A 72,089-nucleotide genomic window follows, 5' to 3' on the forward strand; every position below is an offset into this window, starting at 1 on the left:
CATTGCTGTAATTTCGTACCCACATGCAAATTTCATCTATTGCAGGAAGCAGGAGCTTTCCTTTTTCAAAGACCTGGATAGATCCGGAAGATAGGCATTGCTGCAAAGTGGAGGAAGCCCACTTGCTGATGATAATGACAATAAAACATTTATTTTTGTGTATTTTCACCTTTTTATCACATCTAGGTTTCAATCCCACCCTTAAGATTTTTAGAATAAGTAGCATGACTTTGGGCAAAGAGTAAACTATTTAGAGACGGGGACCTAGGATAAAGCCTGGCTCTGTTGTGTATTACACATTTAGTTGGTCAAGCCACTTAATCCTTCTGAGGCTCAATTTCCCTTACAATAAAGCCAGAGTAGTAACAACTGATAATATCCTCCCTGTCAAATTCCATGATTCTTCAGTAAGGCATGGCAGCAGCTGCTGAGACAGGTTGGGGCTATGGTGACCACAGAAATTCCAACAAGCAGGTAGGGCATGGCAATCAAGGGAATTAAGTAATGTCCAGACATAATGCAGGCAAACATCAAGTCAGAAGGTAGAAGTAGCAGGATGTCCTCACCCGTGGTCGGTGCCAAAATAGAGTGGGTGGTGTTCACCATCTCAGTATTTAATGGGGTCTCTACCAAAGCCAGGTTCTATCTCTTGGGAAGAGGACACAGCAGTAAAAATTATAAGAAGCTAGACTCGATACCTAGAATGGGAATCCAAGGGAAGCCCTGTTCTATGAAATAAAGACAGAGGAAGCTTGGAAAGAGGTGACAAACTATCATGACACTCTAAGTGGTGTAATCATCATTCAAGACAAATCAGTAATTCTCACAATCATCCCTGAGACCTCATGCCCGGCAGCAAAAGAACCTTGGAGCATGACATTGAGGCATACACATTACGAGGGCAAAGTATAGGTTACAGGAATACATGTTGAGTCAGCAGAGGGTGGTTTGACAAAACAAACATTTTCCCGTAGAGTTAAGGCTGACTTATCAGTTAGTTCAGTCTGTTGGATCTCTGTCCTTCCAGAGTGGGTGGGTCCTTCTTACTGTAGCCTTGTGGCTACAGATCCCTTTGCTCCTACCAGTTATTCTGTAAATGCTGGGTGCCATGGCACCTTGGGGGTGGATCAACACACAGCAGGCACAACGAGTGTCAGATGAGTGCATGGACAGAGGATTGAATAATGAATGCAGCAAGTTTAAGTCCACGCGTGACAAGTGAGGATCCAGATGAAGTAGACTTTTGTACAAAGAACAGCCTGTGCTTTTTCTCTCATGTAAACGAACCTTAAGGATGTTGTCTCATCCTTCATAATTAAGCCTGCAGATACCCTTAGTCCTTTGCTCTCTGCACTTAGTAAGAGAGAATGCAGCCCTTAAGTGCGTTTTAAAAGCTGTGTAGGAAAAGACAAACAAGATTAGAAGTCTATGAAAGATGGGAAACCAACTGACAACAAATTCAGAGTTCCTATTTGAGGCCAGGCAAAACTAGTAAACAAAAAAAATGTGTTAGGCAGAGAATTAATCACTTAGTTAATACCTTAATATCCATTTGAAAATGACTGGTGCTTCAGATCTGACATATCTCTTTTGCAATGCATTTACAGAGGAGGGTAATATAGGATGGAATGCAAGGTGTCTGATCTTGGCTCACTGGTGATTATGTGAGGAATGTGAACTAGACTGGCGAGGTCTGCCCTGGAGCCCTGCGGGACCCAAACCTGCGTGTGTGCCTCAATGAGTCCCCATCTCGGGAGAGGCATGTAAACCTGTGCTTCCCCAGCACTCAACCCCAGCAAAGGGACCTCCACATTTCCTAATTAGGTTATACTCAATGTTCACAGGCTGGTGATGGATGAGATACTGAAGTGTAATCACAACTGGTATTATTCACGTCCCAGGAATGTATGGCAAGGCAGCTCTGCTAGCTCCAGCGGAAAACAATGGTGCAGTTGACAAGTAGTTTTTCACATTTCAGATTCTGGTCTGGATTTCTTCCCTCTGTTTGCTCATAATTGCACAACAGGTATCTGGAGAGGAGAAATAAGCACGCTATACGTTCCATTTCCTGGTTGTTTGTGGCTTATTAAGTCATATAAGACTGGCACAGTCTTCCTGTTAGATGTTCAGAAATGGGGCCAACTGGGCAGCTTCTGCACCTGCCTTGAGATGTGTGGTGGTTGCCTAGAGGCCCAGGTCACCACAGAAAAGCCAATTAAGTTAATCAACAGGTCTGGTGCCAGACATGGTGGTAAAATAAACGAGGGAGATAAACTGCTGATTCTGAAATGGTTAACAATCAAGTGAAAAAGACAAAACACGCCAGTGACTAACACAAGTCAGATGCAACACAGGACTAGACTAGAGGGATAAATAGTGGGAAGATTAACTCTGACTTAAAGGGAGGAGGACTACCAAAGCGGAGTCCTGAAGGATGAGTAAGAGTACGTGAAGGAAGAGTACATTCTAGGATGTAAGAGATGGGATGGAGCAGTGGGCAAGGAGCTGCAATAATACCGAGAAGGGACAGTAGCGCAGCAGACAGGGCCTCACTTCCTCACGGGAGAAGTGAGCCCTGAAGGATATGGAGATGGCAGTCAGATAAAGGGAGAAGTGCATTCTAGAAAGAGGAGACAGCAATGCCCACACAGATTGGTGAAAGAACAGTGCAGTCTTGAATACCACCAGTAACTCAGTATGTTTGGAATCTGAGGGCGATTTAGAAGATAAGCCTGGAGAAATAGGCAAGAGCCAGGGCACGACAGTTTTTCTGTTGTTGTTTTGTTTTTTAGCCAGCTAAGTGCTTTTTGTTTTATCCTGATGGCTATGCGAAGCCGCGTGAGGTGCTCCAATCTATTTGATTGATGACTAACTGGATCTGGGGAGGGGGGTCATAGATGACAGATCCAGGGGAGACATGATGAGAGCTTCAACCAGAAATATAACTAGCTGACACACAAGTCGGCTCATGTGATCTTATAGATTTCACCAAGCAGGAGGAAAAAAATGCAATAATTCTCCTAACTAGTTAGTAATACTCTTTTCCAATGATCACTCTCTACCTTGTTTCATTATTTATGCAAATGTTATCTTCTTTATTAGATTATGAGTTTCTTAAAGGAAGGTCAGAAAATTTCATGTCTAATTCAACTTCGTGTTACTCACACTTTCTAGCACAGGTCTTACACATGTTAACCATTCTCTAAATATGTGTTGAATGAACAGAAAACATAGACTTGTGTAGGGGAAGAAGAAGGGAAGTGGCGCCAGGGTCACTATTTAAGCCAAGACATAGTCCTTCCACTACTTGCTGTGCAGAGACGTTACTTTCCCTGTCATGCTGCACTTCCTTCAGACAGTTGTGGCCACCAGAGACCTTCAGAGAAGACTTCAGAAAGTCCCTGCTGTCCACCTTCCTAGCGGTGATGGGCAATAAAGTCTACAGCATTTCTAGGAGGTTCCAAAGACTGCTAAACGTACACCTGCCAGTGCAGGGCAAAAGTGAACAGGGGTTTCCTGTCAACACTTCAAGATATCCACTCACCTATTTATTGCTACCTAAGAGTTCAGATTCACCAGGAAACTCTCAAGTCATCTGATTCCAAACCGTGTTCCAAAGCCAGCAGTGTTTTGTATACTGAAGGTATATAGCAATATAGAATATAGCATAGCACATTACATTTCGTTGTCATGGCCCCTTAGGCTCTCCTTCACTGTGACACTTTCTAGGGCTTTCCTTGGTTTTGATGACCTTGGCAGTTTTGAGGAGTACTGGTCAAATATTTATTTAATTAGGAATTGTCTGATGTTTTTCCCATGATTAGAACATGGCTATGAATTTGGGGGAGGAGGATCACAGCGGTAAAATGTCCTTCTCATCACATCATATCATGTCTGCATGCTATCAACGTGATCTATGATTCTGATGTCGATCTTGATCACGTGGCTGAGGTAGTGTTTGTCAGGGTTCTCCACTGTAAAGTTACCTTTCCCCTAACTTTTTATATTATATTCTTTGAAAGGAAGTCACTCTATGCAGCCCCCAGTGAAAGAGTGGGGATTTATACTCTACGTCTTTGACAGAGAACTGTTTACATAAGTTATTTGGAATTCTTCTGCAGGGGAGATTTGCTTTGTCCCCCATTTATTGATTTGTTCAATCATTTATTTATATCAGTACTGATTCATGGATATTTATTGTGTGCTTTGGGATAAAACCCAATACTACTTTATTTTGTTGCTCAGACTGTTCCACCTTTGGCCATTGAGAGCTTTTTCAGTTGGCTTCTGCGTTGTTTAAAATACTCTAGTCATTGTGGGGTGCTGTCGAGTACTTCCTTACTTTCTGGAACTACAAGATGTTCAGGCTCATCTTGTGTATTTCCTGTCCTAGTCCTACCCAGTCCTAGAATCAGGTATTTCTCCATGGAGCCCTGGTTCTTTTACTGGAGAATGGTACTAGAGACCAGAATCTGGATGTGCTGGATACTTCTGGGGTGCTGTTGCTTCTGGCCCTCTCAGATGACAAAGGAAGAATATACATATGTGCATATTAACCCAGGTATGTACACATACATTTATAAATATTTCTATCTAAAAACCATATTTATCTATATTAAGCTAAGTATGGGGTTCACGCTGACGTCTCCGACTCTAACCTGCTACCACATGGATCATTCTAGCCTTCTCCCCTCGCTTGTCTATATTCTCTCCCCTACAGTGACAAATCTGGCTCCCACCATCAGCCATTCATTACTTAATTGCTCAATTCCAATGTACTATGGAGTGCTTACAAAACTGTTAGCCCATAACCTTGTAGAAAATAACTTTATCAACTAGAATGCTTATGTACAATTCCTTTTGCCTTTAATTTTACAGACTTCATTCAATTTCCAAATTTACTTAGGTCAGCACTTTTCCTCCACTTCCATCAATGAGATTGTTCATGCATTTAGAATACAGTTAGATTCTTTTGTCATGTTTTGCATTCCATTCTGGGATCTTACAACTTTCTAAAGGATTTTTAAAATATTCAGAATTAAGGTTCACCCTTTGTCTGTAAACTTTTCTGGGTTTTGGCAAGTGTGTAGTGTCATTCATCTACCATTTTTACACCAACATAGAGAATAGTTTCATCACACTAAAAAAATAGGTTTACCTAGTCAACTCTTCTCTCACCCGAGTGCCTGGCAACCAGTAATCTATTTACCATCTCTATAAGAGCTTTGCCTTTTCCAAGATGTCATACAAGTGGAATTATATAGTGTATAGCCTTGTAAGATTGGCTTCTTTCATTTAGCAATATGCATTGAAGATTCATCCATGTCTTTGTGTGGTTTGATATCTCATTCTGTTGCATGAATGTACCACAGTTTATTTAGCCATTCACCAGTTGAAGTTTGCTTCTAGTTTTTCGCAATTATGAATAAAACTACTATAAACATTCTCATGCTGGTTTTTGTGTGGACATAAGTTTCAACTCAGTTGGATGAATACTTAGGATTGTGGTTGCTAGGTCTATGTTTAACTTTATAAGAAACCACCAAACTGTTTTCCAAAGTGGCTGTTACCATTTTGAATTCATACCAGCAATTCAATGAGAGTTCCTGTTGCTCCATATTCTTGCCAGCAAATAGGATTCTCAGGTTTTTTTTCTTTTTAAGGGGGATTATTTTAACCACTCTAATAGGTGAATAATAATATCTCATTGTTGTTTAACTTTTTTTTAAATATTTAAAGTTTGTCAGAAATGGGGAGTAAACTTAAAAACTAAACAAAAAAATCAGAGTCACTGGCATTGAGAACAGTTTTGAAACAACTCAGGTTATAGGAGTAGAGGTGTACCTTTTTGGGGTCATATCAGAAATTTAGTGTAGAATGGAATAGAATTTCATTCTACAGAAGTAAATCCGTGTCTATATGGTCAGTTAATCTATTGCAAAGGAAGCAAGAATTTACCTTAGAGTAAAGACAGTCTATTCAATAAATGCTACTGGGAAAACTGGACAGATATATGCAAAAAAATAAAACTAGACCACCTTCTTACACCATATACAAGAATAAACTCAAAATAGATTAAAGACTTAAATGTAAGACCTGAAATCATAAAACTCCTAGAAAAAAATATAAGAATAAACTCTCAGACATTACCCTTAGTAATAATTTTACTGATATATCTCCTCAGGCAAGGGAAACAAAAGAAAAATAAACAAATGGGACTACATCAAATTAAAAATTTTTTTCACAGCAAAGGAAACCATCAACAAAATGAAAAGACATCCTCCTGAAAGGGAGAAGGAGGTAGTTGGGGTATGGGCTTTGGGTTGATTGCTTTGCTGTCTCTGGAAATTAGCTGACCCTGGGAGGGACAGCCCCTTCCAGTATCAGCAAGGCCTCAAGATATCAAAGCATGAGAATAAAAATACGTGCTTAAAACTCTCCACCTTGCTAGTCTTTATTGTTGGGTCTATTTTCACTGGCGCCACCTGAGACTGCCCTCAGTCTCTTCCCCTGTGACCTCCTTGGTTCCTGAGGTCTGAGCAACATCAGCCTCTCTGAATGCTTGGGACAAACTTTCCTTCTTCAAATCCTAGTAAGATGAGGCTGCAAAGGGCTCCTGCACACCTGTCTTGTACTTCATGTTTTGCAAGTCATGTCAAGTGCACCTGTTGTGTGGTTCCATGTGACCCCTGGAGGTGGGGGGAGTCCTCTTTCTCTTTTACTGCCATTTAACATTGTTCAAATCTTTCTACTTGCCTGAGCATCTAAACATTTACAGATCCCCCCTTATCAATGTATTATCTTGTTTCCCTTTTTCTTTTCTCAGCTTTATGTGCTATTGTCTCTCTTAGGCCACTCCTGATGCTTCATTCAGTCAACACACATTTGTTGCACACGAATTCTGTGACAGGAATTGTGGCAGATTTCAGAAACACAGAGACAAATAAGACTATTCCTGGAGTATGAGAAGAATGATCTGAACACACTTTTTGAGGTTTGATAATAAGCCAGTCACATTCATAAGAACTGTTTCACTTAATCTTCATACCCACTTTCAAGATACATTCTAAGATAACTTTGTAAAAACTCTAGACATATTGGATTAGGGTCCACACACACAATCTCCTTTAAATTTAACTACGTCTTTAAATGCCTTCTCTCCAAAAACAGTCACATTCTGAGGTTTTGAGGATCAGAACATTAACATATGAATTTCGAGGGGATACAATTCACTCCAATGTTGGAATCCTACCCATTCTTCTAATCCCTCCTCATATGTTTTCTCTTCAAGAAGCCTAAAATTTTACCAGTTGGAATCTCTCTTTCCTTGTAAGGCTTGTGCTCCAGTCTACCACTTAACAGAAGGCCCTACTGGAGTATAAGCCCCTTGAACAAGTGAACTATGTCCTGTTTTATAAGTTGTGTCTTATTATATCTCCTAATTGTATACAGCTTGATGCTTTATTCAGAGTAAAACCTCAACAACTATTCAGTAGATGAATGAATAAACTATGGTACATCTAGACAATGGAATATTATTCAGGGCTAAAAGGGAATAAGCTCTCAAGCTGTGAAAAGACATGGAGGAAACTTAAATGCTTATTACTAAGTGAAAGCAGCCAATTTGAAAAGGCTGCACACTGTATGATTCCAACTACATGACATTCTGGAAAAGGCAAAACTATTGAAAAGATCAGTGGTTGCCAGGAATAAAAGAGAAGGAAGGGCTTCCAGCTGGAGCACAGAAGATTCTGGAAGCAGTGAAACTGTTTGTATGATACTATAATGATGGTCACATGTCATACATTTGTCTGCACTCACAGAATGTACAACACCAAGAGTGAACCCTAAGGCAAACTATAGACTTTGGGTGATTATGTGTCAATGTAGGCTCACTGATTGTAACAAATGTACCACTCTGGTACAACATCCTACACACATTCTGGTGTAGGATGTTGATAGCAGAGGAGGCTGTATGCGTGTTGTTGACGGTGGGAGGGCAGAGGGTATGTGGAAACTCTGTACTTTTTGTTGTGAACCAAAGATCACTCTAAAAAATGAAGGAAAAAAATATACATATATGTAATTTATCATGTTATAAATGATATATACATTATTTACTTTTTTACGTTTCAATTACAGTTGACATTCAATATTATTTTACATTAATTTCAGGTGTGCAGCATAGTGGTTAGACATTTATATAATTTAAGAAGTGATCTCCTTGACTAAGCCAGTAGCCTCCTGGCATTATACATAGCTATTACCATACCATTCCCTGTGCTTTACTTTACATCCCCATGACCATTATGTGACTACCAATTTGTACTTCTTAATCCCTTCACCTCTTTCACCCTGCCCCCTAACCAACAAATATATTTTTTAATTGAATTGAATTTTCTGCACAACCCTCACATATTTATAAATCTGGGTGTAACTTCCATCTTTGGGTTTTCCATAAACCCTGATTTCCTTTATAGCTAACTAGATCGTTAGCCTGACAAGGGATAATAAAGTAATTAAGGAAGAGAATGTTGTCTCAGACTTGGACATTCCTCCATCTTAATCCTTATATTCGGCTATTCCAGGACAGCATGAACCTCAGAGTGGGCAGCCCACCTCCAAAGCAATGTTAACTATACTCCAAGGTGGTATTAAACTTTGATTAGCTAGAATGCTACGCTAAAGGACTAGGGTTCTAGTTCCCCGGTTCTATAGCTCCTGAGTGTATCCTCCCTCCTAAGCCTGCCCACCTTGAAAGAAAGCACAGCATTCTCTGAGGATAGCAGTGTTTACCCATTGTTGCTGTGATATGGGGGTGTGCTTCTGGGGTCCACTGCTAAAGAAATAAATACCAGAACCCACTGTAAGTGCTGCTGCTGGCAAAGAACAAATATCCAGAGGAGCTGGGGCTCTGAGCTGACAAATGGACAATAAAAAGTCCTTCTTAGTGGGAGAGAGAGGAGGAAGAGGAGGAGTGAGGAAGAAAGAGAAAGTCAGAGGAGGCCGGAGATCCTCCACCGCCATGAAACTCACTAATCAAGTGCTTATCCTCACTGACACGCTCTACGGAGGCTGTTTACTGGGTTGTGAAGACCTGTGCCTAGTATAGGTGCACTCAGACCACATGCCCCCACCCTCTACAATAAAACGTCCAATGATCACCCTATACCAAGGCCTACTTCAAATGCCGCCTCTTCCGTCGGGCAATCCTGATCACCCGAACCAGAAGCCATCTCTCTACTTATTGATCATCTCACCATGGTTTCAACTGGGTTTCTCAGAGCCTGTGATCACCAGGAAGGAATTTCAAGAAACTCGTTGATGAAAGGGGAGAGGCACAGGACGGGAAGGAATCCCCACTACAGGTCAGCCAGAACAGCTGCGCTTTTGCCTGTAACATTCATCAGATCAGGGTTCTTCCTATGATTCCACTTAAAAAGGGAAAAACTTCAAAACCACTAATGTGTAGTGAAATATCACTATTACTGGACCATCCATCCCACATAATCCAGATGGTCTCAATTTAGATAGATAACATATCAGGATCTGTATTCCTACTTGGCATTTGAAAAACACCATGGAGTTGATGACATTTATCATATACTGTCTTGTAATAATACTTGTGTGCTTGTTTTATGATCTGTACAAATTTTAAACGGCTTAAATGGAGGAAGCGTATTTCTTTGCCTCTTTTCGAGTATCAGCTACAGTGCCTTACACTCTGGTGTTCAACAAATATAAGATGAATGACAATAAGAATGTTAGGTCATGTTCACTAGCACGATTTGTGCAGTTCACGCCAATGTGATTTACAACATAATGGAATGAACGTGCAAAATTCTTATCTTTGCTTTCTAGAGAGACCCACAACAGAAAACAACTTCAAGTTAGGACTTCACAAACCAAAAAGGAAGTCTTAGACCAGTCTAGGAACAGAGATTTTAATACTGGGTCACAAAGGAGACCACTCCTACCTTTGAAGAAGCTCAGCATTCAGTGTTCATTTGTATAAATCTCATGGCATTTCTGGGTGAAGGTGCAAAGCTTAGGGTTACCAAGTGTTGACTCTTGTGTGGGTACCTAATTTGCTTAACATGTCCTCCTGCTCAATTAGCCAGACCATAGTCAGGGGTACCTCAGTGTCTCTGGGGGGTTAAGATGAAGGCCTTTTTCCATGTTCAGTGAAGCAGGTTTGGAAAGATGAGAGAAATATAGGTCAGCCCAGGAGAAATGCCAACATTATTGGCCCAATTCTTTGGCACAGAGTGGGCACTGACTAAATACGTGTTGAATGTGTGAAATGGCTCTCCTTCCCTCCTGCTCCAACCTGTCCAGTCAGTAGTCAGACAGCTCAAAGCACTATCAAGACCGCAAACCCACCTATTTCCTATTCTTCTTGAGGAAAATGCCACAACCATTATTTCTAGAGAATTGACAACAAAGGCTAATAAGTGGGCTTTGGAGTATCCACTACGCCTGGAGGGAGAGGTGTGTTCCAGAGTCTGGTACGTTGGCAGGGTGAGGGGCAGCAAAAGATCTGGCCTTGAGTTTAAGTGACCTTGGGGCCTTAAGAGTAGGAGGCTATTGTCAGATGTGGTTTTCAAACATCCCTATGGAATGTTCTCTATGGAGTAAATGTAAAGACAGTCCTAGGTGTCCCCCACAGCACATTTCCTGGTTTCTTAGTGTGAGTTCAAATTAAGATGGTCTATCCTTCGTGCACAAGGACTTTTGACACTGGGCAACACAATAAAGGAGACATAAGAAAGGCAGAGACAGTATCTGTAGGATGTGAGTATGTTTCGTGCATGTATTGGGAAGAGATATATAGGTACATGTCCTTCTGTATGTGTATGAATGCATGTAAGGGAGCAGAAGATATGGGGTTATCACTGCAGACCTCTCTCTTCCCCTCTTTTTTTCCTTCATCTTGTTTCTCTTTAAACCCAGAACGTGAACTGAAATAATCATACTTCCTTCTCATCTTATAATCACTGTCATAGCTCTATAATGTTCATTTTGACAGGTACTAAATTGGATGAACAAAGCAACTTTGACAATACAGCAGTCTGGATTTGCTACCAGGTATACAAATGAAGAAGCTTCAGAGAAAGAATTAGTAGAGATTGAAATCTATATAAACCAAGTTATCACTATCTGCATGACCTTGAATGACTCACAGGCCTTTCTCTAGTTCATTCATTACAGCATTGTAGCATTCAACAAATATTTATCATGTGCCAGGTATCTATACTAAATACTTCGTTCTTTCATTCATTCAACGAATATTTATTAAGTCCTTTCTATGTGCCAAGCACTGATCGAGTTGTTGAGATGAGTAAAATAGCAGTGAGTAAAATACACAGAGTTTTGTAAAATAGCGGTGAGTAAAATACACAGAGTTTTCACCCTCACAGAGCTTACTTTCTAGTGGTATGGGGTGGAGGAGATAATAAAGAAATAAATATTCAATATGGTGAGTGATAAATGTTAGGAAGAATAAAGGGGGTAAAGAGATAAAAGGGCTATGGGTGATATTTTATATAGGTTGTATTGGAAGGCCGCTGGGGAGCTAACATTTAAGCAGAGGCCGTAAAAAGCTAAGGAGATTGGCATACAGGTATCTAGAGAAAGAGCACGACACAAAGAATACAATAAGAAGGACTCATTATAAGCATTTTAAATTGCCTCAAATCCCTTCCAGAAAGAAACAAAGAGCAAATCTCTCAAAAGGGGTGTATCTATCAAACATGGACAATCTAAGACAAACAAGAAATGAGATGAATGTAATGGGTTTTTTAAAGCATGGAACGCTATATAAAGTAATGTATTTGTGGTCACTGGTTTCCAGTCAACAATCAGGATTAACTATGCATCTATATTTAAAGGTCTTATCCACAAATAAAATTGGTGCTGCCAGAGTTCTAAAGCTAATTCAAATGCCAAAGGGTCCTAGGATTTGGTGGTAACTGCGAGTTACTGGCTAACCTGCTATATGGTAGGCCTGCTGTCTGCAAGCTCATAGTCTCAAAGTGCACCATTTCCTGTCGCATTTGATTAGGTGAAACTGAAATCTCCTAACCAAGATGTGATCTGAAGTTCTTTATTTACAAGGAAGTCACTGCTTAGAAAATTCCTTAGCTTTTGGCAATTGTTCAACCAAATTCATTAGCACTGGTTAAATTTATTTCCAGGAGTGGTGAAATTCTAATTGGGTAGCAAGGAGGGGAATCCTCCAGCTACAAAGACATTCTTGTTCAAAATGTTCTAATCTTCCAGATTCTCCTATATTTTTTCCTTAAATCTAACTTAGGGGGATAATCGAGAACATGCACACACAAATTCAGTCTGAATGTGGCATTTTGGAGGAAAAACCCAGCTGAGTACACATGAGTGTTTCAGCTTTGCCAGAAGACAAATAGTTATGCATTATACATGGACTATAAAGACATTTTTTGTAAGCCTTACTTTAAAATGTTTGCGTTTTAGAACTTAAAATGTTCCACGTGTTTAGTATTTCTTGTTCAGCTAGACTAAAGAAAAGTGGTTGAAAATTTAGTCTCAGCATACATGTGGTATATTTCAGGAATGTTTAATATATTAATATTTCTGGAGCTGTGGAGTTTGTGAACACAGCTTTTACACTCATTGCTGGTTGTAATCAAGGGGTTACTTATTCAAAAAATATTTATTGAGTACCTACTATGTGCGAGGCCCCATTTTAGGTATGGAAGATACAATAATACACAAAGTCCACATTTTAGATAAATGAATCTATAAATAAATATAATGTCAGGTAAGGAAGAAAGTCTTCAAGCTTTCAGCTGGGAAATGGAATGTGGGAGGGGCCATTATTTGAGAGGCAGAGCCTCACCCCTGAAGTCTCATTTGAATAAAGACCTTAATTGATTCTTTTGGTTATCTGGGGATGATATGCTTTTGGTTGTCTGGCAGATGGAGTGCCCCAGGCACTGTTGGAGTTCCTGGAAAGACCTGACAGCCTTGTGGCCACGGCAGAGCGAATGAGAGAGAAAACTAGTAATTGGAAATGAGGTCTTACATAAAACCATATGTCATAGGGTTCCTGGTGCCCCTGAAGTGGAAAGACCACTGAGTCCACACTCCAGCTTCATTTCTTGGAGGTTCAAGCAATGATAATAAATTGCAAGGAAAGCCTGCTATCAAACTATAGTCTCTCTACTTTATGTAAAAATGAATATTTGCTGTTTCAGTTTCTGGGCCTGTTTACCTATGCATTCCTTCCGCCTGAAATGCCCTTCTTCACTCCTGTTCCTATTCAATTTCTCCTTTATATCAAAGCTTAATTTAAGCTCTGCCTCCTGTAAGATTCCTCCCCTAACTCCTCTGGTTGACACTGAATGGCTCTTCTGACTCAGTGACCTGAGGCTTTTATAGAGGACTTCCTCACCAATAGATTGGTGTTCAGGGAAACCCCAAAATTGAATGAGAAACAGTTTATGTGTAACTCTCTGAGCGTGTTTTCCTGACAAGAGTGCTTATAAGTCCCATGAGATTTAAAAATCAGTCTGTGATTTAAAAAGATTGAGAACGACTGCTCTTGACCAGTGCTTCTCAAACATCCAATGGACACTCAAAAACTATCTACATTTCATTTAAAATGAAGATTCCAATTCAGTGGCCAGAGAGTGAGGTTTGGTGCTGCTGGTCTTAGGACCATACCTTGTGGCAAGAGGCTAGAATATTTTTAGCCAGCACTTGCTTGCATACACTGGCACATTCTGGCACATTCTCTCCGCACCTTTAGTAGATTGTAGGTTTCTGGTCAGCAAGGGTACTGCTGACATTTCTTGGCTCATTTCCCACAGTCCGGACTAACAGAAAAATAGCCCATTATTGGGCCTGACAGTTGCTCGCTCTACAGATACTAGTGCATTAATTGAACCTGAGTAAAACATCTTTCTACATCCATTGTCTTAGTCTCACTTAAGCTTCTAAGGTTACCACCAATTTTTCAAGGCTACACCTTTCTGTAATCCAGAGCAGAATCTCAGAACCCTTAAAGTCTTCCTAAGGCAAAGCTTTTCTCTCTTCCATATGAAAATCAAAATCCATCAAATCTAAAAGCCATGATAGTTAGTACAGGAAATACATTTGTTTGAAAGGATGGTTCACTATATGAGGGAATTCTCCCTCACTGGAGATGTTCAGTACCAAGAAAGATGTTCAGTACAAATAAATAACATACAGCATCAAAGAAGCCAGGATAAATCAAATCAGCACCATCAGGCCCTTGAAGGGGCAAGTTCTGGAAAGATTGTTTAGAGCCCAGAAGTGAAGCCTCATAAAGGAGAACAGAGGGAAACCCTCTAGAAAGTGAGGAACGGTGCAGAAAAGTAAGAATAGTTTTTTGGAATAAAATTGCTACCTGACGTTCTATGCTTGCAGGAACTGTACAAACGTTACTTATTTCATCATGTGGAAATAAAGTGTTAATAGCAGCTAACAATAAAGCAAATTGTACTCAAGGGGTTACTTATTCAATAAATATTTATTGAGTACCTACTGTGTGCCAGGCCCCATTTTAGGTACGGAAGATACAATAGTAAAGTCCACATTTTAGAGGAAACAGGGAAACAATTCTATATACAAGACATATGTGTAAAGATTGTATATGCAAAAGGAATTTTTCATGTGGTATTTAATATATATACATACTATTTGTACTCATGAAAATACCACATGCAATGAAAGCTATGCATAAAAATTTATAAAAATATCTTTAAGGCCAGTAACATTTAATATTTTCAATAAATTCATACATAAAATATATGCATACATGCCAAATGGAACATATATTTTAAAATATGAACCCCAAGTAAAAGTCTCAGGAATCTGGAGTAAAATCCAGGTATATGCCAAAGGAAACTTCGCAGCAATTGCCATTTGCAGAAAGGAAACAATGCCCGGTCTCTTATCTTCATGGACTGTTTTGCTTGTCAGATTTCTAACATCATTCAGCTGAGTTTTGCATTTGACTTCCAACCTCACGTCCATTTGACCTGCCAACTATTATTTTCTTTGAGGCTTTTAATGCTCCACCCAAGTATTTTGCTTTCCAGAGCAGTTGTGTCCGTTTCCTTTTTACTTCACCTTAACATCAGCCGTGGTTTACAACATCGGCTTAACATGCATCCTCTAAGGTTTCAGACAGATCCAAGGGCGTAGCGGGGGTGACCCGAAGCTGAAACCGCTCTAGAAAGTCAAAGTCCCCTGGAGGGTCTCTGCTTTGTGCCTGGATTTCCATTAAACCAGAGTCCCCCGGCTGGGGCCAGGCCCCGAGCGCCCGACTTCCCTGGGTTCCAGCCCCCTCCCCAGACCGACGGTTCGAGCTGGGACCTTACAGCCGGAAAACGCCGCCCTTTCCTGTCGCCTACTCATCCCCCAGGCCGACGACTGGAGGAGTAGGAGACTGAGACCGATTAAGAAAATTAATTAACAAGGTCGGCGCTCGGCCTCCAGGCGGAGGGGCGGGGCGTGCAGCGGCGGTCGCCGGAATGACCGGCAGGCGCAGGTGTCGCCAAGAATGGAATTTTACGCTCGCGGCCGGCAGCTGCGCCACTTGCGCCTTCGTTGCGCGTCTGGGGGCAGCCGCCACCCGGACTTGCTTCAGCTTTAGCCAAGTCTCTTTTAGGGACCCGCGGGAGAGGAAACACCTCCTCGTGGACTGGAAAAACCTGCGGCGTTGGCAGCTCGCGTGCCCACTCGCTCAACCGGCAGCCCCCGGCATCCTCAGTGTTCAAGTCCACTCTCCGGGTTTTGGCGACAGCTCCGAGGGGAGCGAGCTGGAAACTGACAGTACACGACCCTCCCCCCAGCCCGGGATCCTAGTGGCCCCGGGACCCGCGGCAAGTCTGGGGCGGCGCGGTCAGGTGGCCCTGCTTCTCGTGGCGAGTCACTCGCCGCGCCTGAGCCTTGTTGGGCTAGGTCGGCTCGTTGGGACCAGGAGAGGTGGGAGCACGAGGTTTAGCGTAGGTGTCCGGGATACGGGCGGAGTCCCTTTGTCCTCGGGCACCCAGGCGCTAGCACCCCGGGGTCCCTCTGAACCGAGCGTCTCGCGACCTTTCTTTGTGCTGAGGGAGATGAACACAGCTTCTAGGAGGGAAGCCACATCCCTCAGGGTGGCACTGGGGCGTTAACAATGGGGGCTTATTGTCCTCCGTGGGCCCTCAGGCCCAGCTGCGGGTGACCTCGGCCCGTCCGCCCAGCCCTGGGCGCGGCGCAGGTACTGCGGCGGGGTGGGTCTGCCCCGCCGCCCGCGCCCTCCGGCCCGCCCCGGCCCGCCCCCCGCGCCGCGGCCCCGCCCCGCGCCGCCCCGCCCTTCGCAGGTTCAGTTCTGGAGTCCGGCCGCCGCGCGCTCAGTCCTGCCCGCACCTTCTTCCCTCTGTTCCGCGGCTTCAGCGAGAGGCAGCGCAGCTGCGGGGCACCAACGGCGGACGAGCCTGGAGACCGAGGCCTCGGGCGCCTTCACGCTGTCTGGGAGCGGATAATGCTGTGAGGAGGCGCTGCGCTGGCCCACCCGGCTGGATCTGAGCGTAGCCCGCAGGGACTGCGCGCGCCCTCGGAGGCGTAGGTGCGGGGCGCCGGGTCCCGGGGCAACGACTGCGATCCTCGGGGGTGCTGGTGAGTTGCTGCCTACCCACGGCTCCTTCCTCTGCTTGTCTGAGTCCGCTGGACCGGTGGTCGTGGCTGCTTCCGGCGTGCGCGGGGTGCTAGGCTTGGAAACGCATAGGGAGCGAGGATACCGAGGGTATCACCTTCCAGATGGTGTCCAAGGGGAACATAAAAAACACAGGGAGGGGTCAGGACACCACGAACAGGACGCAGGCATCCACTATTTGTGCCATCCACTATTCAGGGTGGGGCTGCACCCTCCGAGCTACTGACAGCCATTCTGGGCGCTTATTGCATTTTTCCATCTGAGAACAAGCTGCACATGGCTACCGCTCCCCTCCCTTCGTGAGTTGCCACAGGGCTGCACATGGGTGCACCGTGCAGATGGATGGTGGTAGTACCCTCCGAGTGCCCTTTCCTTACTTTGATGGGCGGGGAGAGGGGCATTGTGGCCAGAGCTCTAACCTGCAGATCGGGCAGTTGATTTTTTTTTTTTTTTGACAGTGGTTTCTGAACAGCTGAAACGTTTTCATGATTTTTTTTTTCTTCTTGAAACTAAGTGTCTTGACGCAGACAAGTATCAGACTTGTGAGGACGAATGGATCTGGCCAGTCATTTTTTTCGTTATGAATTATTATGCTCCATCCCCCCTCTCGACTTTGGGAGGCATGTGTTTCATCTTATAAATAGAAAGTAGCATATTTTTTGGCAGGACCTCCTTTATACCGTACAGTCTAGGAGAGGTCAGTTTAAAAATAAATATGCACTTGAATGTTACATTACCGTAAGCCAGGCTGTGGCTGGGACAAGCTGCGTGGACAGCAGCATCAAAGCCGGGAGCGCAGCTGTGTTGAAAGGAGTAAAAGCCCCAGAGTGCAGCCCAGGCTGACAGTCAAGTAATTACATTTTGTTTTATAAAAAAAAAAAAAAAGTGAATTAAAATGAGGGCAGGAATGGGAATGTCAGGAGGGTATTGCAGTACGAATCTTTCCAGCCCTAGTGTATTTGGGGGAGTAGCTGCTGATTTGTGCTGAGGGTGTAGGGGGTTCTAGGGAGGGCGGTGCTGGGTAGGGGGAGGGAACTGAGGAATATGTTGAGGAGACAAAGATTTCCTCCCCACCCCCAGCTCTTAGGCCTCACAATATCCAAGAGTTTCTTGAGGGTGTTGCCTTTAAAACAGAACAAAAATTAGGTGAGCTGCAGATGTGCGGATTTGAATAGCCAAGCCAGTTTTGGAGACTTCCTTAACATCATTGCAGAGAGACAAGAGGTTTATGCTCACTTTCTGATGATGCCCCCCCCACCCCAGGTGTCCCTAAGGCAATTTAAAAGACTCCTATAATGTTCTAACTTTGGAAAGATCTTTCATCTAACGACCAGAAAACTTCTTTCCTGGACAGTTCCAGAGGTCTTTTTTTGATACCACCTGTAATTTGTATGAGCTCTATTATAATAGCATTAAGAGTAAGCTACACAGGTATATGTGGGACACAAACCCTTTCCAGAATAGATTTAAACACTCAGAGATAAGTCGGGATAGTTGTGAAATGTTTGGCATTGAAATCAATGGTAAAGTCTATTTATGTAGTCAAGGAAGGTTTGAAAGTTCTTCATTAAGTCTCCCAAAGAATGTTGGTTTCCCAATAGGCCTCACTCATTGAATGAAACACTCAGTACCAGCCTCTGGGCTCACAGATAAGAACTTTGGAGGAGAACTTTGGGAGGGTTTCTGGATCCATGGCAGTGTCAGCTTTCCAGTGGTATCATCTGCAAGAGATTTACATTATGAATTCCATGATTGGAACATGGTGCTGCGGCTGTGGCAGCAGCTACAGGCATGAAATAAGATGAGCTCCCCCTTCCCTCAAAATCTGAGCAGTGAATTTCTGTTTTGTATCCCAATGAAACATGTAAAGACAGCTAGAGTAGCAAGTGTTGCACATTTTTGTGTGTGTTCTTTTTATTGTAAATTTACATGTGGTGTAAGATGAGTAAATACAAAGTCATAAAAATTATTACAGAAATGTTCACTTGAGCTAGTTTGTCCTATCTGCTTTCCATCTTTTCCTTTAATGTGGTGTTTTATATCCAGCATGCTCACAAAAGATACCGTTTTTCACTTCTAAAATCCGTGGTATTCAACAGCATTTGGGAATCAAGTTGTTTTAACCTGTATCACCCAAAGATTTTTACCAGGCCATAAATTTTTCACAAGCTCCTTGCCCGGTAGCCATAACATCTACCCAGTGGGTGGAATACAATTCATAGCCTGAAAAACCTCCAGGAAGACTGCTCTGATTTTTTTAATTATTGAAATTCTTGCTGTCAGCCTGATTTCATTTAGGCCTGGCCTGATTTCTTTCTAGCCAGAATCCTGTGGACCTGTTTACTCATTGGTTGAATCAGAATTTAAATCTATTTTAAATGTAGTATGTTTGTCAGAGAACAAGTAGTGTCATTGGAAACTACTGGATTCAGCTAGCCACAAAATCTCCTTTACTAAGCACTGATACCCAGGAATTCTCCTAGTATATCACACTATTCATTACTTTGGATGTTAAAGGTCCTTCGTATACGGAGCCTGCCCTAAGCACCAAGCACTCTTCTCAACCCTTTTTCTTGATTAACTCATTTATTTACAATGCTTCTGTGAAGGAGGAACTGTTAATATCTGCATTTTACAGCTGTGGGAATTGAGGACAGACCTATTAGGTAGCTTGCCCCAAAGTACACAGGAAGGAACATACCTAAACATGCATATGCATTTTAACAACCCCATGTGTGCCCGTTGGAGTGGCTAATCTGCATGAAAGTCAGCAGCTCTTTGGGGTAAGAAGATAGGGAAACGCCCTGAGGTTAAGAAATCAGTCTGAGCCAAGCTGTCTGGACTCATATCCTAGCTCAGGCACTTACTACTTTGTGTGACTTTGGGCAAGTTACTTAGCAATTATAAAATGGGGATAATACTATTACTCTGAGGATTAAATGAGTTAAAATATAATCCACTCAGAACAGTACTGGGCCCAGAGTAGGCTCAATGAAAGATTGATGCTTTTATTGACGCTGCTTTTGTTGTTTTCCTAGGTGCTTAATATTGGTGCTTTCATTTAATATTCATAACTACTCTGAGGTAGATAGTACTGTTTTTATTTTCCAGATGAGAATACCGACTCAGAAAGGTTGAGGAACTTAGCCAAGGTCACACAGCTAAGTAAGTAGCAGAATCAGGTTTGAATTCTGGTCTGTTTGAGCTTATACTAAACACCACACCCCACCACCATGGAAGAAGGTCAGGGAAGCTATTAAGTCTGACTCTTGTTAGGGTTTTTGGCCCCTGGCAGAGAACTTATTTCATAGTGCTCTGTGTCACAGCCCAAAGGAGGATAACAGTAATTGCCAGCCTTAGGAAATACCACGTGAATAATTTGTGTTATTGAAGAGGGTTCAATCCCAAGAGTGTGGCAACAGTCCTCTCCTGCAGAGGATCTAGCATCAAACTGCTAGAGTTAAACACAAGTAGTTTAATTTGTACTAAAAATGAAGAGACTTACTAGGTGAAAATGTAGGACTCTGGAACACACGAGAAAGCCCTGCCACGGCCAAGAACAAGGAATTTCAGGAGCCAGGCATGCAGTGGAGCTTAGTATAAACCGTGTCCTTGCTTCGAAGTTCTAGAAAGTCAGGGGTGGCAGGGTCTGGATGGTCATCTCCTTGAGCCCCGTGACCACATCCACAGTGCGTGGCCCTTCAGTCCGTGGCACAGGTGACATGTAACATGTTTCGTAATGATGTTGCTCCATGAGAGCTAAAGCTAAAGCAAGAGAGCTAAAGCAAGAGGCAGGAGCCACAAGTAAGCTGGGCAGAAGGCTCTGTCCTTGGCGGAAGTTGGGCCTCATTATAGTTCTGCATATGCCCCAGGCATTGCTAGATAAGCTTCTGGTATGAGAGATAGAGTAAGGAGGCTTTTGAAACCTAGTGGGATGCCCTGGATAACCCATGGGGGCCCTGCCTGTCCTCCACGGCCTTTGATACCGTGGGTTTGTGATTAGCTGTGGGAGGCTGCTCAGGAGACCGATCAAACCGAAGTAGAGGTTCTGGAAAGGATGGCGTGAAATAACCCAGGTTGCCTAAAAATCAAGGGCAACAGCCTTAGAGCTGTCCACCTCCCTTCCTTCTGCCTCTACCCTTTAAACGCTACAAAAGAAAATGACACCCCACAAACCAGAATAAGTAGCCAAATAGTTCTACAGCAGTAATCAGGTATGTTTCTTTGCTTTTAAAAAAAAAATGGCCTTGATATACTTCTTGGCCTTGATATACTTCTTCAATGCCAAGTTGAACCAGAGTCTCATAATGATGGATGGTACCACTGATGGAAAAGAAGTTTTTAAAATTAAACCATCCAGTTTTATAATACGAGCCATAATGTTAATATTAAAAAGTTTACTATTTATGAGTAGCCAAGCAAACTAATGAATTGGAAAGCCGACGAGTTCCAAATTAATATTTGCTAGATCCTTATTGCTTGCCCAAGTCATGAATTAATTGCAATTTCAGAATCCTGAAATTGCAAGCTTAAAATTTAGAAAACACCTAGATTTTCAGTGATTTGAGTTTCTTTGCATGATTGAGAAAGTCATCATTAGCCTTCTAGCCTTTGGTTCTTAGATAACACATTTGCAGTTAGCTAATACAGCAACAACCACCTAATGTGTGCCTTGATATGTCAGAACAGGATTCTTTGGGAAACCAGTTTGCATTATGTCCCTTGCTGCAGGACTTTTCAGAGCATTTAATATGTGCACTGTGTACAGTGAATCTCCACATGGAGATAGTGTCCAGTCTCAAGTCATTTTGCCCACAGAGAAGTCTGGCAGGAAACACTCCAAGAAACGCTGTGCCAGAGGCTGAAGCCACACTCTGCAGTCTGCCCTTCAGAGCGGAAGGAACCCAAGGGCATTTCAGAGAACCACAAGGTGTGCAGGAATGGAGCCACAAGACCACCTCAGAAGATGCCAGCAAACACCATGTCGTTCTGCTATTTGATAAAATCAATGCAGAATTAAATGGAGACAGTCATAGAGAAACTGGCCTTAGCTCTGACCAAAGTTGTAACTGGCCTCAGGGTTTTTTTCTCCAGATGAGGCATTTGACCCTAGATGATTTCGTATAGTCTTTAGCTCTAGAATGCAGTGAGCTAGGACCAGTGGCACCTTTTAGCGTAGCAGTCTTACTGCTAATAATGTAAAACCCTGGGCTGGTAAAACAGACCAGCACGGATCTCTGGCAGGGCAGCCTGAGCCAGCATGGAACACGGGGGACTTCAAAGTCAGATCTTTATTTAGACAGCTTACACGTTTGGGAATTTGTCATGTTCTGCTGACAACTTGAAGGTCATATTTGTAGACACATCATGCCAATGATAGATCACTGTATGTTTAGTTGAAAAAGACCTGTGCTGTTCAAATCCATTATAATCATTTAGGCTGCACACTTTTTTTTTTTTTTTTAAACGAGCAAAGGCATTTTTGATGAAATGTGGCTTTGCCATTTGGGAATGTATTTGCTTTCTTTCCCTCCTTATTTATTTATTTTTAAAAACATTTCCTGCCAAGGGTCAGTTCAGACATATAACATTGATTTTAACACAGCAGGAGATGGGGCTCTAGGCGCTTAACCCGCCAGCTCTGTCACCAGGCAGATCCCTGTCCTTCCCTTCGTAGGTTCTGTCCCCTCATCAGAAGTGGGGGAAGAGGAATGGACGAGGGTGCAGAGAAAGGGCATAGAGGTTCTCCAAGCTCTCTACTGGCTGTAAACCGCTGTGATTCCATTACTCTTTTTCCTTGTGTTCAAGGCGTTTCTCTAGTGTCTTATACCTTCTCTTGTAGCTGCCTAGTTAGATTGCTGGCTCCTTGAGAGTAGCCAGTAAATCTGGTTAATCTTGGCATTCATCTTTTTTATAGTTGGGCTTAATGCAAACATGGGCAATCTAGTCCTGGCCGTATTATCTGATTCTGCCTATGGCACCATCTTCTCTTAGTGCCATGGAGCCAGCAATCGGTTTCTCTTACCTAGATTATTTAAGTCTTGTCAGAGTAAAATGATTCATTCAGAGGCTACAAAACATTCAAATTCAAAGGGCGGTGCTTTTGCTGGTTTGTTTCTGGTGATAATAACCATCAAAGGCACTCTGAACGGCAAGCCACCCCCAGAACTTCCTCAAAGTTCTCGGCTGGGCAGTTGCAACTTCCACTGCAGCTTTCTCGTGCCATGGTGGCGACTCGGTACCACGCGTGCACTGAGAGCACAGGCCGGGCAGCCCAGGGACTGAAGAGAATGCGGGTCGTGTTTTCCAGTGCTCGCCTAGACCTCCTCAGCCATGACTGTAGGAGCCATTTGTTCGGTGCACGTATTGGTCCTACGTCTCTCCACACCGGACTGTAAGCTCTGTGAGTGCCTCAGAGCTGTAGCCTCAATTCCTGGAATAGTGTCTGGCAGGTCGTCGGCCCTCAGTAAATGTTTGTTGTGAATGTGAGTTAGTCAACGAGGGGCCAGCCGAAGACACTCAGAAGGCTCTCCAGCGCTTCTCACTGAGTGAATCAGCTCAAGCCACGTGTTCCACGGTGAGCATCAAACTGGAAACTGTTTCTTGCTCTCGGATGACTTGAGTGAGATGTCTTCCAAAATCATGTTGATTTTTGGCCTTAGATAAGTTGAGTGGAAGTGTTTGCTCACGGGGAAATTCTGTTCTGTGTTTCTTGGGAAGAGGCCCTTAAGCTGTGGATTCACTTGAGGACCCAGGTGGTATTTCCCTTGCCAGCTTGGTGGAATGCCCGTGCCAACATATCTCATGGGTGGCATGTGGAATAAAACAGTGACTTCGTTCCAATTCCATTTTTTTCTCCGAATGGGAAATTATGCTTGGAACCGGAACATTTGGGGGGTTTCTCGCACCATATTTTTAATAATTAGTTTGGGTGGCCAGATCCCAAGGTCTAAAAGCAATAAGGTTGGAAGAAATACCCACAGTGAGCTTCCCGCCTGTGTTGTTCCTTATGCAGATCTAGTTTTTTAGAGTAATTAATGATAATAATTGCTCCTTCCATTGAGTGGAATAAGCTCATCGCCCAACAGGACTTTATGGGTATTGTTTTTCTGTGTATTGTTATGTGTATTATAAGAAGACACTAACCATTATTCTCTCTGTAGATGAGGAAAGGGGGGCTCCCACAGAGAGTCACTGGCACTGCTCAGTGCCTTTAATTTAATAGCAGGAAGGATGAGAAAACATTAATGAAAAAACTGGCAAAAAGTATTTTGACTCTAAAGACAGCCTTAACTTCATTAAAAAGTATTATATTTTTTTTCTTAAAATTCCTTGGACGCTAGATGTTTCTGCAAATGTGTAGAATCACAGAACCCTAACATTTTACGATGGACAGGTCCTTAACTCAGCCCCACTCTCTCATTCTGACATGATAAAACTGAGGCCCTCAGAGTTGGAGAGAGAGAGAAAGCACGAATCCTCCTTCTTGGCCCAGTTCTCTTTCAAACTTTTTTTTCTTTTTTTAGCCAAAGATCTGTGTTAGTCACTCATTAATAAAAGTCCAATACATTCACAGATGACAGCAGGATTTCTGTAGTTAAAGAAAAGGAGGGGATGGGTAGGGCGGTGGGCACTACTTTTCTCAGTCTTGCTTTCCTTCGCCAGTGTCCCAAAGGTGCCCTCCTTGAGCTCTGTGGGTTCCAGGGAATACAGTGTGAATAACCACTTTGAATAACCTAAAATATTTTGTAATATTGAGTAAAATAAATTTGAAGCACCAGTCTGTGATTCTGCCATCTCTCTGTGTGTCCATGTAGCTTACAGGCACATACCAGGGGATGCTACTTTAAATTAGGAACATGGAATAGAGGATATTTATTACCCTGACTCCTCTCCCAGTGCAGGGATGCTTGCTTGCTTTCTCTCCCCACTCCCTTCCCAATGGAATCCCCACAGCAATCTCGGACTCAGTGGGAAAGCTTCCTGTGAGGGGCCTCCCCCATTCTTCAAGCTGATTCACTAGAGTTGTTTTAGACTTCTTTCCATATGTAGCCCCACCTGGCCTTCTCATGAACCTTAATCACTCATGCACCTAGTTTTTCCTTGGGACAATACATAATCCCTTGCACCTGACAGTTTACCAAATATTTAAAGAAAATAACTATATACCCCTAAATTTTTCTTTATCTGACCGGTAACAGTCGATTGTGACTTTCCCAACTTGAGAAGTGCCATTTGTTCTCCAGGCTGGAAGAAGTGCACCTGGAGAATAAGGGTGCGTGCCCGTGGATAGGAAAGGTTAGCCCCGCCTTCTGTTGACAGAAGGAATTATCCTCTGATCACGCTGGAGATAGGAATCCCTTCCAGTTGTGGAGATTGTTCACAGGGCAGACACAAACCATTCTAGCCCCATCTACAAGCATTTTATTGATTGACTGCTAAGACAGCATTTAAGGAGAAAATGTAAGTGGTTATTTTGGCAACTGGAATGGTTCCCTTTCGATATTGTATTTCAGTAGGTGTTCTGGTTTTTCATTTGGAGTGAAGATAATGCTTTGTGTTTGCGTAGTGGTTATTGGCATGAAGACTTGCACCTTCAGCTTATGATCACCTGTGAGACAGGCAGGTTTGGGGTCATTACCTCCATCTACACCTGAGGTAACTGGCATCCCTGTGTGTCTAGTTCTTCAAGGATCCTACAGGGCTGGTCAAAGTTGGGCCCAGTTCTTTCCTCCCTGAGGCCTAGAAGAGCAGTGAGAGCTCTATCTGCTGTTTTGTTTGCCCCTGCATTCATTCTTTTGATAAGTGTATTTTTTTAAGTACCTGATCTGTGTTAGTCATGCATTGATATTCAAAACAATCCTTTTCCATAGAATGTCCATTATGGTTTCTTGAATTTCCCTTGTACATCTTGGGCCAAATAATCCAAATTCCCCCTTAACTCATTTCCTTTTGAAAGGAAAGGTCTGGAGGGCTAGCTCATTGTTTCTCGGGGACCTCATTCTTTAAGAGTGACTTACATATAAGTAGTGAGTCTGCATTCAGGGGAATGTATTGTCAAATTTTTCTTGAGTCTTGGCTGTCTCTCTAAGACTCTATTTGCACATTGCAGTCATGGATAGAAGTCATTTCCCTTTCAAACAGCACGTCAACAAATATTCTTTGACTTAATACAAAAGATCTGCAAGAGCCTGTAGAATTACTGTGGCTTGCATTGATAGGCTGTTAAATTCTTACCATGCATGGATAGAGAAAGGTTAAAATGTCTTACAGATGGAAAAATGAGAGAAAGCCTTTGCCACAGAGAGGCAACAATTCCTTGTTAAATTACTTGATTTTTTTTTTTCCTGTAGGAGTCGTAGAAAAACTCCATCTTGCATTGCCAGCAGAGCAGGCAGGGTTGAAGAAGAAGGAAGTCAAGAGAGTCCCCTTCAAACCTTCTTACTTGTTCATTCATTCAAAAGACCAACTATTCAGTACCAACTATGAATTAAATGTAGTTGTCTCTCCCCTGAAGAAGTCAGTCTAGTGGGGGAGACAAGTACTGATTGCAGTATGGTGTGATAGTTGGTAGGTTTGAGATGAAACAAGGAACTGGACGACCTCACTTGAAGAGGCCTTGGGGGAACTGGCGGGAGATAATAGCTGCAGGGGTGGTCGGGCTGGGACCCAGATTGCTAAAGTGGGTCTCACAAGCTATCTGATCTCCAGGTTGTAAGGGTGGGCCTGCCACTGAAAAGTGACAAGGTTACTAGAGCAATCTAGATGGCTCACTTTGATACAGAGTGGAAGATAAAGTGGAAGGAGATGAGGTTGGAGGCCCATAAATAGGTAAAGGGGAAAATAGCCTTGTGCAGGAGCGAGATCAGAGGGCTGGAAGTGAGGCTGAAGCAGTCAGATGTACAAGAGGAGACATAATGGTGGGGCTTGGTGTAGAGAATGAGGCAGGGGGAGGAGTTGGAGATGACTATTAGGTTTTGGATTTGGGTAACTTCTGCCATTTACCAAGAGAAGAGAGTACAGGAGTCATATGCTGGGGCCCACCTACTGTAATTTGCAGACCCTTGTCCAAAGGGATGGGCAGAGGGAAAACTAAAAGGGTTCATTCAATAAAATTTGAGGGCTTCTGTGTCCACAGCCCAAGAAGCTCTGTAAGTGATTTTTACCAACAGCTCTTACATATAGCACCTTTGCCTACCTTGTTCTTATTGAGCTCACCACCTACCGGGAGATATCAGACATACAATCACAAAACCAGAGAACAGGGAAATAACAGAAATACAAGCTCTGCAGGAGCCCTAAGGAAACCTGCAAGCGAGGCAGTACTGAGCCTGGATTTCGTGAAGTGAGTTAAGAGAATTCCTCCAGGAAGGAAGTGACTGAAGCAGTTCTTGGAGGATGTTATGAATAGTGGTTAATGAATGGCAAGAAGGTGGGCAGACAGTCCGTGTAAGGAACTCAGCGTTCTGAGTTTCAGAAAGGTAAGAGGGAAGTGAAGTGTAATAGTGAGGAAAGGGAGCTATTGTCCTCCGTGAAAGCCGTGTGGTGGTACACAGCCCCAGTGCACGTGCTTCCTCTGGGAAAAGAATTAACAGCACATAACACTATTTTCTAAGAACAGGATGTTTGTTTTTCTCCTTGAGACTCAGGAGGCTTTTATTACCTCAGAATTTTAATCTTTTGGCTTTTCTTTTACATAAAGTCAAATTCCTTTTGAGATTCTTTTTGACAAGAGCAAAAATATTGTAAAGTCCTAGTGAATTAAAGTTGGAGGAGCTGGTGTCTGGGACCATTTTACTCATTCTTGGTTCCAGACAAGGTCAAGTTATCACCTCTGCCTCTCATTAATATTGAGATCATAGTATATTATTTCCCCTTGGTGCTGTCATACTTCTAGACAGATAGTATGGGATGGCCATTCCATTCTCAGCCGACTTCCATGGCAGTCCTCACGTTATCCAGTGCGGAGCAGTTAAGAGCACGGCCTGGAGTCCGGCCATGGCTGAAATCCTAGCTCCCCCACTCTTAGACTGATTGACCTAAGACTTAATCTAAGACTGGTTCCTCAGAGGTGTGTTTTAATACTTACTGCCTGGCCCACAGCAAGTACTCAAATGTTAGCCGTTACCATTCACAAGTACAAATTCCTTAGAGAACCAGGCACTTTAAGTTTGCTGCTTTCTAGAGGAGCCCTGTAGACTCGGACAGGGGTTTGGTGCCTGGGAGCCTATCAACTCATCTCTCCTGGTGGAAGGTCTCACAGGGGTTGTGGATGTAAACACTTCTCAACTTGGTGAAGTTCACTGTGTACCATGTGTTACGGGAGGCAAAAAGGTGGGTAAGACCCAGTTCACATTCATAGAAGAGCTCTCGGCCTAGTCTGAGGGGGACATTCATTCATTCAGTGGACAAATATTTATGTACAGATATTCATGTACGAAAAACACAGGGGAACCTGCCATGGAAGTGGGTTGAGAACGGAATGGCCAGCGCCAGGTTCCAAATAAACCCACTGCTGGTGTCATGCAGAGAACCATGTTTCAGCTCATTCAGTGAGCATGGATGATTGTCAAGGGCCCTAACAGGATGGGAGAATAGCATGGAAATCCCTTATCTGCTCCTTCACCCACTAGGGAAATAGTGTATTCAAGTGTGTGCCATAAAGGCAGAGGACGAGAAACTTGGCTCTCGGTGGCAGTATGGGTCAAGTGACCATAACCTGAATTTCTGGACACCTGTCAAACTTGGTATTTTGGATCATTTGATATTATTATTACTGAATCTGGGGTTTCCGTAAAATAATTGCTGACTTAAATATTAGGGGTTTTTTTGTGAGCAACTAAGCAACATCACAAGTTACTTTCTTTTAAGCAGAGTTTAGAAGGAATATCTTAGCTGAATATTGCTGAAAACTAGGTTCTCTTCCGAGGACAATTGATATTGTCCTCATAGCTTCACAAATCAAGTGGACCCATTAGTTATGGAAGCATGGGAGCAGTTCACGGAATGGCCTTACTTGATTCATATCCAGACTAGAGTGCCTACCTTGGTCATTCTGACTACCCCTAAGGCTGAATCCCATGTAAAACTAGTCATGATAAATGAGCCAGGCATTTTGAGAGAACCCATCCTCCTGCCTTGTTATATTCTAATAATAATTGCCAGGGATCAACGTCCATACTGAGTCCTCCCCAATAGCTCATTTTAATAGGGAGAAAGAGCATAATGGCCTCTCTTCAATAATGCAGACTTGGTACTTTGTGAGGTGGATGTTCTGTCTGCCAGTTATGCTTCTAAAAAAATCTTCCAAATAGTACAGTCAGAGCCTATAAATGTGAAGAGTGTACGCAAATTAGCACTGAGTCTCCTGTATGGTATTTGTGGGTTTCTATATAATCGGGGCTGTAAAAGAAAAATACAAGCTGGAGCTGAATAATAAACAAAGAAATCCATTTATAAATAATTGAAGGTGAAATGTATCATAGACTTTCTGAGTGGGTCTATAAAATATAGTCTACTCAGGCTACAAGTTCATTTGCATGACAACTGGGCAGCTGGGACCTGAGCTAATAGAGTTTTAGTCTTGCAGCACATGGTTCTGTCCTCAGTTTAGATGACATGGGGAAAGGATAAGAATCTAAAACCTGAAAAGGCATTTTTATCTTCTCATGCATGGGTGGAGTAAAACAGGCTGAAAATATGAAATGCATCTTCAGGATGCTGTTTACTGGGTTTTCTCTGGTTGTATTTATTTCTGTCTTAGCTTTTTATTTCAGTTCAATGTTAAATTTCTAATACTATAATTTTTTTCCTGCCTAGAATTTAAAAAGTATTTGTCTGACTCGGAGAAGCCCTCCCACAGAGGTTTGCAAAAGGGTTGGCGTGAGCACCCTCATTTTTGTAGTACTATTTTAGTGTTTCTGGTACCAAAAATTGGTTTATCATCCCTATACTGTATTAGTAAAAACACATCCATCTTCCAATGGAAAGGCTTCTAGGGAAAGCCGGAGCATTTTCATAGGTGAATGTGCCATGGGGCCATAAGGAAGTAAGCAGAGATACTGTTCCCTTAGGGGAGACTCAGAATGAACAGGGCCGGGAACTTCACCCTCAGTGCGCCACCCCTTGGGCTCAGAGTCAAGGCTGCTGACCCCCATGCAATCCTCATCCCATGCCTTGCTCAGCGTCACCTCCCCACCTTTCCAGAAACCTGGGTTCTCCCTTGGAGAAGCCCAAATCTGTTTCCCTGCAGCTCCTGCCTAGTAACCCTAAGCCTTCTCAGAGCCAGTTAACACCTTTTCCATTACAGTGAAACCCACCCTTCAGAGCCCAAAGCTTGGTATTTCCTCAGTATACGGGTTTTCTTTAAGCTGCTCAACTTCTTCAGCTTCTCACGTGTGACTGAGTTCCTAGTACCCCTACCCTTCCCCCCCCCCCCCCCCCCCCCCGCCGCCCCGGCTTGGACTACTCAGAACATGTAGGAACATGTTACAGGGAGCCTTTATCCCCTCTAAAGTGGGGAGCCAGGGTCAAATACCATTTTCTGGGCTTATCACAGTGGAATTGTCTTCTCCTTGTTGGCAGCAGAGAGGGTTGGGAGTTTGGAGGTGGTGGAGGGCTCCTGGCTGAGTCACCGTCCTTCCCAGGGACTCTTGGTTTATACAGGAGGGATAATTGAGTATTTTTGCTTGGGGCCCCCATAGTGCAGTGGTGCTGTGTCCGGGTGGTAGGAAGACGGGCACACTGATACACCGCTGAGGCAAAGTGAAAGCTGCTCAGAAGCTAGGATATCCTTGCTAGGCTATCGAAGGATGTGCCAGCTAAGCAGCAAGGGGAAGTCCCGTGCAGGCTCACTTCCTGAAAGCAGAGGAAAGGCAAAGGGTGGCGGGTCCCTCCAACAGCTACAACCCCTCCCTCCACCTGCCCCTGTTTTTATACATGTGTGTTTTAAATTAGCATTACAACCTATTTTGCAGTATGAAAGAAATTTTTCATCCTCTCTCCACTAAGAATCTAAAAACTATTAGTAGACAAAGCAAACATTCCTTTCTTAAAATAAATGGAATTTTAAAAAATCTCAACCTTTTTGTTCATTTTTAGAGCCCTGTGAGTTGCCAAAAAAGTCAACTCTAAGTAATTGAGGAACTGAGTTTTTGATGTGTCACATTGTCATAACCTCTTGTTTTTCCCCACCTCCTGGCCACCGCCCTGTTCTGGTCTTTTCGGTGAATGACAAGGAAATGAATCAAGGGGCCACTTCCATTTTTCCTTCATTGAATTACTATTGCTGTGGTGATTTCTCTTATGAACACTGTCACTTATGCTTAAATCAGTAACAAATAAGAAACTAGAATTGTCTAGCCTAGTGCAGGAATGACCCCTGGGCACTTTTTCTTATCCAAACCATGGCTTTAACTTCCTCTCCAGCCCTTGTGTGTCTTAGAATCCTTGGATTTCTCACAAATTCACGGAAGTGGGATCCTGTGCATTTGCAGCTGGACTCCTTGCCTGTACATGTGCTGGACATTCTTTCTGACCTTGATAAAGGGTGACAAACAACTGACTGCGGAGCTGAGCCCTTTTGTTGGCAAATCTGTCCTCTTCAGTGCCCAGGAACTGGGACCTCTGTGTGTAGAAGAATCTAATTTCCCAGATGAATATTATCTCTAGTGTCATCTAAGGCGGGAGAAAGAGGAGCAAATGGTGATCCAAGAACTCAGAGAAAGGGATTAGCGATAGTGGAGAGTTTACATTTCAAGGTCAAGGGGCGGGTTTTTGAGAAAGGGCTACATACACGGCAGGAAAATTTTCTTTTCCTCGTTTTCTTCCCTTCTTCCCTCTCCTCCCTTCCCCTGCCTTCCCTTTCTCCCTCCCTCCCTCCTTCCTTCCTGCCTCTTTTATTTATTTAATTTTTGGATTTGAGAGAGTAGGGGTAGAGGGAAAGATGGCAACACAAGGAAGCTGGAAATCAGGAGAGGCCCAAGTGACGGCGGGCAGCCCTCAGGTGGTGCAGTGCCTGGTCTTCAATGAGGAGGTAGAGTCCTGACTGATACACAAAGGCTAGAAATTCTCTTCATTTGGAATTTGCAAAACACCCACAGGGGCTCACTGACCAGTTCTACTCTAAGAATTCATTTCTGGCCTATCGGCCCTTCCAATTTAGCTCTTCCTTTCCTCTTCTCCCACCACCAGCCCATGACAAGAACGCCCTGCTTCCTTGTGGGCAGAGAGTAAAGCTTTTGGATGTCCCCTTGATTCAGGCTTTTCCACTCTAATTGGTCAGCCATCAGAGACCTCCTGGAGCCCAAATCTCCTTTTCTGAAAACGGTGAGGAGGGACAGGATTTCGTGTTGTGGCATTTAGGACCATCCCATCCTAAAATGTTGCCTTGCTGGGTCACTAGCCCCCACCCCCACCCCCACCCCAAACAAGGAGCTAGCTGTATACCTGAGCCCCAGTACATCCAAATACCTTTGCTTCCCTCCACGGGGACACCCTGCTGTGGCCTTTCCTCCAGTGTCCTTGTGTCAGTAACTCAGGTTCAATAGGCTTTTCTGGACCTATGGATAAAATTGGCCCTGCAAGAAGCCTAAGCAACCCATTTATTTATCTTTTTTTAAACTAGCTAATTCATAATTCATTAGGAAATCCAAAATCTTAAAAGGATACAGTGACAAGTTTCTCTTTCACCCTTGTCTGCTTCTATCCACTTTCTCTCCTTGTGGACAGTCAATATTACTTCTTGTATATGTTTCCAGAGATGTTTTATAGACATAGCAGGCAATACAAATTATATACACACTTTTGCACCTATCTTTTTTTTACTTTGAAGCTCTTTCTATATCTGCATATAAAGAGCTGCTTCATCCTTTGTTTCAGGCCTGTGTAATACTCTTTTGTATGGATTCACCTTATATTACCAGTCCTCCATCAGTGGGACAATTAGGTTATTTTCAACTCTAAGCTGTTATGAACTGGGCTGGATTGACAACCTTGTACACGTATGATTTCCTATATACGAAAGTTGGATAAATCTCTGTAAGTGGAATTCCAGGGCCAAAGGCATGTGATTTGCAGTTTTAATAGACATTGCTAAACTGCCTTGTGTTAGACCTGTTGGTGCTTATACCTATGCCGTCAGTGTATGTGAGGCCCGTCCCCAGCCCTTATCAACCCAGTGTGTTATCACACATTTGTATCTTAAACGGGATTTACAATGCATCCCCTTCATAATTTGGGAACTGACTGAATTCCCAGGGAGTATGCTCATCAAGTGTCAAGACCTCAAACTCTGGAGCCCCACCACTTGGTTTAGTGCCTGGATGCCGTGCAGCCTTGGCAAAGTGACTCAATGTCTGTGCCTCAGTGCCTCATCTGTAAAATGGGGATATTAATAGTAGCAGCCTCATGGGTTCTTGTGAATGAGCTAGTACACGTCAAAGGTTGGAACAGTGCCTAGTACATAGAGACATTCTCAATAAACATTTATTGTCATATTCAGTGTTGGTGATTCCCAGGAGACACACACATCCCTCTCCACCAGACACTTGGTCACCAGTGGAGAAACTGCCCATTTGGTCTCTGCATTAGCGATGGCAGATAAGATGTTGAAAGAGCAGTCAGCCTGGGAAGGAAACGGCATGGCTGCCCACTAGATAATAGCTAGGGAGCCTAGAATATTCAGAAAGGAGGGGAGGAAGCAGTCAGTGTAGGAAATCATCAGTATTAGATTGTCTCTGCTGGGAACGAGCATGGTTGACCCTGAGCTGGAGGAAAAAAGATAACAGATAAGATAGAGGGATGGGGTCAGAGCTCTCAGTTATTTCTCCCACATCCCATCATCACGTCACAAACGTCAACTCGCCTAAACTTGTAAAAATGACATTTTTGCCCCAAATTCCTTATAAAAAAAAAAATATATATATATATATATATATATATATATATATATATATATATATATATATATATATATATATATATATATAAAGTTGCAATGTGTTTAGGAACTCTTAGCACTGGCCATAGTAGAAGTTCAAGATAAATTGTTTCCAAAGTCCTAGAAGCCTACGTCCCTGTCATGCAGTAAATACTATGTAAATATTTGTAGAAAGAAAGAAAAATGCCTTTTAAGGTATGTTCTTTCCGCTCCCTCACTGCCAGCAGCTTATCGAGCCTACATTTACTAACCCTTTCCTTACTTTTTTTTCCTGTATTTTGTCACTTTCCTGCCACCCTTGGGTCCACACCACTGACCTAAAACCCACTTTCTACCAGGCTGAGCGAGCCTCTGGCAAGGGGCCTGCCGAGCCAAGGCTGTGGCCGTGGCCATGGCTATGGCCAGGCAGGGACTGAGGACTGGGTGTTCGTTCTTCGCTGAGCCTTCCAAGTGCAGCGAGTGTCCCCTGTCCCTCTCCTCACTTTTCCTCCCCAGCATCCTGTCGTTCAAGGAAAGGGTGAATATGAGTGATCCAGTCAGAAGGCAGAGAACTGCACTCTGGCCGTTACTTCATGGTCTTTTTATTTTTTTAATGTGAAATGGCCTGCCTCGGTTTCTGGCCTTGCATAACCCTGGCTTCACCAGCTGACCACAGGCAGCCCTTGCATGTCCTTGAGTAGTGGCGGAAAACTGTATCTTTTCATGGAAGCTGCCCTCCTGGCTGTGTGTGAGGACATCAGTCCAGTAGGCAGCTGTCCCTCAGGGCTGTCCCCGTCTTCTGCAGGCGGTGCCCCAGCTGCTCCTGCAGGCAGTCATTGTGCTGTGCCCAGAGGGGCAGGAGGGCAACGCCAGCCGCCTCTGGTTGGCAGCGGCCCTCGCCTGTTGTACACTTACAGGGGAAGGAAGTTCTGATGTTGAAGAAGGAAGACCTAGGATTTAAACTTTTGTTACTGCTAAAAAACCCAAATGAGAGTTAAAACTATGCAAGAGAATGTCTTCCTATGACTGGGTTTTCCATCTTCTTGCTTTGTATCAAGCGTCTCTTTTAGTAACACTGGCTCCGTGCATTTCTAACCTGAAGTGGGAAAGCAGACCCCCGGGGCCTCGCCATGTGGCCACAACAGCAGCCCTTCGGGGAGATTGAGCCAGTGCCTTGGTCGGAACTAAAGAGAAATGTAGAGAGACGGTGACTGTGGGGTCCTGCTTGTCAGCGTGGAGGATAGCCCACTCTGGGTGCAAACACTCTCATGCTGCCTCGGCCTTCTGCCCAAGCCCATAGCCAGAGTGGGCTGGGTCCCTCCAGCTCATTGTCTGCCTTCACAGGTCTGGGTGCGAGTGGCTTCTCCAGCAGAGCCCGTCACCTTGCCAGTGGGTGCTGGAGCATAGTCCTCACCATCTGCCACAGGGAAATGCATTTAAAACTCTTGCTGAAAGGAAGGAAATATGGGGCAAATGTAGCCAGCCTCCAGCTGCTACAAAGCAAATGTGGCTCTCTTCAAGCTGCCATGTAACCCACCCCTCGGAGCATTTCTTTATTTATTTGCTCTGTGGCCAGGGAGAGATCGCAGCAAAGCCATTGCAGGAATTCCCGCAGTGGGAGAGGTTTTAGCTACTCCGTGTCCGCTGATGTGACTAAAGAATTGGAGGGTTATTTTCAAGAGATGAAGAACTTCTCATCGGTAAACGGAGAGCGCCCAAATCTTCCTGTAGCTCATCATTTCTAATTGTGTCATGTAGCCTGTGCAGGGAGGCTGTTAGTTTTCTGTGCTGGTAACAAATTGCCACCAACTTAGTGGCTTACAATAATATCCATTTAATGTCTCACAGTTTCTGTGGGTCAGGAGTGCGAGCAGGGCTTAGCTCCATGATATCAGGCTGTGAACCAGGTGTTGGAGCTGCAGTCTCATCAGAGGCTTGACTGGGGAGAGATCCACTTCCAGCTTCCCTCAGGTTGTTGGCAGAATTCATCTCATAGGCTCTTTCAACATGGCAGCTTCCCTGTTCAAAACCAGTAAAGGGAGTCCCCCGCCAGCCTGCTGAGATGGAATCTTTTATAATGTAACCTCATCAAGGTGCTGCATACCATGACCTTTACCATGTTCTGTTGGTTAGAAGTAAGTCACAGGTTCCACTTACAAAAGCTTTAGTACCAGGAGGCAGGGTTGCCAGGAATTCTGCCTCCCACAGGGAGAGGAGGATATAAGCTTATAAGTAACTGTTTCAAAAGTATTCCCAAGTGAAGACCCAACCTATTGTATTCAATCACATTTTTTTCTTAAAGCAAATTTGTTCTTCCATCTCAGTATGCTTCCAAATCCTGACATTTTGGACAGCCCAGTTCTCTCTGCCATAACTTGATTCCAGCTCTGGCTCTTTTCATTAACTGGCTGTATGTTATTGAGAAAGGGTGTTTGTTTGTTTTTTTGTTTTGTTTTGTTTTTAATTGTTATTACTATCTCTTTGACTCCTGAATCTCAGTTTTCCCATCTGTAAGAATGCATTTCACTAAGATTTTGTAGAACACTAGCATATAATAGTCACTCTCACTTAGTAAATGACATTTTCTGCCCCTTCCCTTATCGGACTATTCATTTTATTGCATAAATTGTATTTATCTACAAAACTGAGCAATACAATATTATTAGTCTTGCCAGTGTGAATGCTGAAGCAAGACAGAAAAAAATATTTTAAAACAAATCCAGTTGTATGTGTCAGGAGCTGAAATCACTCTGGTCACGTGCTGACTGCAATTCTCAAAATAGAGGAAAAGAAATAAAATCTTAGACATGTCCAGGAAATTGTGTCCATGGCCATGTTTAAAAAGTGCTGATGTTATAGATTTAGAGTTTTTTCATTGCTCTCTTTCTTATTTTCCCTAAAGTAAGACTAAGATTAGTGAATCTTTTTTAAGATTAAAGTTTTTGCCCTACTTAATGGAGGGAAACAACAAAATAAAGCTTGGCTTTAGATGGGAACTGGTCTTGCCATTACTTCTAGGCTCTTGTGAAAAAGGCAGGCCTGAGTAAGCCCTAAAGGTTCAGCTAATTATAACCTGCTTTGGTTTCTTTTCCAGGTTTGTCCATGTTGTGGAAGGGATTAGATGTCGTAACCGGCTCTCCAGAAAACCCACTTGGCTCTAACTTCAGGAAGGTCTCTCTGACCATCTCACTTCAGACCCACTTCTGAAGCTACTTGAGAAAAATGGTGTGACAGTTCCTATCAAAAAGGATTGTCAGGAACATACAAACTCTGTGAAAAAAAGTGGCCTTTTTTCCCTCTTTCAAAAGAGACATTCTCAAATTCCAAAATGCCAGCCAAGACCCCAATTTACCTGAAAGCTGCCAATAACAAGAAAGGAAAGAAATTTAAACTGAGGGATATTTTGTCTCCCGACATGATCAGCCCTCCCCTTGGAGACTTTCGCCACACCATTCACATCGGCAAAGAGGGCCAGCACGACGTCTTTGGAGATATTTCCTTTCTTCAAGGGAACTATGAGCTTTTACCTGGAAACCAGGAGAAAGCGCGCCTGGGTCAGTTTCCTGGGCATAACGAGTTCTTCCGGGCCAACAGCACCTCCGACTCTGTGTTCACAGAAACGCCCTCACCTGTGCTCAAAAACGCCATCTCCCTCCCCACTATCGGAGGGTCCCAAGCACTCATGTTGCCCTTATTGTCACCGGTGACATTTAGTTCCAAACAGGAGTCCTTTGGGCCAGCAAAGCTGCCCAGGCTTAGCTGTGAGCCCGTCATGGAGGAAAAGGCTCCAGAGAAAAGCAGTCTGTTGGAGAACGGAACGGTCCACCAGGGGGACGTCTCATGGGGCTCCAGCGGGTCGGCGTCCCAGTCCAGCCAGGGCAGGGGCAGCCACTCCTCCAGCCTCTCCGAACAGTACCCCGACTGGCCGGCGGAGGACATGTTTGACCATCCCGTCCCGTGCGAGCTTGTCAAGGAAAAGACTAAATCAGAGGAGTCCCTCTCTGATCTCACGGGCTCCCTCCTCTCCCTGCAGCTGGATCTTGGGCCCTCATTTCTGGATGAGGTGCTGAATGTCATGGATAAAAACAAGTAACAGGATGTCTCCAGCAATTTTCCTTTGGAGATAAAAGGTGTCCAAAAAGAAAAAGAAAGAAAGAAAGAAAGAAAAGAAAAGAACCACAGTTGAAGAGAAGAGCTTCACTGGCTATATTTGCAGCTGTGCAATGGGTTTTCTAAAATAATGTTCCTACAAAATATTTTTTTACCTGCTATGCCCTGTGTGCAAAGACAGTGTAAAAAAACAAACAAACAAAAAAAACACCCTGTCCTGGAAAAAAGAGGAAGTGAGTTGGTCAGAACCCATTTCAACAGGCATGGCTGATGTTCAGCTCACATTTTTTGTTTGTAGACACGTAAGGAATTTGGCTCGGCCAGGATGGGCACTAGCGACAAAGGGCTGTACAAATCACATTGAGGAACTTTGCAATATTCCGGCATTTTCTGAGCAAGAGGAAGTCAAAACTTATTTAACACCTAAGCCTTTTTTCTAGACTCTTTTCTATATTGTTTGGATTCACCATAGCAAATTCTTCAGTGTTAAAACTTTTCTCTGTTTTCACATTTGAACAAGTTTATGGGTTTGGGGGATTTTCTTGTAGCTCTTATATACCCCTATATATTATATCGATATTGCAAAAATTTGCCTGTCAGCTACATGTTGGTTAAGACACAAGCAAAGTATTACTGTAACTAAGTTATTTTTAAAGTTAAAATATATTTTTATGTGCCTTTGGCTTTTTATTGCAGAGTCTACATTTTATAGATATTACATCGAATGTTGTCATTTGACTTGTTTCCATTGTAAGCCGTATATGTGTATGTTTGGAAACGTGTATTCATACTTAGCTTTATTTTCTTTTCTCTTCATCTGTTCTGCTTTTCACAGCAGCCAACAATGGATTGTAAAGTATAAAGGCACATGTTACTCATGATGCTTCTGCAGAGACTGTGGGCTACACCACGTAATTCTTCTTTGGAAATATGGGTATTTTAGTACAGTACATACTTGCATTACATAGGTATTTCATACAACACAATAAAGAGTAAATGTTAAAGTGAACTCGCTTGTTTATAATAATAAACAAAAACATAAAAGAATAATATTTTCTTATTATACAGCCCAGGGCTAGAAAAATTGCTTCTCTAAAGTGTACATGAGCCTTTAAAATAAGGTAAGAGGTGATTTCCATCCACTCTGTAATTTTTTTTATTATTTCCCAAAGGTTTGAGGTTCCAGAAACAGGGCCTCTCAATTTTAGGAAACAACAACATGTGGGATCAGCGTTTCATTTTGAAGTCAATACTGATGCCAACCTCTCAAAACTCGTTTCTGGGACTTTCCTCGCTTATTTTAACACACTCTTCAGCAAACTCTTGCAACCCCATTCCCATCCCTATAGGACAGATGTTTCCATGGGGCAGGTGCCATATGGACAAGATTAAAGAGGCGAAAAAGAGGGCAGCATGTGCCCCCCAGGGAGCCAGACATGCCCTGAGGGTGTTGATGAAAGAAACAGGAATGGGAAATGTACACCCTGATTCCTGTCCCATTGTTAACTACACCTCCCCCTTCGAAGACAAACGCTTGTACACAATAACTTTCATTTCTCCTTGAAATACCTTCCTATTCCAGATACTTCAATGATTCTATCTCTGGGTGTAGAGTTGTAATTCTACCATCTGATCTGAAGTAACCTATGAATTGCAGGGGACACCCAGTTAGGACAACTAACCAAGTAGGCGGGGAAACAAGTTCCCTTAGACCATTGATGTGCCTTAATTTCCCCGTCACATTTCTATCCCACGACTTTCCAGTGTTCTTTTTCTGTCGACCGCACCCTACTCACTGTTCCCAGTTCCAGATGGAGACTTCCCAGCCTCTTCTAAGTCTTGTGAATGAGGAAGAGTCTGATGTATCTCATAATTTTTGGCTAGACACTTTCAAAACATGCCCCCATCTGAATTATGATTGCTCGTATTCATTCTTTCATTTTACTTTTCATCTACAGTGTGACCTCAAAAAAGGGTAAACTAGTAGTAAAATGATGAGGAATGTCTGTGCATTTCCTCTGCTCCTTCTGTGACATCTGGAGAACGGCGCTGCCAGCACTGGGTTTGTTCGATAGAATCTAAGCGCTAATGCATCCTTGCAGGTATTTAACCATTCAGAAGGGTTCTGAGCTCTTTCACATACAGTCTCTCCTAGGAGGTATGGTTGAGATGGCAACAAGCATGCCCCTGTTAGAGAGGAAACCCACATCCGGCTTATGAACGGTTTTGCTGAGTCAGTTCTGTGGCAACCCTTTTAATGCCTGGTCCCTCCCCTGGGGAGCAGGTGCAGAGCTGGTTGTGGCTTTCTCCTGCAAAAGCACTTTTGACTGGCACCTGCTGAGAGCTGAATTGATGTTCTCAGCCTGTGAACCTTCTCTTACATTTAACCTAGTTTATCAAAATACTTTACTTGTTAACTCAGAATGGTAAGCCACCTGTGACCCAACAACCAGAAAAGGGACCGTACAATTTGTGTAAGTAGAGACCCTACTACAGTAGGCAAGGTTCTTGTGGGTGATCTTTTCTCTGGACAGCGAGAGCTAACAAAAGACAAAATATTATTTCTGCCCGAAATTATCTGCTTAAAAAAGGTCAAAACATCAGAGAACTTTGCTCTTCTTCACAAATATAAAGTCATCACATTTCAGTGAGTCAAAGTCACTGTCAAGGCAAAAGACTAACCTGTTTGACCAGAAAAGAGAACCCAAGTCTCCAGAATCACAGTCCATTTCTGTTTCACGTTACTGAAATTAATTTTTTCTCAAGTCTCCCCACAAAACACTAGAAGTCATGGACTGGAGGGAGTCCATGACTTGACAAATGTTTTAAAACACACAAAAGAAAACCATACATTAGGTAATGGGTCTGATCCTCCTAATACAGAACCCAGTGAGAATTTTACTGTGAAACATAAACAATAGAACGAATAAACATGGTTTCTCTCAATAAGAGCTTCTTTGGAAATTGTTACCAGCCTAGTCCCAAACTGAGTAGTTATAATAAAATTCTCAGACTTTAGAATTAGTCCACCAGACTAATATGAATGACTGACTTTTTTTTTTTTTTTTTAGATAAGTCAATAAGCCATATAAATAGGGATATTGGGTGCTGCCCTTTGTCTCCACCTATATTTTGGGGTCAGATCCAGCAAAATAAGAAATTTCCAAATGCTGTGTTTCTCCGAAAATAAGACCTAGCCGGACAATCAGCTCTAATGCATCTTTTGGAGCAAAAATTACTATAAGACCCGGTCTTATTTTACTATAATATAAGACCCGGTTTTATGTAATATACTATGAGACCGGGTCTTATAGTAATTTTTGCTCCAAAAGATGCATTAGAGCTGATTCTCTGGCTAAGTCTTATTTTTGGGGAGACACGGCGCCAAATGATACGCTACCATTGGCTGAGATGGGAAGATTTCTGTGTTGGTTGTATGGAACTCGAGAACATCATAACACTCAAAACTATATCCACACACTTTAACGGACTATTCTGGCTAAGTAATACATTCATTTTCTGAAGAAGATGGTCTCCCTTGCCGATTTCTAAAGACACGTTTGTTTCATCTGATGATACTTGGAATGTTGAATGCTTTATTCTGACCACACACCATTTCATCCAACTAGCCTACCATCCAAGAATGTTTCATTTTCCTCTTAGAGTACATGCTTTAAGAACTAGGTTGAAACATTTCTTACTTATCAGGGAGTCATTATTCTGTGGTAAAATGCTACAAAGAAAGTTATATGGCAGAAGGGGAACTATGCTTATTTTATGAAGTGATGTAGAACACAATGAAATCTGTTTTACAACTACACTGCATGCAATTATCTTCCATTTTTACCTTAAAAAATCCGATAGTGAATTCACGACCATTGGCTTCCAAGGGAGGTCTGCAGTCTTCATCTTTGAAGGTCAGCCAGATTTCCTTCATGGAAAACATATTGATGCTGTTGATAAACAGATAAAAACATCGGTTCAAATCAAAGCCTCTCTGCAGAATAGAGTTAGTATTTCAGAGATTCATAGGGCAGATGCAGATGTCTGCCCTGCATCAAAATGAGCAAAGCTGAGTAAGTGAAGTGGGTATTACCCTCACCATAACATGATTATTGGAGTAAGTCACGAGGCGCGTGCATGATTCATTGTCAAAAGATCACTGTGGGAAAAGTGCTTTGATCTCTGGAGACTGAAAGACCTGGGGTGGCTTCATGAAAGAGGAGGACCCAAATGGGACCTTAGGGGACTGGTGAGAGATTTTTAGGGAGGGAGACATACTCAGGAGGAAGAGGATTATGAGCAAACAAAAGGATACACTGCATCCTACTAGGGTTAAGAAACAGGGATTGAAGTAGAAAATGCTCAGTTCCAGGCCCGAAAGACTTGGGCCCTCTCCCAGTGGAATAAGAAGAGACTCTGGAATCTGATACTGCTGAACAGGTGTTTCTCAGGTTAGGTGTTTCCCAATTTATATGCAATGAGCCACCATCTTGTTAAAGCTTATGCCAGTCAGTAGTGCTTATGCTATAGCCTGAAGGCGTACTGGGGACACTTCAAAAGTGAGGCTGTTGGGTGTTCAGGGAAAGTCACTTACGAGAGGGGCTAAGTATCTCCAGAAACAGCACCAGATGAAACAAGTTTGTATTACTGTCCCCAGACTGAACACCCTGGAACGGCTATCCCACCAGTGGTCTCCTCACGCCCCATCTCAACCCATCTTTTCCCGGGCTGGGTTGTAATTTCTGATTGAACATCCCCAGGATTAAGGGAGAAAGCGCCTCAGAAAACAGGAAAGAAAGTCCAAATGTCACTAAATCGTCTCAGCCGCATAGGAAAACCGACTCGATGAAATAGAAGCAAACAGCCCCTGACGTTCTCTCAAACTCCTTGAAGTCCAAACTCACAAAACAAGCCCAGAGAGAGGCAGAAGTCCCAGAGTTCCAGACTCTAGTTTCCTGTCTGAGGACCTGCCTCTTCCCATGGACGGATGACTTATGGGCCGTCCACCCATCAGGGAAGAACACATTCACTCCTAAGATGAGCCTTACCCTACAAGATTGTCAGGAAAATGGTCATCTCAGCACAAAAGCACAAAGGCTCCACTCCAACATTTACAACACAAATAGCCACAGTGAGAAGTAGGAAGATCCTTTCATTACATTTGCATCTTGAACAAAGAGTTCCTTGAGGTACCACTTCCATGGAAAATTCTGTCTTTAACAGGAGTCACAGGAAATGTACATTAAAACCCCCCGAAGGATGGTGTCTGCATACCAATGACCAGCATTATTTATAAATGAAATAGGCAGAACCTGAGTGACCCTGGAGAGACAAAATTGCTCAAAGCAATTTCTCCTCGAGCAGCTGCCCCAGGGCCCCAAATCTACCCCCAGAGACGGGTTCCTTTGGATAAAGCATTATGCTAGGCATGGAGCCCCCTTAGAATATTCCCAGGAGTATCAGCATCTTAAAGCCATCAACAATGGGATGCGAACTCACCAGATGTTTACTCTAGGAGCCCAAGCATCTAGGAACTAAACTAGGGTGAGGGAGATACAGAATGTAAGAGAGACCATGAAAAGCATGAAGAGTGGGTTCACTTAATGCATAATTTAGCCAGGGATCCCCAAAAAGAGGGGGTAGGGAGAGAGGCTTTTCCAAGAAATTTACCTGTCACCCAATATGGCCTTCACCAGAGGAAATAATAAAGGTTATGTCGGCTTGTCTACCTGGTGCAGGAAAGGTAAATGCAACCATTACAATTAAACCTACTTTTGAATCAATACAAATTAGATCCTGCAAGAGATTAACATAAAGCTCTCGGTGACTCCCATGGTTCCACTCATCCTTCAGGCCACAAGATATCAAGGCATTATTAGTGGCTCCATGCCAAATGTTGATATTTCTACATCACTGTCTAATCTTCCTTCTGTTTTCCCCACCCACCCACTTAACAATGGCATCTTAGTGACACCGTCTCCTTGAAGAGATTATGATTTTGTCCTGAAGCTTTCTTTATAATAGTTTTTCTCCACTCTAAGGGAAATCATTACCAATGCCCCAGAAACACATGAAACTTGAAAAGTCTGAGACAACATTAACATTACATGTTAAATTTTTCAGAGTAAGAGATAATGTTCAGACATATCTTTGCCAAATAAACAAAGGCAGTGTTAACAGTGGGAGAAGAAAATTGCTCATTATCTTCTAACCCCTACTCTCATTCCATGAAAATAAAATTTGGGATGGGTCTAGAAACATGAAGCAAAATATTTATGGTGCTCTGGCCTCAGATTTTTCACCATAAATGGCAAGAAGGAAGAGCAGATGAACACAATCTTAGATATTAGATTAGCATCCAATAAAGTTCTCCCATCCTCGTAGCAGACCATGGCCCCTGTAACCAAATAAAGCACTGTTTGTGAAGATTCACTCTGCAGTAACCCCGTTCTTTAAAAAAAAAAAAAGAGAGAGAGAGAGAGAAGTGATTTTACTGTTGATTTAAATCGCTCATTTTCAATCCAGTTGGCTCTCCGGACTTCATAAGCACATTAAAAATTGGTTAGGTGCTTTCGGTAATTGAAAGAAAAAATTGTGTCACGATAGGTGAACACAGAAGAGGTGCAGGCCTTTATTGTACAAGAGAAAAGGAAAGAAAGGTCTTCCTACGTGAGGCCTCACCCCTGGAGATCGCTGGAACTAGAAGCAAACAAAATATTGCCAGTGAAATGGCTTCCAGGAATGAGGTGTCCACCCCTCTAACCAGCCACAAAGTAGGAATGCATAGAAGACACTTTGCCTTTCTTCCTACCCCTGATCATCTGAGTGTCCCCTACCGAGAGAGACTCCTCCGCTTCCCAAGCCCTCCCTTCAGGTGCTAGGTAAAGGTCACAGGAGAGGAAGGAGCCAGCTGTCAGGAGGATGGTTCAGAGGGTGTGATCCTGACAGGACAGCCCAAGAAAGACATGTCTTGTCTCTTGACCTTCCAATGAGGGCACCTCTCGTAGGATGACGTCACTATTAAAACATTATATGATAGTATGTGAACACTACACTTGCTGAATAATGGTCCCTAAAAATATCAGGTCCTAATCCCTGGGACCTAAAAATGTTGCCTTATTGGAAAAAGGATCTTTACAGATATGATTAAGGTAAGGATCTTGAGATGGGAAGTTATCCTGGATTTATCCAGATGGTCCCTAAATGCAACCACAGTTGTACCTTGTAAGAGAGAGGTAAAGGAAAATTTGATCCACAGAAGAGGAAGACACAATATTACTACAGTCAGAGATTGGTGTGATGTGGCCACAAGTCAAGGAATGCTGGTAGGCACGAGGAGCTAAAAGAGGCAAGAAACAGATTCTCCGTTAGAGCTTAGAATTTCTGGAGGGAGTATGGTCCTGCTGACAGCTTCATTTCAGCCCAGGGATACTAATTGCAGACTTCTCACCTCCAGAACTGTGAGAGAATGAATTTCTGTGGTTTTAAACCACCAAGTTTGTTGTAATTCACTAAAGCATCCACAGGAAATTAATGCAATACCCAATCCAATACCTGGAGATAGGGCCTTTAAAGAGGTAATTAAGGTTAAATGAGGGTAGACCCTCGTCCACTAGGATTGGTGCCCTGATAAGAAGAGGATGAATAAGGTCTCTCTCTCTCTCTCTCTCTCTCTCTCTCTCTCTCTCTCTCTCTCTCTCTCCCTCCCTCCCTCCTTGCACATACACAGAGAAAAGGCCAGAGGACGCAGCAAGAAGGTGCCATCTGCAAGCCAAGGAGAGAGGCCTCAGGAGAAGCTAGCCTGACTAGAACCCAGGTCTTGGACTTCCAGCCTCCAGAATGGTGAGAAAATAAATTTCTGTTGTTTAAGTCTGTGGTGTGTTGTTATGGCAGCCCAACCAGGCTAATAGAGAGTTAACAAAGAAGACCCCTTTTAAGAGTTAGATTATTTAAGGAGATAAGGCCAGATGACCCGACATCGCTGGACCTCAATGTGCACTGTTAGACGAGGAGTTTTCCCAGATTCAGGGCTGCTCTGGCTGTTGGCAAGGAAGGGGAGAACATTCCAGGCAGAAGATCTGCAGGAGCAAAGTCTAGCCCTGCAGTTACATTTCCAGAAAGTGTCCCCCTGCAAGTTCATGTGCCTCATGTTCAAATGGGGTGACACAGTGTCTAATCAGATACAGGTGGGATACCTTAGCTTGTGGGACTTAAGTCAGCTACCTTCAGGCTAACTTGTCATTGTCACTCACAATTGTTTACTGCTGGTGTAACATAAGTCAACTGTGTGCATGGTGGGCAAACTTGGGGGAGATGGAGGGAAATAAAAATTTTAAAACATGTTTTGAGGCTTGTTTCCAGCCCCAGGCAGCATTGGATGAAGGCGGAGGGCAGATTATCCCTGTCATCCAGATAGCAACAAAAGGGAAGCACAGAAGACTGCAGCGTGATATTCTTCATAGCTCTTTGCCTCAGAAGTTTCCCTTCCCACAACAGTGCCACGCAAAGTAACATCGGCCTTCCCAGTACACGAAGGGCAAACCAAAGGAGAGGCCAGAGGGTTCGCGGAGATCCAGGAGCACTAGGAGAGGTGTTGTAAATGCCTTTCCAGAAGCTGATTGGCAAAGAGATAGCCAGTGAACTGGAGGGGGACACCACTAAAGGAAATGGAGACATTTGAAAGACACCCTGGGAAAAGGAAAGAGCTGTCATGCTGACACAGGCCCCACCTACCTGCCCCAGGGGTTGTGGGTTCAATGCCTCAGGGCTCTTCTACTGTCCAATCAGTGCATTGTGGGAAGTCTCACCCCAGAGTCCCCATCATCTCACTGCTCTCCTTTTTATGGGACCACCCTGAGTTCTTCATAGGACCCAGAGTCCTGTGACCCGTACGTGAGGTAGAAAGTGTGGCCCTAAAGGAGATACCAAACGTTGCAGCAGCTGAGGCCTGACTGCCATGTGATAGGGGTGGCAGTGGTAGCTGCCCTTTACCTGTTACAGTGGCTGGGGACAGGGAGCCTGAGAGGCCCGGGAGCCATCCGGTGAGTTGAGAAATATCTAAATAGCAAAAGTCTTCGATCTGACATGAGGAGCAGAACCGAGACTTGGCCTCTGACCCTCCATGGCTAAAACAGCCTATCAATGTCATCGATTATGGAGAACATGGAGCAGAGAACATGTTCAAGTCCCTCCCACTGAAAACCCTACAACCCTGCCTGGATCACCGGACCCACGCTCACAACCTTGAGAGAGTAGTTTATACCTGTCTGCGGTTCCTTCTATGCCTTTGCAGGAGCTCCTCCTCTATTCCCAGCTCACTGCCGCCTCCTCTGGGAAGCCTGCATAAGAATCAGTTGTTCTCTCCTTTTTGGCCCCATCACACTTTGCACAGGCCTCTATTCAGTGGTCTCTCGCGGTGTTATAACCACCCATCCTCTTGATGAGACAGCACAGTCCTCAGACCCAACGTCCAGAGATGTTGTTGAATGAAGGGGTGAAAGAAGGAGTAAATGGATACGAAGTAGACACTAAAATGAATGTTCACCAAAGAAGAATTTCCTCATTAGTCCACAACATATTATGTCCTCGAGAAGGTAAGACGTCTTAGGAGCCTTGACTGGATGTAAGAAATGCCACAAATTCTGAAAAAGAATTTTTGAGGAAAAGAAAACAAGGTACAATGCATGTCTCTTATGTATTACAAAGATGTAGAGACCAATAAGACTGAAACCTTTTAAATACATATATATGTATATACTTGCAAATGTTTCCATGAATCTGGATTGTTTTTCCCTATGTACACATTTTATTATTTACCTTATAAAAAAATATAGCCCTATAGAAATTTATTATTGTTTGCTACACTAAGATCGAGCCATTACAGCATGCTTTTAAAATGTCGCTGGTTTAAAGAAGGACAAGAGTGTGATTTGGAGCCTGTGAGCACTTAGGAGCCCTGAACAAGCCTACACAAACATTTTTAATCAACATGAGTGCTTTATGAAATTTTTAATCTGCCACTTAAGAGACACTAATGTATAAGTTGGCAAAAAAAACCCACAAAAAACAACCCAACCCTGTCACCTTTACCATACATTATCTAAATGAGCTCAAGTAAATTTTTCAAATGCCCTACCCTGCTGCTGCCTGAACACATAACAGGACAACCGACTTTATGTTCTAATTGGGGGCACTGGCTATTTCTAGGCTAGCCAAATAGCATCAGGAATAAAGACATATACAGAGGGTGCCAAAAAAAAATGTATACACATTTTAAGACAGGAAAAAACTGTATTGAAACTGTAATACTCAATATATACAGATAACAAAAGATGAATACAAGTCACGTTTGACTTTTGCAATTACAAGAGGTGCTCAAAGTGGTTACCATCAGCGTCCGGACACTTCTGATTACGGCGAACACTGTTTGGTAGACTTCGGTGGTGAGCGTGTAAACTGTTCCAACACCTCAGGAGAAGCAGCAGGACTTGTTGCTGCGCGAGGCCTCCCGGATCCTCCCTGGGCACATCACACAGCACCATGCGTCTCAGACTTATCACGAATGCGTGCAATTGTTAGGCCTGTTGGAGGTTCTGGTGCATACTCACACCTCCATTGTTGTTGTACTTCCACAACATTCTCGAATTTCAAATACTACTTCACTCCTCGAATGACAACTATGCTTCTGCCATTTTCTTTGACTGTCCTGCCTGTAGCATGGTGACGCTAGCATTCATTTGATTAATGCCATCGTTTGAGCGAACATCATACTACACATTGCTATTGTTATTCAATTCAACTTCAAAAAATAATACATAGATAACATCTCTTAAAATATGTATACATTTTCTTGGCACCCCCAGTATATTATCCATAATAACAAAGAGGAACAACATATAAAAGTGACTATATTAGCTCCTGGTCGAAATCAAAGATTGCATCTGAGGCTATCCAAATATTTTTAAATGATACAAAATGTGATTTCAATTCAATAGCTTTCTATAGTAAAAATATAGACACATAACACTCTGTTATCTCATCCAACACTGCAGCTGTCACAAGTCATAGGACACTTGATCCACAGGCAAGTAAAGATTTAAAGAGCCAAGTTCTAACCACAAACAGGAGCACATACAGCAGGACATCTACAGTAATGCCCACTTGTGCCATCCTGGGCATCTTGGCATTCTTAGCATACTATGACTCGATTGTCCAGATTCTAGATCTGAGAATGATGGTAAGTAATCCTGGATTCTCTTTCCTGTATTAAATATGAGACTCTTTATTTCATGAGTTTCAGACTTCCTAAAGCAAGGAAGAAATTCTGTGTCAACATGCTGCCTACACATTAGAGCACTATATTCATCAGTGGTGTGTGTGCATGCATGGTGGTATGCGTGTGGGGGAGAGAGAGAGGGGGGGGGGAGAAGGAGAGAGAGAGAGAGAGAGAGAGAGAGAGAGAGAGAGAGAGAGAGAGAGAGAGTCCTTGACAGACTAAGAAAGGCTGATGATCAAAGAGACAGAGAGAAAGGGTGGTAATTATCTGCTTGAAAAGGAATTGAGGGGTACACAATATTACAAAGCATAAGTTGCTTTTTGAAAAGGAGACAACAAAGAAAGAGCAACCTAAAGGAACAGAAAACATAAAGGAAAGCACAAACCTGAAAGGAGATAGGAGAAACTACAAATGATAGCAAGGGTAACTTAATAGGAACGAAAAGGTGACCCCAGGCAGGACTGTCTAGGGTGAGTGCCCTGGGCAAATATTTTTTGCAGGATCCCTGACTATATAAGCAACTTGAATTTCTAAATGTTTTACAAAATTCGTGATACATAATGATTTATCAATGGAAATTTAGAATAATGGGTAGAGAAGGGGTACTTTCATATTTGTTTATTGTCCAGTCAGCCTAACTGAGGATTGTTCATAGTGTCTAGACACCGTCATTTCCTTTGCAGGTACCAGAACCATCTCTTTGTTCTTATTGTTAGATGTGCTAATTTTCCCCCACTGGGAGAAAAGGGTGACGATGCTGTTATTAACACTCACAACACAATGGCTCTTCAGAACAGGTGTGCATTGAAACAACATAGATCTTCTCACCTCTGCATGTCCTTAATACCAGTTATTTAATGCTGGTGACATCATCACTTATGATGCCTCATCGTACCTCCTGCTACCATGAATCCAAGCTTCCATGGACACTCTCCAGGGTTGTTACTGTCTTTGTGGATGGTAAGGAAAGCCTTACCCATAATATGAAGGGAAATGTGAATGTTAATTCACTTTCTGATCATGTTAAATGCACTGTTTGAAGTTTTCTAGAATAAACACAGACCAGAATATTCTGCAACCATATTTTTGGGTAATCCTTGATTCCTAGAATGTGATTTCTTTCAATGTTGACAGCACCTTTGCCTCCCACAAACCCCACCACGGGAAGTGGGGTAAACAAAGAAGAGTGGTCCTCATCAACATGGCTTAAAATGGAATTCAATGCCAACACGTTGATTGATACCTAGAGAGGGTCTACTGGCATTGCAGAGCAATACTTGAAAGCTCTCTGAGGAGCCGTCTCTGGAGGACTTCTCAGGGAAGAGTTTTGACCATCCTGGTACCAGTGACGGGAGGTGAGCAGGGTAAAGGATGTATGATGCCACATTTGCTGCCCTGGGGTACAATAGACTAGAGGCTGCTATATATTGGAATACAGAGGGGTGAGAGCCAACAGATGGACACAGCATGTGGCAACCCAAGGGTTAGCAGTGGGCCATGAACTTGTGTCTCCTACTTGAGAGTCATCAAAATTAGTGTGTCTGTACTTATTTGGTGGCTCAAGCTCATGAAATCTCATCAAAGAAAGACTGGGCTATCCTGGTGACTAATCGCTAGATAGGCTACCCTTCTGGAATCAGGGCTGGGCCTGGGGTCCCAGAATGATCCCATAAATATGAGTCCTTTGGGGCATCTGGTTGACTCCATATGGTAAATGAAGAATAGAGATCAAAGAACACCCTAAAGGGGAGAAATGGGAACGAGGGTCCACTAGGATATTAGTCCTGGGACCCTGCCCAGATAAGACTGCCATTCCAGTCGTTCCCAGGTACCTTAGGAGAATTTTGAAAATGTTGAGAAACCAACTCTAAAATGTGTGAGGCCCTGAGGTATAGGGCCTTGGACAGACACCTTGGGGTCCAAGGGCTGTACTAATGTCAAAGATGACTAGCAGCAGCAACTGACAGAGTCGTGGAGAAATCTGAAACCTAGGGCAGTTAAGCAAAATCTCCAATAAACAGCTTCTAAGTGATGGAGTCTGATTTGAACCCAAACAATCTGGCTCTAGGACTTGTGTTCTCTGCCCTGAAAATATCTAAAAAGATCACGGACTTTACATTTCGGTAGACTTGGGTTTGACTCACCATCCAGTATGTAACCTTGGGATCAAGTGGAGATAATAGTACTTACTTCATATGATTGTTTTGCAGGGATCAGCTAACTTTTTCTATACAGGACCAGATGATAAATTCTTTAGGCAGCCCATGCAGTGTCTGTTGCAACTCGTTAATTCTGAGCCTGAAAGTAGCCATAGACAATGCTTAAATGACTGGGCGTTGCTGTGTTTCAATAAAACTCCATACAAAAACAGATGGCGGGCTGGATTTGGCCCACAGACCTTAGTTTGCCAACAACTTGTTTGAGTATTAATTCAGAAAATGCCAATAAAAGTTTTATAATAGTTACCTGCACTTAGTAAACATTCAAATAAGTATTAGCTGCTATTATTATACCAACAAAATGATTCAATTTTAAACTTGTTGGTTTAAGTTTCTCATATACCTGCCACTTTTTTAAAATTTTGGTATCATTATTTCACAGTTACCGTATACGTACTTGAGGGAAAATAATGGGTGAATAAATGTTTCATGAATAGAATTCTTCCTCATTACCATTATTTTTCAAAACTTTTTCTTAGAGTTACTAGCCATTTGAAAACTGTCATTGTCTTTGAAACGCATGAATCAAAAGGAGCCGGCATCTTTTAAGTGTAGCTTTATTATGCATTTAAAATAAAATTTTCCATTCATTCATAATTCTATTTCACTAATACAAAAAATAGTGGAAATTTTAAATGCTACAAAGCAAATTTTTCTTTGAAACTTACATTTCAAAAATACATGCAATACGTAAATAATCAGATTTATCATCATCTATTTGTGATTCCCATACCCATTTATGGCATTATTTATTTGGAATCTACACATTTCCTTTCTGTACTTCTCTTATAAACAGCATTTCATATCTTTGGGAGATGAACCCTTCCCCGATTCCATTCATGGAGTTTAAAACAGCTACCATCAATGTCAACTGGTCTTGGGGATGAGCGCTAGACCCCAACTGTGAGCTGTTGGTTGCTTCTGTTGGTCTTATTTCCAGCTGTTGGGAGAGCACTTATCAGACAGAATGGAACTGAGTAGAGAACAGCAGAGGCCTGGAGTTGGGGGGACAGAAGCTTATGATGATCGAGTCCTCATCTGAATTACCCCTAACATCTCCTAACGTCCTCTCGTTTGGTTATGAGACAATGAATTCCTCCTCTGCCTCAGCAAATTTTAGTTGATCTTGGATTATGACATCATCTTTGGGTGATGTGAATCACCCCCACTTGGCTTACCCCAAGGGAAATTTTACCATCTGCCACTCACCAAATGTGTGGCTTTGGCATCATAGAAAGTAACTTCCAAAGACTAAAGCTCATTCAGAGGCACTTCTTTCATTCCAAAGTCCAGATGGAACCAACTAAATCAAGGAAGAGAATTACTTTAAATGACTGGGAATGGTTTTTGCATTTATTTTTTTATAACTAATACAACTGGGAACATTGTGCCCAATTTGGGTGGGAGGAGGGAGGAACACCCCAAGCCGATATTACCGAGCTAAGAGAAATTATGGACTATTTTACAGGCCTGCACTCAGGGTTTTGTAGAAAAACATAATTTTAGGGAAACGTAGTAAAAAAAAAAAGAAGAAGAGCTGCCAACTTCCCTGATTGTTTTTAGTTTTGGCCTTCCCCCGCCCCGCCCCAAGTTCTTCCCTGGTTTCTTGGGATTCATCGTGTGGGCATTTGGTAAGTAAACAGGTATGACCACACATTGACACAATGGTTGCAGTTCTCTCTATATTCTCCTGTATTAGTCAGCTTGGGCTACTGTAACAAAAGTTTTTGAGCCTCAGTTTCCACTTCTGTAAAATTGACATAGTAAGATTATCTGCTTCACAGGGATGAACAGGATAATGTATGTGAAAGGACAGGTATAAAATATTCTTAACCACTTGGCTTTAAACAATCTTCTGTAGTGAATAACCACCTTAATTTTCTAATCCCCCAAAGGTACCAGTCATTCACGTATTAGTTGGAATTAATCTGTTTGCTTCTTCTGGGATTGGAACTGAGGAAATTGCTATTCTGAAGAGGTAGGTATAGGGATCATTTTGGAAGGTGAGATACATATAGTAAAAGGAAAGAAGATGTTGATGGTATTCCAAAGGAAAGACATTTAGGAATTAGGACAAAGGAATCTGGTAGCAGTGAGGATAAGGGTGCTGTGGAAGAAAGGGTCCCAAAATAACACAGGAAAAAAATGTTGGAGGTCATCAAAGTTCAGCTTCATGGTGTTCTAAAAATCAGCTTTGGAGACCGGGTTCCTGGCTCTCAAAAAGCCCATTATGCTCCCTTCCTTTGCCCTGTGACACAAAGAAAGCCAGGACTCCCTTCTAATAACCAGTGCATCTGGAGCAAGAGAAGGGGAGCAGAGATGAGAGGATCTTGTTTGGCTGAGGCCCATCACCACCACAGCCACACCTGAGCCAGAAAATGAGCAAGCCCTGTTCAGGGCCAGCTGTAGTCTTCCCAGCTTCATAGCAGATGCTGCCCACCTGGGGTTTTCTGTGACGCAATGTTGTAACTCTCCTCCAGGAAGTGCCTTTGGAAGGCAAAGAAACAGAGACCAGACACCTAACTTTATAAAAACTAACAAGGGTCTAATCTTCCCAGCGGCTTGCTTGTACAGCTGTAACGTTTGCTTGTGACATCTCCTTTACCCACACACTCGCCAACTGTAATACTCAACAGCACTCTTTCATAAAGGGACAGAGGGAACCCAACACCACCGGGGATTCTTTCCAAAAGTGATTTGAGAATGCCCTCCCTCTCAATTTTACTTGATCCAACTACATTCATCTTACTAATATTCTTCTGTCAGAGACTGTAAATTTCAGATGACAAAACTCTATTTTCCAGAATCTTCCACATTGCAACTGCCTATTAATTACCTCCACTTGTCAGCTGGCCCCACACACAGGCCTTAAATGTTTAGTCTGCAGTTTGTATAATCATTCTCCTGCTGTACAATTACTCTCCAGAATTACTTAGCTCTGAAAGCCCTACCACCAAGTCTGTGCTTTCCATTCTCTTATAATAATGCATTATCAGGTCTGTATTCATAAAACCTTGCTCAGGGGTTGAGATGAATCTTTATGTAATACTTGCCCTTTGAGCAAATGCCCAATTATACACCTACTACTAGTCAGGCTCTTGAGTAGCGGGGCCAGATGAGTAGGTTCTGGGGTTAGTGAATAGAAGCCTTCTGTGTTTCCATTGTACATGCAGAAAGCATTTCCACACATCCGGAGGCAAGAAGACCTTACCACCCCATTTTCAAAACTGGCCCTGTCCAAGTTGGAATAGTAATGAGCTTTAAGGAGCTCTCACGTGGTCTTCCACATTCACTTGCCATGTCTAGACCTGTGTCAGACTTGGACCAATGCAGCCAGGAAGGGCCGGCCTGTCCAATGGAAATGGACTCTTGGCTTTCAGGTAAAAGCAAAAAGAGAAAGAAGGCCAAGATGGCTCAGAGGGAAAGGTGGATTCAGAGATGGTTACCATGTCAGAGGAAGTTTCCCATGAGCATGGTGACTGTTCTATCCCCAATGTTTCAGGTCCTCTGTACACCAACACACCGGCTCTTTCCAGGGCTCTCCAATTATCCATCATCCCCAAACTTCATCTCAGCCAATTGCTTTATTCATCTCACTGTCATGCACATGGATCTTTTATCACCTCTGTGATTCTGCTCATGCCTTCTCCTGCCTAGAATTCCCCTTTTTCACACTCAACTCAAATCTGCCTCCTCCATAGAGAGTTTTCTTTCCTGCCAGCCCCATATGATCTCTCACCGCTCTGCAACAACTCCATACATTCCTTTATAAATTGATCATCTCTGCCTCTCTTATATTGTTATCTTCAAGTGTCATTCACATCTTTTATGGTTGCTTAACTTTGCATTGTTGATGCATTTTCTTCACAATATAAGTTATTTGAAGGCAAGGACCTTGTCATAGTATCCTCACATGTCTCAGGGCATCAATAATATTCAATAACTGTCTTTATTTGATTTGGCTCATTTGCTGTATTAATCTCAGAATTTACTGAGTCTTTGCCTTCCTAGCAAAAGCCAGAGTAAGAATCAAAAGAATAGGGATTCAGCCCCTTTAGCAACAATGCTTAGTTCATTTATTAACTGGTATTATGATTTTAGAGTTTGCATTAATTTTCTTATTCCTGCATTGTAACTATACGCCCAACTATCAGAATGTGCATAGTAAATGGTTTTGTGTGTTTCTGAGAGAGAGAGTTGCTAGAATGAAAGCCAACTTGCTCTCTGCGAAAAGGGGAATTAGTCATGGTTACTGAAAAGAGGAGAACATATTCAAAGTAAATATCAGTGCATGAGATTGCTTTCACTCAAAATCTGAACACCCACATGAGACTGAATTTGTAAACATTCACTATAACTTATTACCATACGTTGTCTCCTTAAGTTCTATTGCTGCCAAAATGTCTCTTTGCTGCCTGCCTACCCAGTGTCCTGACCTGTGGCTGGCGACACACACTGTCTTAAGTTAACCACACGGCATTAGTAAAGCTTTAAGTGTACTTACGTGTAGTGTGGAGGAATGAGAGAGAGAGACAGAGAGAGAGAGAGAGAGAGAGGAGGAAAAAATATAAGAAACTTGAGAAAAGTTAAAGGGCAACATAACTGATAACGAAAGTACTATTTCCAATGATGTGTGAAGTCCACTACATGCGTTAAGCAAAACATCAACCGAACAAGTGCAAAAATTTTATTAAGAGTTTGGGCAAGGGTGACTGGTCTCCAAAGCTGACAGGTTCACAGCTTACACAGGTTTCACTCTGCTCCCAAGAATCCCACCATGCCTACCACCACTGAATGTGCCACATACCCACATTCTCAGGACCTCACTGGCAGAATTGAAATTCTCACTGAAGCCATGCCACCCAGAGGCCAGCTGCTCACTGTCCCGCTGTCCTCTGGTTCCTGAGCCCATGTGAACAACCTTTATTTTCATGTTGCGTCAACTTGGATTTAGAACTTGGCACTTTTTTGACTTCCCCAAAGAAATCACTACCTCAAAACCGTAAGGAGCAACATCACGTCAACTGAAGATGTTCTAGACGAGTGGGAGAGAGCTAGGCAGTTTACGCTGCGTATCTCACAGCAACAGTTTACCCCATAAGGACTTCTGTTGTCCTGAAGGCTATTCCTTAGCCACCTAACTACTGCCGATTATTCTCTCTGCTCCTCTCACAGCAGAGCCCACCTGCAGCTACAGGCGTGTCCAGCACAAGGGGAATGCCAAAGAAGGGATTGAAGGGGACTCCCCTCCCCACCCCTTAACCGTCCAAGGTGATTGGTCTGCATTAAGCTAAATGGTCTCTGTCAGATGGGATTTTAGGCTGTGAGAAGATATTTGGGGACTTAATCTTTCTGCCAAAAATCAGACAGCCCAGAATCTTCTGCCATTCCCTTCATCAGTTGGATATAAAAAAAAGACCAGCTACATAATTTGCAGGGCTCAGTGTAAAGGGAAAATGTGAAACCCCTTGTTCAAAAACTATTAACAATTTCAAGACAGCGACTGCAGAGCATTAAAACAAGCACAGGTCCTCCTGAGCGTTGGGGTCCTGGGGGACTACACAGGCTGCATGCCTGTGAAGCTGGCCCTGATACAGAAAGTTACAGGAATTGTAGCTATTTACATGAAATGTGTGCCATTTGTGGTCAATTACTGTGCAGCACAATAAAATTGTGCATTTCATAATTATGTAAATGAAAATATGTAATCATTACATAAACACTGTTTTGTAATAACACAATGAAAAGTATTGTTTCACGAGGTGCAGGATTTACTTTGCTGCGTAGCATATTGATTACAGAACCCTGTTCATATGCAGACAGTTTTCAGACGGACCCTGTGGCAATTCCTCCCCTCACAGATTTTGATTTGAAGAGGCTCTGGATGGTGTGACTCAAATGTCATTGCCTTAAACAAAATCAACCTTAAACAACACCAACCAAGACCAGAAGTAGCAGATTTAGCAGCTGCAAATATGTATCTTTCTTTCCATTTCATTCAGGACAAACTAGGAAATCAAAAGTATACTGTGGGTCACATTAAGAGAGGTGGTTCCCAGAATTTGGGATTTCATAGACGAGTAAAATTCCCAAGAAATTTAGGAGATGGACATAAAATTGCTACATTTGAATTTTGCCATGTAAGGATGTCAAAAAGAAACCATCAGTTCTTAAAAGAAAGGTCATTTCTAACCAAAAGATGTACAAGAATCTGATTTCAAAATAAACACAGTTCTTCAATGAACTTGGTGTGATGAATGACTCACATTGGTGCCCTTTTTTCCTCACTTCGCCAAAAACAGAGGAAACTTTTCCTCTCTTATCAACCTGATCATGGACGGACATTCCTGGACTATGTGTCTAAGGGTCAGTGGCGACAGGAGTGTCTGTAAGGAGGACTGAATTATCATTTGGTTTTAACATGAATGGTTCCTTAAGACTCAATGGCCAGTTATTTGCTTTGGAGGAAAAATTTGATATTGTCATCTAGATGTCAGCTTCCCCCTCCTTCTGTCCCCAGCTCCATTCCTTAGAGATTTTCTTAAACCTGGCCCAAACCTCATAGCTATGTCTTTGGACTCTCAGCAGGGTCCTTTTCTGCTCCCTCGGAGTCCCTGTGCCTGGCTTTTCTCTTTGCCTTCCTGCTACACTAGTCACATGGAATGTTTCTGATTCAATTCTATCCATTGCTTTCAGGAAAAAAAAAACAAAAAATCTACTCAACTCAAGCTCTTCAGGATTTAGGCAACATCATTGAGGTTTTTGGGCATATGGCCTTCAGCCATCATCCTTAATCCACCTCCATTCTCCCCTTCCCCATTCCCGATCTCCCTAGGATAGCAGGTAAATCCTCTTCTTCCTGCCAAACAGTTCTGCCCCCACACAAATCCTTTGAGTGCTTAGCAAGAAGTAGTGTCTACTACAGCGGGGCTTCCAAACCAGTAGGATTCCCTCTTAAAGGAATTCTGAAGTATTTAATGCCTTCCCCACTCATTGCACTTCATTAATTCATTCCACACACTCACTGCCCTGGTTACTTTAGCTTTCAGTGATCTCCTGCTCATCTGAATTTATGCTCAGGGGCTGTATGTACATCATATAACCCACTGTCCTGCGTACTTTGCTATTGTTCCATGCCTATTTGCCTTGCTTCTCAGTTAGGTTGTGATATATCTGAGTCAGGGCAGTAATTTTTACACCTCTGATCATTCATTCAGCAACCAAGCCTTTAGGTATTTCCTATGTGCCAGGTATACATGCTTGATACAGATGGTAGCATCTGCCCGTGAGGAGCTCATGGCTTAGGAAGAGGTAGAAGCAGATATCCAAACAGATGAATTCCAATACTCTGTGGGAAATGCTACCATAGAGATGTGAACACAGTGTACAGGAGCCCAAAAGAGGAAAAATTAACTCTATCCAGGAGAGTTGGGAAAGGCCTCTGCAGGAAGCATTAGAGTGCCTAGGGGAAAAGCATTCCATATAGGAAGACTAAAATATATAAAGACACAGAGATAGGAAAAGGCAAGTTATGTTTGGAAAAACTAAAAAGTTCAATGTGACTAGGGCATGGAGCCTCTAGAATGGATAGGAAAGAAGTAAGGGGAGTTTGTCAGATCAAACTATATAAAAGCCTTCTGAATTTCTCATTGTCAGATCAAACTATATAAAAGCCTTCTGAATTTCTCATAACTCCGCGCCAATTGCTGGATAGATAGTCTGTGCTAATAATTAATAATAGTCTATCTTTATGAAGTACTTTATCATCTTCAAAGAACTTCTACATTCATGAATCTCACAACAACCTTGTAGACAAATGATATCTCCCCTCATTTTACAGATGATAAAATTGGCATAGAAAGTTTTAGTGATGCATTTCAAGTCACTCGGCTAAGAAATATCAGGTGAGACTCTAACCTAGCTAGCTCTCTTAATTCTAAGTCCAAAACTTCCCACCACCCAGATCATAGGTGAGCAGGCCCATGGCTCCCATTATTACAAAGCCTTGTAGAGTGAGATTCAGAATAATGGAATGGAGAGAGAATGAGCTTTAGAGCCATAGTATCCAAGTTCAAGTCCTGGTTCTATCACTTATGACCTATGTGACCTTGGGAAAGTGGCAAAACCTCTTTTAACATCTGTCAACGACATTACATGAGAAGCCTTTGTCACAGAACCATTGACAGGATCAAAGCATACAATCCATCCATAAACTGGAAGTCAACGATATGAATGTTACAAAACTATTTTAAGTGACTATTCAACAGACAGAGGAAACTTTAATTGCACATTACCTTTCACAAAATAAATATAGACTTACTTTAAGTTATACCAAATATTTTTATTTTGGCCCAAGTAGTCTGATGTGCCTTTAAGTCTACTCATTCTTCCTTATTTTTCCTGGACTCTGCTTTAGAAGCTCAGCTTTATTTCTAAAATGAATTATAAATTCACTTACATATGAATCATTTGCTGTCCTCATTTCACACCACAAGGTCTATTTTTGGGAGGTGGAGGGGGAGAGTTGACAGCGATTACAAGCTTCTGTAAGAATTTGTTATTTGCTCACATAAAATGACTCCTTTCTTTACTTTCTTTATGAGCTTAACTTTGAAAGAAATTGGTTAAGAAATGCTATTTTCCAGGATCTTCATACCATTAAACTACTGCCACTAGGGTGCAGGGTGAGGGAAGAGGACACTGGAAAATGCCACGTGTCATTCAGACCTGTCAACACCCACACCAATGATTCTGCAGGCCCATTAGTCAGCTTTTCCTCCAAATGTCTACATTCAGAAAACTTAAGCAGTCTACTTAAAATTAAAAATTACCTCTAACACCAACACAAACAGTAATGAAGTAACGAGACAGACAGAAGGGTAAAAATAAAACAGGGAACCCTCCTCAAAATATACCAAAAATCACATGGTTTAATTTTATCCCTTCCTCTCCGCATCACCACCCCCCACAACAACCAAGCCCTTCAATCAATTAGTACCATGTAGCATGAAAAAGGCAAAAAAAAAAATCACAGCCGATATTTTCCACTGAGCCAGCCACCCCCCCATTTTTTTTCTCTTCCCTGAGGTTAATAGTGAAAGCTCTGTTTGTTTCACAATGCATTAATTCTTACTGCTTGCAAGAAATTATTTTTGGAGGTATCATATTTTAATATGTTTCCATTAATCTTTCCACATGATTCCTTTGCTTTTAAGTACTGCCCTTCCAAGCAGGCTCACCCAACAATGCCCACGCTTCATACACTCTCAGCTCTGAGACAGGCCAAACACTGTGTTCATTGCCTGGAACACAGCCTGGGTGCTAGTGGGGAAGGAGAGAACATTTGTAACCACGCTCAAGTGTCATGGTGGTTTTCAGCTGGCAAAAACATCTGAACATAAGTTGTTGCACTTTTCATGCTCATGAAGGGATTTTCCAAAAATCTAAGCTATGTTTTGAAATCTGCATTATTGTCGGGTATAGCTCCCTCCATTCTCATTCTTTCGCTAGCTCTTTGCTTCCCAAATGGTTTCAGGGGAGAACTTGTGAAAACACAACCAGAGAAAAGACTGGCTCTTTTTGCCAAGGACTAAAACAATAGGCTGATTAAAAGAAAAGTTGCCTTATATTCTTTCATATTTTGATTCACCTAATTATACGCAATCTTGTTTACTGACTGTGTTCTCTATTTAAAATGCCACAAGTGGAAAGAATGACTGTCAATGTAAGAAAGTCAGTCTGGAGACAGGACGGCCCCAAACACACGAGAGCACCCAGCGTGGGACGTCACTGGCTAGTACCTTCCTTTTTATCTTTCAACCTTCAAGGCCTATTGTTACATTAAAAATACACTCTACGTGTTCCCCCATACATATCATACTTCTATCCCTTGTTTTGGGATATTACAAATAGAATTACCAATATTTGAATTCACTCTTGCCATCGTATCAGGTTATTGAGAATCTCTGAGCCTCAGTTTCTTATCCTGTAAAAGGAGGATAAAGGTACCACGCTGTGTTACTATGGTGATTAAAGAGAAATCACATTGACTGGCACATGGTAAGTGTTCAAGAAATGATAGCTATTGTTACTATGACCATTATTACTGATGTGGCAGACTGTTACGTTGTGGCTTCCCGGTGAATGACACCTCCTGGTCGTCACCTCTTTGTAAAGTCCCCTCCCATGTTAAAGCTGATCATAATCATGTGACTCAGTTTGGCCAATGAGGCTTTAGCAAGTGTGAGAGGTACAAGCAGAGGCTTGATAAGCACATACACGGTCATGTTTGTTTTCTTGGAAAGCTTGCTCTCGGAGCCTTTATGTGAAAGCTGCCATGTTGTGAGGAAGTGTAGGCTGTGCTTCTGGACAGAGGCTGCATGCAATTACCCTGTGGGCCAAGACACTACATGCCAAGGGAGGCCGTGCAGAGAAGAACGGAGGTGCCCCAGCGGAGCCCCCACTGAATGCGCCAACACCACTGAGAACAGAGCTGCCTGGAGAATGATAAGAAGTGATAAATCATTGTTGGTAAATCATTGAAATACCTAGGAATGGAAAAGAAAACATTTGGATGAGTTTTACTCACCTGATAAAGACAATATAGCATGGACTTTAGAGTCGGAACAGCCACGGGTTGAAGCAATTACAAAGTATATGACTGTGGGCAAATTAATTCTTCTTTCTAAACATCAGTTTTATCATCTATGCATGAAAATAATAGGAGGTACTTCATAGGGTTGTTGTGAAGGTTAAAAAGATAATCAATATAAAGTATTTAGTTCAGTGCCAGGAGCACACTCAGCATTTAGAAAGTGTAAGTGATATTACTACTGTTTTTCTTGAGGTGGAAATAGAAACATAGCGTTTTTGTTCAAACGACTGGGATATCTTGGTAATAACAACTTGGCAAAGGTCACTGCCCAACTTTGTGACCCTAAGGACATACTGAGAAGCTAATGAAGCCAGTCATTGCTGTCCAGGTCATTTCTGCTATGGCAGACCCACAATTGTGTATACTCTCTTTTCCTTTGTTTAAAGAAAATATTGACTTTGAGTTTTCACAGGTGCTTTAGATTTACTCACCAGGGCCTTTGTGCAACCACCTGTCCTTGTTTTTCTTTTACACGGGGAAGAAGAGGTAAAGCTAACCCCAGCAAACCTGATTTAGCTCCAGGAATTCAGCCCAGGAGAGAAAGAACATGCATCACCTTTTTACCAGATATGAGTAGAGTTCATCAGAGCAAACACATCAAGACCAACTTCAAGGGGATCTAACTCCCACACACCACGAGGGCAGTCGGCCCAGTTTCAGCCCTACGCAAAGGCCAGGATTTTACAAAAATCCAAGCATTCCTGGAACTACCTAGCCAGGGAGGTTGGGAGGGAAGTTGAGAGTCTGCGTTAAAGGAGAGAGAGGGGCCTCTAGCAAAGGCAGTCGGTGCGTCTTAAGCGCCTAAAAGATGTTATTTTAAAAGAAATCAGGCTTGAGCAGGGGGAGTCATAAACCTCAAACATCTGTTCCACAGCTCATAACACTGCACATCTTTAGAGGAAAGCATTGTGTTACCTTTGCTGGCAGCAAGAGCCTGCTGATAAAGACTGAATGCTTTTCAGTCGAATACTAGTTTCTGAGTTATGTGTAGGGGGTGGGTGAAATGGGTTTTCCCACAATCCTAGGACTGGAAAGTATTATTGAGTTGGTATCTACAGCGCTATTGTTTTCCTCAGAATCCTTAAGTGCTTTAGAACTTAATAGTGGCCGAGCCCTGCCTCTGTGGAATTGTCTCTCATAACAGTAGGGCAGTTTGCTGGACCCTGTGGACTCTCAACCGGCATGGCAGACGGTGTTTCTCTGGGGCATCTCCTTCCTCCTACTCTCTGTTTAGTGGTGTCCATCCTCCTGCCTTGCTCATTTGTCCCAGCAGACCCTTTCTTCTGTCTGCGTATCAGCTCAGACGAACTTCCTGAAGCCCCAGTCAACTTTCTCAGAAGCAGGTATTGTCTAGGGAACCTCTCAACATTTCACAAAGTTGCCCCAAACACTCTCAACATAGCAAGTGAAAGCGGGAGACGTAGTTAGATGAGAAAAAGTAAATTACCAAAGACTGGTACCACCAAGCAGCCAAGACTCTGTGAAAGGGAACAGATGATGTGACCATGGAAAGGTCAAAGAACAGGGCAAAGGGCTAAGAGAAGCAAAGGAAAAGAGTGGCCAACCGATGGCAAGGCAACTGCAGGCCGGAAGAGGGCAAGACCCATGTTTCTGTCCACCTCCTCTTCCAAGGCCCTGGCAGCAACTCCCTGGGCAAAGTCTCTGCCGCCTTCACCCCCTGGCATTCACACCAGGCCACCAGCCCTCCACTACCAGTCATAAGAGGATGCCAGCTGGAGACCCCAGCAATTAAAAGCCAGGCTGCCGGTGTGTGACTCTGAGAGGTGGAACTTATGGTAGGAATGTTGACTTGGGTCATTTTAAAAGTGAACCCACCCAAGAGTGCTTTCTGGAAGGGGCACAGTAACCACAGCAGAAAAGGTTAGAAGCTATAATTAGAAGGACCCCACAGGAGAAGCTCCTGTGGAGCTGTGGCCAGAGGAGATCAACTTCAGATCATATGAGAGCCACCAAGCAAGAAACTTCCAATCTCTCCTCTTCTTCTTCCTCCTCCCCTGGCCCAGCTGGGCCATCCCATGAGTCAAAAGGGAGTCATAGAAGTGTTCTACAGGAGACACAAAGGAAGGCAGCCCTGTCCCCTCCCCTCTTCACACAGCTTTCCAGGCCTGTGCAGAGGATGGCAGAGCTTCCGCTCTAGTTCTCACTATTATACGGTCTGGATTTTTAATTACAAATAAAATGTATTTTTGTGGATAGATGTAATTGGAGGGCTTTTTAAGTACTGTCAAAGAATAACCAAAATCATGATGATTTCTATGTGAGATTTCATCCAAAGGTGGGAGGCAGGAAAAAGGAGCCAAGATGGGGTTTGCTGGAGAATCACAAAAAAAAATATTCATGGTCACCCCAGATCAGTCCCCACTTGTTCAATATGTCAGCAAGACAGACATTCACTGGTATAGACAGTCTCTGGTTAGTATCTCTCGGAGTCAGGCTGGCTCAGAAAAAGGAATGGAAAGGCTGCCAAGCCAACAGATTGCGTTTGCAAGGCTCTATGACTTCTGTGGTTGCTGGGAAGGGATGACCAGATCTTTGCCTGACTCACCTTTGTCCCCTCATTTCCCCAGGATCTCCATCCACTAGCCAAGTTGACCCCCTGCAATGTTAACCACCCACAGTGCCTGAGATCAGAAGGTTTCAGGCTTTTTTAAAGCCTGCCTTCAAAAATAATTACTGGAATTTTAGAGAATTAATACAAAGCCCCTCTCTTACCTGCTCATATTTGGAACCAATAGGAAGAGGTAAACATGAGAGAGTCAGGCAGATGGAGACCAAAGACATCACTGTTATTACTGATAAAACTGTTGGCGACTATGGCTTAGATGCGAGGACGAAATGAGTATGCCAGCATCACACCCCAAAATTAAGCCTGCCCATGGTAGCATGGGACTGCCCCCAAGTTTTCCATGAGGGAGTCTGCCCTGGGAAACCACTGCACATAGGAGCCCAGGGGATGGGGAACACGGCCTGTGAGGCAGGCTGGTCCCATTGCTAGAGGGGAGCAGAGAGTCCTGAGCCCCAAATTATCAAGTCTTGCTCCCAAGTCCCCAAATCAAATCAATCACCCCTCCTTTTCTGGGGAGGAGAGTGAGGGGGCAGAGTGGTAGGACAGCCACTTACAGGAAATAAGGGAGCCATGAGTTGCTGTGCGCCTGCGGCCCTGTGGGAGTCTTACTATTATAGTAAACAGGTCGGAGCAGGGCCTGTCTGCTAGAAGAGGCGGACACACTCCACTTCTCTACACCATGCAGCCTACACCAGCACAGGAGACTCGGCTGAGGACCTCTGGGAAATACCACCTGGGCCTCCAGGGAACAGCCTCCTCCCATGGACACAGAATACACTGCTCCTGTGGCTTCTTGGTAGATTGGATTTTTGTGGCGTGACACACAAATCCTCGAGGTTTATGGGTGCCCTCTGCCACCTCTGGCCCAGCACCCATGCTGCCCATCAGATCCTACACACAGGCTGGCAAAGTCAGCCGGCATCTCTGTGTTTGGGGAAGCCAGAAAGGAAGGAGTGAGGCCATCCCACGCCCTCTGCTTCGGCCTCATTCAGAAGCGGGCCTCGACTGCTGGCCCTGAGTCCTCTCTGGTCATAATCCAACAGTGGGCCTCCTTCAGGATCCAGCCAGTTGTGTCTTGCTTTGAACTGGATCCACTATAGCCATTCATCTACTTGCTTGGTCAAAAGAACAATTCTTGGGAAAGGCCAAAAGGAATGATGATATTTACTGACTGGGAAGGAAGAATTGAGAGCAGAGCTGTGTGGATTTATATTATTGGATATTTATTTCTGGGTCCCTTTATATCAGTCATTTTTAACTTTGGAGGATGGCATTGGGCAAGAGGAGAATCATAGATTAGATAAGTTAATGGAAGATAGAGGCACTGTCCCTCCAAAAATGCACACACACATGCGTGCACACACACGCACAATGTATATGTATATAAATATGTTTAGAAATACATATGTGTGTATACATATATAGTATTTTATATTTAAGGCATATAAAGTATTACATATTTATAGTTATATATAATGAATTACATATGGGTGTATGTGTGTGTGTGTGTGTGTGTGTATACATATATATTATATATATATATATAAAATACAGACTCCTTCAAAGCCTATATATGTATTCCAGAATAAGAACCGCTGCTTTTAATCATACACAGTTTAGAAATATATAGGACGTTAAATATAATTTGGAACAAAAGAACGATTTCAATTTCTTTTAATAAATTGACATCTTATGCTCTTTTAAATACAGATAATAAAGGTAACTGACACCATTAAAATATATGCAGAATTAATTATACCAGCAAAAAGATTGTAATTCAACTCATATTTAAATCTGAGCTTCCTGGTAGACAAGATAAACAGAGAAACATCGAGAAAAGCAACTAATTATTGAGAACTATCTGTTGTTTTCTAAGACTCATTAAGGATACAGAGAATGTCTAAAGCATGGTCCTTCTCTTTAAGGTGGAAAGAGTTATTTTCATTAAAAAAAAATCAGAGGGTGAAGACAAGTTCAGGAATATTTGATGGTCCCGAGTTCCTGCTATAAACGGAGGGTAGGTTCTACCGACACTACCAGTACTGTGTGATGCAGAGATCGCATTACTTATAGAGAAATGCATCTAAAATTCATGAAAAATATTACAAATATGTTTTGGGGAAAATCCAGTTTTTTAATGAGTCCTTCTTTCAGAAGATTAATGGAATCCCTCCAGGAAGAGTCTCCATCCCCAGGAGCCGTCTGGAAAATAGTTGAATGCTCCTGGTCAATTTTTATCTTCTGAAGTACAGAGGGTGCCAAAAAAAAATGTACACACATTTTAAGAAAGGGAAAAACTGTATTAAAATTGTAATACTCAACATATATCGATAACAAAAGATGAATACAAGTTATGTGTATACATTTTGGGGGGCGACCCTGGTATTTCTTAAGAGTACAAAGATAGCATCATAGCCAAATGTACTCTTTCCTTAGAAGTATCAATTCCAGAATAGCTGCTGGATTTTACATTTCCCTCAGGACCCTGAAAAATCCAGTTGCAGTCCAGCTGGTGTCTTACATTTCTCAAGGAAATCCTTGGGAATGCACTTCATGAAAAGTGGCTCCATCTACTAATTTTGTGAGATTTGGCTGCTGCTGCATTTCCCTCCACCTTCTCATTGAAATTCTCCCTTATTGTAATCTCCAAACTTGGAATGGTTTGCATTACAAAAGGATTCTCTGTTTCACAAAGGATTTCCTGCAAGTTTTTTTTTTTGAAAGTGCACTTAAAAATAATATCTGAATTGCACTAACGCATAAATTAAGCTCTGGGTCTTTGTGATGATGATAGCTTATACAGACCCAGACATTGGCAGAAGCATCTTTCAAGACATTAGTTTGTTTTCACTCTAAGTTCTGATCAACACTTCCCCTCTTAGTCCCTCTGCTAATTCTGCTATCCATAAAGCTGTGGTGATTGGTAAGACCTTCAGAAATCACTGAGCTGTTTGCTGGGCCATCTGTTACCAAAACAGACATGGACACAATTAAAGAACAACTCAGGTGATAGTTTATTTGCTAGGGAATATCTAGTCCAAGTTATTCATTCATTAGCCTTCATGAACAGTTCTTGAGCCAATAAAATGAATTTTACTCATCAGATTATGCTAGCAGAGATCAATCCACTTGCACATTTTTTGAACTCACACTGATGTTCTTTCTTAGTATAAATGTGAAAAAGATTACTTGGAATTAAATTTAATAGATGACAGAATTACTTCATAAAAAAATGGCAAGATGCCCACATAAACTCAAAATTACAATAGAGCAACTGAAGACCAGTTTGGATCATCTCTATGTACCAAACTGGCCTATAAATAGAGCTCCTACATAAAAACTCTTTCCTTACCAATGATCTGTGTATCTGTGCCTATACACATTCCTATACCTATATCTATCTGTATCTGAATCATATACCGCATACCAATCCTTCAGTCAATGATGAACCACACATACTATGGTGATATACCATATATAGTCTAGGTGTACATTAGGCCAGGTTTGTGTAAGTGCACTATATAGTGTTCACACAATGATGAAATTTCCCGGCAACACATTTGTCAGAACACATCCTCATTGTTAAGTGACTCATGACAGTATCTAAATCTGTAGACATACTCTTCACACTTCCCACACTTTAGTTCCTTAACCCTTTTGGTCTGTCATAGGGTTGACAGATTTAGCAAATAAAATACAGAATACCCAATTATTTTTGAATTTCAGATAAGCAAGGAAAAAAAATTTTAGCATCAGTGTATCCCAAATATTGCATGTATTTTATCCTGCAACCCCATCCCAAAACCCTATCTGAAGATCTAAGGCTGGAGTGCTTACGCTTCTTTTTGCCCACTCTCAGCCAGCTTTTTCCTTCTATTGCTGGGACATGTATTAAGCTCCCATTCCTCCCTTTCCTCGTCTCTTTCCACCCAACTGGGCTCATGGTGTTCAAGTGTGGCTGAAGCTTAGGTTTCTAGACTTAGAGAGACACAGAACTCAGAGATCAAGAGCATCAAAAATTGGAGTTGGGGGGCACACGGCTCAGCTATGATGGCATTTTGAACAGAATATGACTTTTGTAGTCTTGCCTAGGGATTTATTCATTGTTTAGAACATCATTTCTCAAAAAAAAAAATAAGTAAATTCTGAGCTCTGTATGAGTGGAGATAGAAAGGAGGGGAGAGAGTAAAGAAATATTTAGAAGTAAAATAGAATTGGGCGATTGATTGTATACAGGCAATGCAGGAGAAATTAAAGATGACACCCAGGTTCCTAGTTTGGATAATTTGGTAGATAATGAAAAATGAATCCATACATATATATTTATATTTGAAGGTATCAGAGAGCTACTACCAAGGCAGTCAGGACTTGAAGGGCCAAGATTCTGGAGAGAAGAGAAGCACATTGAAGTGAGCCAGACAATCAGTGATGCTTTTCTGCCAAGCCATTTGCCAATTTACAAGCATTGGTAGAGAAGCTGAGAAGTTAAGCAGAGCTTTCAGTGTTTCAGGGAGACAGGGAGACAAAAATGAAACTCAGAGCTCACCAAGACAGAAGATCCCAGATAAACCAATAATCCCAGGCTTTCAGATAAGATCTCTGAAAGGTTGTACCCTAGGGAAAAACGTGAACTGGAAATAGCCCCTACTAAGAATGAAACCTTCAAATCAGAACAGCCCAAGACTAAACACTCTCTGAAGGAAGAAAACATCTAGATTTTCAAATAGTCACTATAATTTTTTCACATAATGTCAATCAATGAAAACTTAAAAGATAAAGCATAAGATTAGAATAAATGACTGAAAAACCAGAGGAAAAAGGAAATAGAAATGATCTACAAGTAATCTGGATATTAGAAAGATCAGGCACAGACTTTAAGATAACTGTGATCAATATATGTAAATAATCAAACATTTTTCACTTAAAGAAGAATCCCTGGCATGTCTTATAACCACAAGAATAGGGGTATTTTAAAAGATGAATAGGATGCTCCTGAATTTCCCTCCTCCCACAGATGTACTGAATATACAGCTATACATGGAACAATTCCCTCTGAGAGAAATTACCAAACTAGATGAGTGACTCCTATACATCAGTTGATTGAAAAATTCCCACATCAAAATGGGTAGGAAAGACTGAGACACACTCTCACCATAAACTCCACCATTGACAGAGCACCATACAGTAGTAAGAAAACCTCTAACTCCCAGCTTCTCCCCTGAGGAATGAAAAGCTTGGATCATACAGCTAGCATCCCAACTTTTAAGGCTGCCACATGAAGGACAGGCCCCCAAATCACCTAGTTCTAAAAGCCATCAGGAAATATGTCAGTTAGACAGTTTGGGTATGTCTAAGGGATAAAATATAGACACACACTCTCTCTCCCTCTTTCTCTCTCCACCCCCTGCATCCAAAATTATCATTTCTCATCATTGCAGTTTTCCAGTCTCAAAATTGGCTCTTCTTATAGTCAAGACAGAATAAAAGTGATAGAAAACAATGTACCTCAGCTTCCACTCCTTGTTAGTAGGTACTGATTTCCTGCCCACTTTGCTTCTGCTCTCTATAGCTCTCGTGGTTATTCACTTTTATTTGGACATTTGACTTCCTGCTTTACGTAGTCTCTACAACATCCCTTGGTAGATGTTTGCAAGAACTTTGGGTCCCTACCTCTATCCTTTGCCTGCACTCAGTGTCTAGGCCCATTTCTCTTCTTTCCCTGAGATTCTGATTCCATTATCACCCTAATCATTTTCTCCATCCCAATATTCAGATGTTCTCTGCTGTCTTAGTATCCTCTACTGCTACAGTCTATGACGCAGAGTGACAGGAACTTTCAGGATAGTTGGCACATTGGTCAAGAGTTCTCAGATTACAAAATAACTTTTAAAACTCAAGTCACTCCTTTAAACATCTGTTACTATTTCAAGATTACATAGGAAAATAAGACTTTATTTCAAACATAAACTTTAGAGTTCGAGAATAAAAACAGCTAAGCTATTTCCCAGAATAGGAAGGACGGTTTTTCAGAAGTGGAAGGGCCTACCAAAATTTCAATGCAGTGATAATGCATTCCCAACACCAATGCCCTGAAGTCTAAACAGACATTAGTGGCCGCCAAAGCAGTTTGTCACTGCTTTGCAGTTATCAGAAACAACTGAATTTTTCTCTTCTTTTGTTTTCACCCCCTTTTCTATTGTTCTTCTATTCTCTTAGGTTTCCTCTGCTACTGTTTCTCAACTTATCATATATCTCTTCCCAACTGCCTCCATTTTAATTGCTTATGATACGGAATTTACATGTAAATCATCAGTTGTATTTCTTGCATATAACTTTTGCTATATCCTCTTTTATCTTTAAGATTACAGATTAAAACTGAGTCGTGGCATTTCCCTTTCCAGTATCCAATAGAGGAGGAAAACCAAAAAAATTAAAAGGGAGGAGGAAAAATACAGCCACAAAACAAGGAAAGGGGATTAGAGTAATATTATAAATTTCATAAACTGGCAAATAAGAAAACATACAAATGATTGTAAATGAAATAGGTAGCACAGCTTTGCTTTTACTCCCGCCTATACTTCCAGAAATTATACTGCTGAGTCGATCAACTCAAATCTGAAAAAAAACAACTCAATTATTACCGTTCCCCTTTTCTAACTGAATAATTCAGAGCAAGGGAAGGCTGTTTGGGGGTAAAGGAATGAAATAGGGACAGGATATACAGAAAAAAATGTACACAACTGTATAGTCCAAGGGCCAAGGCTACATTCCCACAGGAAGGGAGCCCACTTATCAAGTAGACCCTGACAAGGGACCACTAACAAAATTCTAAAACAATGAGCAGGGTCTAGGTTATTTAACAAAGACTGGAAATATCCCAGTTGGACTCTCTCCTTCTGTTGTCATTATTTTAGGTTGTAGAAGAGCGTATATAACACAAGGACACTCAGCTACCAACTTATAGATGGGAAGAGCAAACAAATTGGTTATAAATAATGTGAAAAAAATCAAGAAGTAATCCTCAGTACATTAGAACAAATAGAATGTCTAGGTGGAATCACCCAAACATTAACAAGATAAAAAGAATTGGCATAAATATTATATGGTAAGGAAGGAAGAAATCAAAGGAAAGACAAAGAACTCAATAAGAAAACATCAAGGAGCAGAAGGAAAATTGTTTCACACTTTGGAATAACTTCATAACTTTGTGGTCTGGACAATACAAGGATACAAATGCCTGATAATAACAACCTAACAAAATGGAAAAAGTGATTGCAGACCTAAGGAAATATATCAAGGCCTCAAACAATAGCATTAGGAACTAATTAACAATGTAGGATCAATAAGAAATACAATAGTTATTACTACAAATGAAATTATTAACTAATCATGATAAATCTGAAAAAGAGAGACAAAAGCATTTAGAGACAAACTAATAGATATGGAAGACAGACAAATATGATCCAACATGAAGATAATTTTTATCCTTGAAGTAGCAAACCCAACAAATAAACAAGATGAAGCCATATGATGGAAGAGAACTTCCCTGAAACTAAGGGAGAAAAAAACCTGAAGTTGTAACTTTAAAGGGTCTTCTATTTTCCAGAAACATTTGATATAG

The 72,089-nt window shown here is 42.4% G+C and overlaps 1 protein-coding gene across 1 annotated transcript; it reads left to right on the plus strand.

Moving 5' to 3' along the window:
• Nucleotides 1–16,360: 16,360 nt before the first annotated feature.
• CDC42EP3 (CDC42 effector protein 3) lies at nt 16,361–38,739 on the plus strand. Its single transcript, XM_033125528.1, has 2 exons — nt 16,361–16,665; nt 36,715–38,739. The coding sequence occupies exon 2, from the start codon at nt 36,949–36,951 to the stop codon at nt 37,711–37,713; it is 765 nt and encodes a 254-aa protein (XP_032981419.1). The 5' UTR covers nt 16,361–16,665; nt 36,715–36,948; the 3' UTR covers nt 37,714–38,739.
• The last annotated feature ends 33,350 nt before the right edge of the window (nt 38,740–72,089 follow it).

The sequence above is a fragment of the Rhinolophus ferrumequinum genome, chromosome 13, assembly GCF_004115265.2.
Source record: "Rhinolophus ferrumequinum isolate MPI-CBG mRhiFer1 chromosome 13, mRhiFer1_v1.p, whole genome shotgun sequence".
Classification (NCBI taxonomy): Eukaryota; Metazoa; Chordata; class Mammalia; order Chiroptera; family Rhinolophidae; genus Rhinolophus; species Rhinolophus ferrumequinum.

What these genes read in the sequence shown, in the direction of transcription:
- CDC42EP3 (XM_033125528.1), top strand. Translation starts at nt 36,949, where the DNA reads ATGCCAGCCAAGACCCCAATTTACCTGAAAGCTGCCAATAACAAGAAA.